Source organism: Rhinoderma darwinii, chromosome 4 (genome assembly GCF_050947455.1).
Source record: "Rhinoderma darwinii isolate aRhiDar2 chromosome 4, aRhiDar2.hap1, whole genome shotgun sequence".
NCBI lineage: Eukaryota > Metazoa > Chordata > Amphibia > Anura > Rhinodermatidae > Rhinoderma > Rhinoderma darwinii.
Genome location: NC_134690.1, coordinates 240,381,822 through 240,453,910, shown reverse-complemented (window position 1 = coordinate 240,453,910; position 72,089 = coordinate 240,381,822). Strand labels below are relative to the sequence as shown.

The 72,089-nt window shown below is 40.0% G+C and overlaps 1 long non-coding RNA gene across 1 annotated transcript; it reads left to right on the top strand.

The window, feature by feature from the left end:
- Positions 1-49,221: 49,221 nt before the first annotated feature.
- LOC142761061 (uncharacterized) lies at positions 49,222-63,815 on the top strand. The gene is made up of 3 exons (XR_012883491.1): positions 49,222-49,253; positions 62,527-62,562; positions 63,790-63,815. It is a non-coding gene; the product is annotated as an uncharacterized LOC142761061 (long non-coding RNA).
- The last annotated feature ends 8,274 nt before the right edge of the window (positions 63,816-72,089 follow it).

Here is a 72,089-nt window from a genome sequence, read left to right as displayed (position 1 = left end):
ATTATCTCATTAGAGAGTGGGTAATTTAATGGCAGCCCTATTGTACTGTTGGATGCCTAGTTAAGGTAGGAAAGCAACCAGTGGCGTAATGAGAGGCCAATGGGCCCAAAATAAGTTTTGAGGGGTATATAGTAGATAGGTGCCCCTTATAGTAGAAAGGTGCCCCCAAAGAGTAGTAAGGCCCCCATATAGTAGTCTGGCCCAATATAGAGTAGATAGGTGTCCCTCATATAGTGGTTAGGTGTCTCTTACATAGTAGTTAGGTGCCCCTTCTAGAGTAGATAGGTTTCCCCTAATAAAAGTTAGACCACCATATAGTAGATATGCACCCCCATATAGTAGATAGGTGACCCCATATAGTAGTTAGACCTCATATAGTAGATATCTGCTCCCATATAGAAGTTGGACCCCATATGGAAGATAGGTGACCCCATATACTAGTTAGACCCCCATATAATGGATACGGATGTAGCCATCGTTATCTTGACTCCGATAACTTGCTGCAGCGTAATACCACACAACAATAGCTATTGAAAAGTCAATGAAAAGGTCAAGATAAAGAATCTTGCCATTGTGTATTTAATGCGTTAAAAGTCAAGATAAAGACGGCTACATCTGTAGGTTGCATATAGTAGTTAGGCCTCCATATAGTAGATATGTGCCTCCATTAATAGTGCTCTCTTTGTGCCAATGTAAATAAAAATAATTTCAACTCACCTATCCATGTTCCCACGATGAGCTGCTGCTTCTTCTGCCTGCTGCCTGGTACAAGCAGAAGACACTGATGTCTTCGGCATCCTCTATTAGACCACAGACCTAAAACAGCCTGTAGCTTCCAAAAGTCAGTGGTGGGGCAGGGAGCCAATGAATTTCTGCTCCTCGATAGTAAGCAGCGCTTGCAAGGGGGCCCGGAGCTAGCAGACTCTTCTCCCCTCCGGGCCCGGTTGATGCCTGTGTGTGTGTGTCTATGACCTATTATTACAAGTTAAATTATTTAAAGCAACCTAAAATTGGTTCTTAAATCACTCTTTACCTTGTAAGATCATGTACCAAAATGTAATATCGATGCAAATTCACTTCTAATTATTTTACACACACCGCAGTAAAAAAACATGAAGGGCCAATAGAGACCAAGAAAAAACAGGAAGAGCTAACAGAACCCAAGAAAAAACACGAAGAGCCAACACAATCTAAGAAAGGTAAACACCAATAACATTAAGTGATATGACCTATGATTACAAGTCATATTATCTCATGTGACATAAAACTGTCTCCATGGGCGTAGATAAAGGCTTATGGGTCCTGGTGCAAGACCCCTATCCCTCCCCAACACCACCAACACCCGTGCCTATGACCAGCCACCTTGCCCAACAGCCCCCAAGGATGCCCACTCAGTATAATGTCCCCTATAGCTGCCCACACAATATAATGCTCCCCATAGCTACCCCCACACAGTATAATGCACCCCGTAGCTGCCCCCATACAGTATAATGCTCCCTGTAGCTGCTCCATACAGTATAATACCCCCATAGCTGCCCTCGTACAGTATAATGCTCCCATAGCTGCCCTCGTACAGTATATTGCCCCATAGCTGCTCCCACAGTATAATGCCCCCCATAGTTGCTCCCATACAGTATAATGCCCCAATAGCTGCCCCTACAGTATAATGCCCTCCATAGCTGCCCCCACACAGTATAATGCCCCCCATAGCTGCCCCACACAGTATACTGCTCCCCATAGTTGCCCCATACAGTTTAAAGCCCCCATAGCTGACCCATACAGTATACTGCCCCCTAGCTGCCCCTATACTGTATACTGCCCACCTAGCTGCCCCCACACAGTATAATACTCCCCATACAGTATAATGCCCCCCATAGCTGCCCCACACAGTATAATGTCCTCATAGCAGAACCCATAATGCCCCACATAGCTGCCCCACAAACAGTATAATGCCCCATGGCTGCCCCCACATAGTATAATGCTCCCTATACAGTATAATGCACCCATGAATGCCCACACAGTATAATGCTCCCCATAGCTGCCCCCACACAGTATAATGCTCCCCATAGCTGTCCCTACACAGTATAATGCTCCCTGCAGCTGCCCCCACACAGTATAATGCTCCATATAAAGTATAATGCACCCCATGGATGCCCACACAATATAAATCCCCCCATAGCTGCCCACACAGTATAATGCTGCCTATAGCTGCCCCCACACAGTATAATGCTCCCCATAGCTGCCCCCACACAGTATAATGCTCCCCGCAGCTGCCCCATATAGAATAATACCCCTAAAGCTGCCCTCATACATTATAATGCTCCCATAGCTGCCCTCATACAGTATAATGCTCCAATAGGTTCCCCCCACACAGTATAATGCCCACATAGCTGCCCTAATACAGTAAAATGTCCCCCATAGCTGCCCCCACACAGTATAATGCACCCATAGCAGCCGCCATACAGTATAATGCCCCGATAGCTGCCCCTACAGTGTAATGCCAACATAGCAGACCCCTTTACAGTATAATGTCCCTCATAGCTGCCCCACACAGTATAATGCCCCCATGGCTGCCCCACACAGTATAATGCCCCCATAGCATACCCCATACAGTATAATGCCCCTCATAGCTGCCCCATATAGTATAATACCACCATATCTGCCCCACACAGTATAATGCGCCACAGTATAATGCCCCCCTTAGCTGCCCCCACACAGTATAATGTCCCCCATAGCTGCCACCATACAGTGTAATGCTCCCATGGATGCCCTCACAGTATAATGCCCCCATAGCTGCCACCATATCAGCCCCCCATAAAGTATAATGCCCCCATAGCTGTCCCACCATAGTGTAATGCCTCCATAGCTGCCGCCATATCAGCCAGTATAATGCCAACATAGCTATCGCCCTACAATATAATGCCCCCATAGCTGTCTTCACACTGTATAATGCGCCCATAGCTGCCACCATATCAGCCCCCATACAGTATAATGCAGTAGAAAAATAATAAAATTACTTACCTATCCCCGTTCCCACGATAAGTGGAGATCCTTCTCCTCCTTTGCCCTGTGTTATGAGTGACTCGGCGCAGACAGGTGTGATGACTTACTAAATGTGAATTCTGGAGTAAGGAGTCGTCAGCTTCTTGCTCCAACATTAAATTCAACGGTATCTATAGCATTGCATATTTTTTCTTATTACATGTTTGTATGTACTATGTACTTCTTTCCCTTTTGTACTGCTGTAGAACAAAATAAAGATATTTAAAAAAAAAATACTAATAATTCAACGGTATCTGCCTCCTGAAGACGCAGATACAGTTGGAACCAGGATCTCGTGAATGGCTCGCAACATCCCGGAGGTCTTTACATGACCCCCTTAGGGGGTCGCAACCCACAGTTTGTAATGTATTGTATCATGCAGTTTGTGTTTGCGATGGAGCGGGGGGGGGGCTGTAATTTAAAGCCCCACTCTCCTCTCTCCACCGCAAACACAGACAGCACAATATAACCCACATACATTACAGGCCCCAGGCTCTTACGCGACGTCACAGTCACATGGTACACGGAGTGACCGTGACGTCTAATGGAGCCTTGTCGGCATCACTGCACATAAAGAATTAGCATTAGCGCGCTGTGTGGCAACGGCCCCCCAGGCTTTGGGGCACGGTCGCAAGTGCAACCACTGTGACCCCTATAGCTACGTTACTGACTGTCTCTTAAATAATATTGTACCTTGTAAGATCATATACCGAAATGTAATATCAATGCAAAATGACCTATAATTATTTAAAGACACACCAGTAAAAAAACATGCAGAGTCAGCAGAGATCAAGAAAAAACATGAAGAGCTAACAGACCCTAAGAACAAATATGAAGAGCCAACAGAAACCAAGAAAAAACAAGAAGAGACAAACGAACCCATGAAAAAACACGAAGAGCCAACAGAACCCACTAAAAAATATGAAAAGCAACCAGAACCCAAGAAAAAACATGATGAGCCAACAGAATCTAAGAAAAGTAAACACCAATAACATTATGTTATATGACCTATGATTACAAGTCATATTATCTGGTGTGACATAAAACTGTCTCTTAAATAATATTGTACCTTGTAAGATCATATACCAAAATGTAATATCAATGCAAATTGAGTTATGATTATTTACAGACACCCCAGTAAAAAAACATGAAGAGCAAACAGAGACCAAGAAAAAACATGAAGAGACAAAAGAACCCAAGAAAAAACATGATGAGCCAACAGAATCTAAGAAAAGTAAAACCTAACATGATCTGATATGACCTATGATTACAGTTAAATTTTTTAAAGTGACCTAAAATGTGTTCTTAAATAACACTTTACCTTGTTAGATCATGTACCAAAATGTAATATCAATGCAAATTCACTCATAATTATTTTACAGACACCCCTTTAAAAAAACATGAAGAGCCAACAGATCCCAAGAAAAAACATGAAGAGCCAACAGAACCCAAGAAAAAACACGAAGAGCCTACGCAGTCTAAGAAAAAACATGAAGAGCCAACAGACCCTAAGAAAAAGCATGAAGAGCCAACAGAACCTAAGAAAGGTAAACACAAATAACATGATGTGATATGACCTATGATCACAAGTCATATTATCTGATGTGATATAAAATTGCCTCTTTAATAATATTATACCTTGTAAGATCATATATCAAAATGTAATATCAATGTAAATAGACTTATAATTTTTTTTTTTTACAGACACCCCTTTAAAAAAACATGAAGAATCAACAGAGATCAAGAAAAAACATGAAGAGCCAACAGACCCTAAGAAAAAACATGAAGAGCCAACAGAAACCAAGAAAAAACAAGAAGAGACAAAAGAACCCAAGAAAAAACATGATGAGCCAACAGAATCTAAGAAAGGTAAAACCTAACATGATCTGATATGACCTATGAGTACAGTTAAATTTATTTAAAGTGACTTAAAATTTGTTCTTAAATAACAATTTACCTTGTTAGATCATGTACCAAAATGTAATATCAATGCAAATTCACTCATAATTATTTTACAGACACCCCTTTAAAAAAACATGAAGAGCCAAAAGATCCCAAGAAAAAACATGAAGAGCCAACAGAACCCAAGAAAAAACACGAAGAGCTTACGCAACCTAAGAAAAAGCATGAAGAGCCAACAGAGCCCAAGAAAGCGCATGAAAAGGCAACAGAACCTAAGAAAGGTAAACACCAATAACATAATGTGATATGACCTATGATTACAAGTCATATTATCTAATGTGACATAAAATTGCCTCTTAAATGATATTATAGCTTGTAAGATCATATACTAAAATGTAATATCAATGCAAATTGACTTATAATTATTTACAGACACCCCAGTAAAAAAATATGAAGAGTCAACAGAGATCAAGAAAAAACATGAAGAGCCAACAGACCCTAAGAAAAAACATGAAGAGCCAACAGAAACAAAGAAAAAACATGAAGAAGAGCCAACAGACCCCAAGAAAACATATGAAAAGCCAACAGAACCTAAGAAAGGTAAACACAAATAACATTATGTGATATGACCTATGATCACATGTCATATTATCTGATGTGATATAAAATTGCCTCTTAAATAATATTATACCTTGTAAGATCATATATCAAAATGTAATATCAATGCAAATAGACTTATAATTACATTTTTTACAGACACCCCTTTAAAAAAACATGAAGACTCAAAAGAACCCAAGAAAAAACATGAAGACTCAAAAGAACCCAAGAAAAAACATGAAGAGCCAACAGAACCCAAGAAAAAACTTGAAGAGCCAACAGAACCTAAGAAAGGTAAACACCAATAACATTATCTGATATAACCTATGCTTACAAGTCACATTATCTGATGTGACATAATATTCTCTAAAATTATATTATACCTTATAAGATCATATACCAAAATATAATATCAATGTAAATTGACTTATAATTATTTACAGACACCCCAGTAAAAAAACATGAAGAGTCAACAGAGATCAAGAAAAAACATGAAGAGCCAACAGACCCTAAGAAAAAACATGAAGAGCCAACGGAAACCAAGAAAAAACATGAAGAGACAACAGAATCTAAGAAAGGTAAAACCTAACATGATCTGATATGACCTATGAGTACAGTTAAATTTATTTAAAGTGACCTAAAACTTGTTCTTAAATAACACTTTACCTTGTTATATCATGTACCAAAATGTAATATCAATGCAAATTCACCCATAATTATTTTACAGACACCCCTTTAAAAAAACATGAAGAGCTAAAAGATCCCAAGAAAAAACATGAAGAGCCAACAGAACCCAAGAAAAAACACGAAGAGCATACGCAACCTAAGAAAAAGCATGAAGAGCCAACAGAGCCCAAGAAAGCGCATGAAAAGCCAACAGAACCTAAGAAATGTAAACACCAATAACATAATGTGATATGACCTATGATTACAAGTCATATTATCTAATGTGACATAAAATTGCCTCTTAAATGATATTATAGCTTGTAAGATCATATATCAAAATGTAATATCAGTGCAAATTGACTTATAATTAATTATTTTACAGACACCCCTTTAAAAAAACATGAAGAGTCAAAAGAACCCAAGAAAAAACATGATGAGCCAATAGAATTAGAGAAAGGTAAAACATAACATGATCTGATATGACCTATGATTACAAGTTAAATTATTTAAGGTGACATAAAATTGGTTCTTAAATACTTTACCTTGTAAGATCATGTACCAAAATGTAATATCGATGCAAATTCACTCATAATTATTTTACAGACACCCCTTTAAAGAAATATGAAGAGTTAACAGAGACCAAGAAAAAACAGGAAGTCTTAATAGAACCCAAGAAAAAACATGAAGAGCCAACAGATCCGAAGCAAAAACATGAAGAGCAAACACAACCTAAGAAACAGCATGAAGAGCCAGCAGAACCCAAGAAAAAACATGAAGAGCCAACAGAACCTAAGAAAGGTAAACACAAATAACATTATGTGATATGACCTATGATCACATGTCATATTATTTGATGTGATATAAAATTGCCTCTTAAATAATATTATACCTTGTAAGATCATATACCAAAATGTAATATCAATGTAATTTATTTACAGACACCCCAGTAAAAAAACATGAAGAGTCAATAGAGATCAAGAAAAAACATGAAGAGCCAACAGATCCTAAGAAAAAACATCAGGAGCCAACAGAATCTAAGAAAGGTAAAACATAACATGAACTCATATGACCTGTTATTATAAGTTAAATTATTTAAAGTGACCTAAAATGTGTTCTTAAATAACACTTTACCTTGTTAGATCATGTACCAAAATGTAATATCAATGCAAATTCACTCATAATTATTTTACAGACACCCTTTTAAAAAAACATGAAGAGCCAACAGAACCCAAGAAAACGCATGAAAAGCCAACAGAACCTAAGAAAGGTAAACACCAATAACATTATGTGATATGACCTATGATTACAAGTCATATTATCTGATGTGACACAAAATTGCCTCTTAAATAATATTATACCTTGTAAGATCATATATAAAAATGTAATATCAATGCAAATTGACTTATAATTATTTACAGACACCACAGTAAAAAAACATGAAAAGCCAACAGAGATCAAGAAAAAACATGAAGAGCCAATAGACCCTAAGAAAAAACATGAAGAGCAAACAGAAACCAAGAAAAAACATGATGAGCCAATAGAATTAGAGAAAGGTAAAACATAACATGATCTGATATGACCTATGATTACAAGTTAAATCATTAAAGTGACGTAAAATTGGTTATTAAATACTTTACCTTGTAAGATCATGTACCAAAATGTAATATCGATGCAAATTCACTCATAATTATTTGACAGACACCCCTTTAAAAAAATATGAAGGGTCAACAGAGACCAAGAAAAAACAGGAAGTGTTAATAGAACCCAAGAAAAAACATGAAGAGCCAACACAACCTAGGAAAAAACATGAAGAGCTAACAGAACCCAAGAAAAAACACGAAGAGCCAACAGAATCTAAGAAAGGTAAAACATAACATGAACTCATATGACCTGTTATTATAAGTTAAATTATTTAAAGTGACCTAAAATGTGTTCTTAAATAACACTTTACCTTGTTAGATCATGTACCAAAATGTAATATCAATGCAAATTCACTCATAATTATTTTACAGACACCCTTTTAAAAAAACATGAAGAGCCAACAGAACCCAAGAAAACGCATGAAAAGCCAACAGAACCTAAGAAAGGTAAACACCAATAACATTATGTGATATGACCTATGATTACAAGTCATATTATCTGATGTGACACAAAATTGCCTCTTAAATAATATTATACCTTGTAAGATCATATATAAAAATGTAATATCAATGCAAATTGACTTATAATTATTTACAGACACCACAGTAAAAAAACATGAAAAGCCAACAGAGATCAAGAAAAAACATGAAGAGCCAATAGACCCTAAGAAAAAACATGAAGAGCAAACAGAAACCAAGAAAAAACATGATGAGCCAATAGAATTAGAGAAAGGTAAAACATAACATGATCTGATATGACCTATGATTACAAGTTAAATCATTAAAGTGACGTAAAATTGGTTATTAAATACTTTACCTTGTAAGATCATGTACCAAAATGTAATATCGATGCAAATTCACTCATAATTATTTGACAGACACCCCTTTAAAAAAATATGAAGGGTCAACAGAGACCAAGAAAAAACAGGAAGTGTTAATAGAACCCAAGAAAAAACATGAAGAGCCAACACAACCTAGGAAAAAACATGAAGAGCTAACAGAACCCAAGAAAAAACACGAAGAGCCAACAGAATCTAAGAAAGGTAAAACATAACATGAACTCATATGACCTGTTATTATAAGTTAAATTATTTAAAGTGACCTAAAATATGTTCTGAAATAACACTTTACCTTGTTAGATCATGTACCAAAATGTAATATCAATGCAAATTCACTCATAATTATTTTACAGACACCCCTTTAAAAAAACATGAGGAACCAACAGAACCCAAGAAAACGCATGAAAAGCCAACAGAACCTAAGAAAGGTAAACACCAGTAACATTATGTGATATGACCTATGATTACAAGTCATATCTGATGTGACACAAAATTGCCTCTTAAATAATATTATACTTTGTAAGATCATATATCAAAATGTAATATCAATGCAAATTGACTTATAATTATTTACAAACACCACAGTAAAAAAACATGAAGAGCCAACAGAGATCAAGAAAAAACATGAAGAGCCAATAGACCCTAACAAAAAACATGAAGAGCAAACAGAACCCAAGAAAAAACATGATGAGCCAATAGAATTAGAGAAAGGTAAAACATAACATGATCTGATATGACCTATGATTACAAGTTAAATTATTTAAAGTGACTTAAAATTGGTTCTTAAATACTTTACCTTGTAAGATCATGTACCAAAATGTAATATCGATGCAAATTCACTCATAATTATTTGACAGACACCCCTTTAAAAAAATATGAAGAGTCAACAGAGACCAAGAAAAAACAGAAAGTCTTAATAGAACCCAAGAAAAAACATGAAGAGCCAACAGATCCGAAGAAAACAAACGAAGAGCCAACAGAACAGAAGAAAAAACATGAAGAGCCAACACAACCTAGGAAAAAACATGAAGAGCTAACAGAACCCAAGAAAAAACACGAAGAGCCAATAGAATCTAAGAAAGGTAAGCACCAATAACATTATGTGATATGACCTACGATTACAAGTCGTATTATCTGGTGTGACATAAAACTGTTTCTTAAATAATATTTTACCTTGTAAGATCATATACCAAAATGTAATATCAATGCAAATTGTGTTATAATTATTTACAGACACCCCAGTAAAAAAACATGAAGAGTCAACAGAGATCAATAAAAAACATGAAGAGCCAACAGACCCTCAGAAAAAACATGAAGAGCGAACAGAACCCAAGAAAAAACAGGAAGAGCCAACAGAACCCAAGAGAAAACAGGAAGAGCTAACAGAACCCAAGAAAAAACACGAAGAGCCAACACAACCTAAGAAAAAGCATGAAGAGCAAACAGAACCCAAGAAAGAACATGAAGAGCCAACAAAACCTAAGAAAGGTAAACATCAATAAAATTATGTGATATGACCTATGATTACAAGTCATATTATCTGATGTGACATAAAATTGGCTCTTAAATATTAATGTACCTTGTAAGATCATATACCAAAATGTAATATCAATTTAAATTTAAAAAAAAACATGAAAAACCTACCATTATCTGATATGACTTATAGTTAACCCCTTAAAGAACAGGTCAATTTGAGGTTTTTTTTATTTAGTTCTTTCCTCCCCGCCTTCCAAAAGCCAGAACGTTTTATTTTTTCATCAACATGGCCGTATGAGGGCTTGTTTTTTGCATGCCAAGTTGTAGGTTTTTATGCCAGCATTTATTGTACCGCATAATGTACTGCAAAGAAGAAAACAAAATATTTGTGGGGTGAAATGGGCAAAAATCAGCGATTAAGCTATATTTTGGGGGCTTTTATTTTTACGGTGTCCATCAGACAGTGAAAATTACATGTTCACTTTATTCTACAGGTCGATACGATTACGGTGATTCCAAATTTTTACATTATGTTTTATCACTTTTAGAAAAAAAAAAACTATTTGCTAGCGATACCTTTTTTTTTTCTTATCAATTTAGCAGTGTGAGAGCACACATTTTGCGGGGCGAGCTGTAGGTTTTACTGATACCATTCTGAGGTACAAGTGGCTTTTTAAACACTATTTCATTTTTTTTGAAGTGACAAGGTGAGCAAAAAACAGCAATTTGCAGGTTTTATATATGTTTACGGCGTTTACCAAGCAGGTTAAACAACGCTAGTTGTGAAAAGCCATATTTTGTTATGTGAGCTAAAATGTATTTTTAAATAATGCAGACACCCCTGTGAAAAAACATGAAGAGCCAATAGAGACTAAGAAAAAACAGGAAGCACCGACAGAACCCATGAAAAAACATGAAAAGCCAACAGAACCAATGAAAAAACATGATGAGCTAACAGAATCTAAGAAAGGTAAATAATAAAATTATATGACATGACCTATGTTACAAGTTAAATTATCAAGATCAAACACCAAAATATAATATCGATGCAAATTCACTCAATTTTACAGACAGCCCAGTAAAAACACATGAAGAGCCAACAGAGACCAAGAAAAAACAGCAAGAGCTAACAGAACCCAGGAAAAAACACGAAGAGTCAACAGATTACAAGAAGAAACATGAAGAGCCAACAGAACCAAAGAAAGGTGAAAACCAATAACATTATCTGATAAGACCTATGATTACAAGTTATATTATCTGACGTAACATAAAATTTACTCTTAAATAATACTTAACCTTGTAAGATCGTATACCAAATTGTAATTGTCAATGCAAATTGACTTATAATTATTTACAGGTACCCCAGTAAAAAAACATGAAGAGTCAACCGAGACCAAGAAAGAACACGAAGAGCCAACAGACCCTAAGAAAAAACATGAAGAGACAAAACAACCCAAGAAAAAACATGAAAAGCCAACAGAATCCAAGAAAAGATATGATGAGCCAACAGACCCCAAGAAAAAACACGAAGAGCCAAAAGAATCTAAGAAAGGTAAACACCAATAACATTATCTGATATGAGCTATGATTACAAGTTATACTGACGAGATCTAAAATTGGTTCTTAAATAACACTTTAACTTGCAAGATCATATACTAAAATGTTATATCGATGCAAATTTACTTCTAATTATTACTTTTTTTTTTTAAAACAGTGAAAGCACATGATGAGTCAACTGAACCCGAGAAAAAACATGAAGAGCCAACAGAACCCAAGAAAAAACTTGAAGAGCCCACAGAATCCAAGAGGAAAATCGAAGATAAAGTAGAACCGAAGAAAAAAGACGAACTGCCCACTGAACTGAAGAAAGGTAACTTGTTAAATTATCTGACTTAACCTACAATGTGTTATTATGCAAAAAAGGACCAGATGGATGTAGATGGAAATTGGAATGGGTATATTAGCATTCTGTGAAATCCGAAACATTTGGGGTTAGAGGCTCCCAAATCATGGCAAAATCACGAACGCTGTCTACCATCATGCTGGCTGGGCGTTAAAGGCGTTGGCCACTTTATGTTTATTTTTAATAATGTGTGGGAAATAGCATTATGGGACACTTACAAATTCATACCTAGTAGAAGAACAGCACCAATGTCTTCTTCTGTGAAGCACCAACCCCTTATTTGTACAGTCTTCTCCACAGACTGTACAGCGCTCCCGTTCTGAGCATGGACACTGATGGAGGGCCATGTGACCAGGAATGTCCCTCATTGAATAACAAGGCACTGTGCATGTGTTAGTGTCATTTGCTGTGCTCAGTTTTATTCAGTGGAGGCCAAGGATGGATATGCCTGGTCACATGCACCTCCATCAGCAGCCATGTTCTGAACGAGAGTACCTTAATGTCTGTGGAGAAGGCTGTACAGATAAGTGGGTAGTGCTTCTCGGAGAAAGACATAGACGAAGAAGGGGAGAAGAAATTGCTGACATAGGATATCCGATATTACTCAGTGGGGTGCACTTATATGTGTGTATTGTTTTGTGACTACACTCTGGTCTCTTCTGTGATTTAATAATGAAAAGTAAAATTTTTACAACATATTATTCACCCTCTTGGTATTCTCTTTTGATATTTGTTGAATCTTGGGGGTCTGCTCTTGTTTCAAAATATGCTGTAATATGGTATAAAATAACTGTTTAATATTCATTTACTCAGTAGAAGTAAGGGTGTGTTCACATCAGCGTTAGGTTCCGTTGATTGATTCCGGCAGACTTTTCCGTCGGAGGAACCCATAAACGGAAAGGCAAACGGAAACCATAGCTTCCATTGCTAATGGCTTCCGTTTTTCTCCATTCCGTATGGTTTTCATTTTTTTGACGGACTCAATAGCGCAGAAACCATTAGCAATGGAAGCATTACCATAGAAATCAATGGTAATACTAACGGAAAGCTATGGTTTCCATTTGCTTTTCCGTTGATGAGTTCCCCTGACGGAAAGGTCTGACGGAACCCATCAACGTTCCGTCGTGAAGCTGATGTGAACAGGCCCTAAAGTAGACAAATTGAAAAAAACAGAAGAATAGAAAAAGAGTAGCAAAATAGAGAGATTTGTATAGTAGTCTACAAAATAGCTATTATATTAAAAAGGCAACTAAGAATATAACTCAAAAGGGTTGTTTCATAAAGACAACGTTTATGTCATAGACAATCCCTTTATCAGGCAGAGAGGGCATCCGTTACATAACAGTTTCTCCTGTTTTGGCGGACATAACCCGTCCATGTATTGCATGGTTAACCATTCATTAGAAATGTATGGCTGAACGAAAATTTCCATGGCAATAATAGGTAATCGCTGGGGGTTCGAGGTGCTGGTCCCAAGGTGATCAGCTGCTCGTCAGAGCAGTTGTCTTTAACTTCTTAATGACCGACCACTGTCTTTTAACGGTGGGTGGTGCAGACCCTCAGTCTATAGCAACATGTTTTGGTGTCACTGTAGAAGATGATGAGTGCTACAGCGAGTATTCATTTTCTAAGAAGAAGCTGTTACTAATATCTTCTGTTCTTCTTAGAAAGCCTATAGCTGGGATCGGAGGAACCTCAAAACCCAGCAATTAAAATTGTGACCCCAAGTCTGTGACTACGGCATGATCAAAGATGATTATCCCCTACGATCAGGTCACTGGGTTTCCCTAGGGACCTAGAAGGAACCTCAGGGCTGTCTGTTCAGTAAGCCTGCTGTTAGGGCACACTAAGTATTGCCCTGAGGGTGAAGTCACGCGTGGCATATTTGCCTTATATTTCGGCAGCATAGAAATATGCTGCGGAGAAATTTACAATGTAAGCCTTAGGGAAATATTTATAGTATAAAAGAAAAGTTGTAAAAAAATGTCTACACCGTACATAAAAATTAAAAACCAACAAACCTATCCACATGACCATAATAAAGTGTGGAATTGATTTAACCCCTTTTCATTTTCCATCATTTCCTTCAAGGAACCATAACTTTTTAATTTTTTTTGTCAGCATAGCCATATGAGGCCTTGTTTTTTTTGCAGGACGAGTTGCAGTTTTTAATGGTACCATTTTTTTAAAACATCATTTTTATTGACAATTTTCACATTTTGTTTTAAACATATCACATAAAGTTTGCGTCATAATTGAACAACATGCAATTTGCAAAACAGAACAAAATAAAATACAATCATGGCATACGACCCGGTTCACATATCAAATGAAAAACAGTACTTCCCCTACCCCTGAACATGACTTAGGTCAGCAAAAGTAAACATCGCATAGAATATAATAATAAACCAGAGCTAACGAGAGCCAGAGATCTCCCCCCTACCATCTTCTATCAAGACCAGATTTGGAAACCTCCTAAAGTGCCTGCCAGAAGCTGCGTATGATACCCAGCAGTGTGCCTAAAAGGCATAACAATTTCTGCCACCTCGGAAGCTGTGCATTGCGATTCAATAAAGATTTGCCATCTAGCAAATAGCTTCTTAGCTCCCGCTTCTTTCCGTCTTTCCACCTCCACCCTTTCAAGAGCTAATAACTGTTTCAAACATAACACGATCATGTCAAGACCCGGTGTGTCAGCTTCCAGCCATCTACAGAGAAGGCACCTCAAGGCCACCAGTAAAATTGTGTGTATCAAGGGGGGAGGAGATCTCGTCTCCCAACTACTATCCTCCTCTGGCGGTCGCGCCTGGTGGAACAGCAGCGCCTGAGGCGTCATCGGAAGTTTTGCCTTCCAATAATCTAAAATATAGTTGTGTACCATCACCCAGTAACGTTTAGTATGACCACAACTCCATACTCCATGCCAAAGATTCGTCAATGGGGTGCTACACTTGGGGCAAACAGTGATGCGATCGGGGAAGGAATGTGAAGGTAAAATATTAAAGCCATATATTGCTGAGTGTATTAACTTAAAATAGGTTTCCCTCCAGCTCTCACTCAAGATAACCTTCCGTACCGTCTCCCAACCTTCCAATATGGTCTCCCCTATATCCGGATCTTGAGTCCACCTTTCCCAAACTTTGAACATAGATCGAGGACGAGAACATTCCCCAAGTGCGCTATACAGCCTCGAAATAGTCACCCTATGAGACAGTGGACCGATAACCTCATCCAGAGTATGTGTGGTGGCTTCTTTATTCAAATCCCTTAACTGAGATGTACAAAATGAACGCACTTGGAGAACTTGGAGAAAATTACCCTCTGAGGGCATAAGTTTGGCTTTTATTTCCGACACGGTCAACCATCTCCTGTCCTCTTCTTGCATAAGGTCACCTGCGCAGTTAAGACCTGCATCCCCCCAAGAGGTAAAACTACCCCCTCTGTCTACTCCCGGTAAGAATTCCGGATGTCCCCACAAAGGCATATGTTTAGAGAATAAGTGAGGCAAGTCAAAGAATTTACGAACTGCTTTTCAGGCTAGGACTGTATCTCTCAGGAAAATGGAGGCTTTGAGACGGCACGGAAGTGAAGCAACTCTACAGTGTAGCAAGGCTTTCAAATTCCAGGGCGAGGCATACGCCCCTTCCAGGTCTAAATTGGAATAATGACTAGATTCATGGAGCCAATCCACTACATGGCGGAAGAGACATATCACATTATAACCCCTGACATTAGGGAACTTCAGAACCCCTCATGTTTACCTAGCATAAGCTTAGTGAGTGCAATGCGAGGCCTCTTACCTGCCCATATGAATTTTGTAAATGAAGAATTCAATTTGGACACATCAACATGCTTAAGCAAAAGCGGGAGCGTTTGGGAGGGATATAAAAGTCTAGGGAAACTGACCATCTTAATCAAATGGCATCTCCCCAGAAGGGATAACGGCAACTGATGCCACCTCGTGAGTTCCACCTGTATTTTTGCAAGAAGCGGTGGATAATTCAGGCCATACAGGGTCTCAGGCACCTTCCCTATCTTAATGCTTAGATAAGTAATACATTGTTTAACCGGATATATCTCACATCCCAAGGATTGCCAGAAGGCCCTAGGTAATGGTTGACCTAACTCCAGCAGTTCACTTTTAGCAACATTGACTTTGTACCCCGAGCATTGCCCAAAGTCATGCAAAAAACGAAAAACAGGTAATAAGTGCTCCTGAGGATTTGACATAAAAAGTATAACATCATCAGCAAACAAGGCAATATTAACTGCCGAAGACCCCACCTGAATACCTTTAAACACTGCGGACTCCTCCAGAAATCTTGCCATAGGTTCCAGTGCTAAATTAAATAATAGTGGCGACAAGGGACATCCCTGACGGGTCCCTTTATAGAGTTGAAAGGGGGCCGAAAGAAATCCTGAGGAATGGATTCGAGCTTGGGGATTAGCGTAAACACCTTTCACAAAGATCCTAAAGGCTCCCTGGATATGCATCTTATCCAGCACCATCCCCAGCCATTCCGACTGTATGTTATCGAAAGCTTTCTCTGCATCCAACGCCGAGAGTGCCGGTCGGGTACCTGGCTGGGGATCACGCCTAACTGTTTCTAGCACCGTCAGCACCTTTTGTAAATTTTCCACTGCTGCTCTACCCCTAACAAAGCCCACTTGAGATCTTCCCACCAATGTAGGTAAATATAAAGCCAAGCGATTTGCTAAAATTTTGCAGAGTAACTTCTGGTCTTGGTCTATCAATGATATAGGACGATATGACCCCGGGTCAAGAGGATCCTTCCCTTTCTTGGGCAACACCTTTATATGTGCTATTTTGGCCTCAGCTGGAAAAAGGCCTGTCTTAAGTAAAACGTTATAGTATTCCACCAAGATGGGGCTAACTTCCTCTCTCAATGACTTAAAAAAATCTCCAGTAAACCCATCCGGTCCCGGGGCCTTTCCATTAGATAGGGTCCGAATGGTACTCGTAATTTCCTCCAATGTGACCTCTGCGTTCAAGAAATCACTCTGCTCCTGAGTGAGTCCAGGCAAGTTTACCTTCTCCAAGAATTTCCTACCTTTTTGTAAGTCAATGGGCGTGTCTGAATAAAGGGCTTGGTAATATGTGCGTAGAATAGTGTTATTTTTTTTTGGATCCGATGTAGGAACGCCGTTTTTATCTTTAAGGGTTAAAATGTGTGACGGTGTATATCTCCCCCTAGCTAGGCGTGCCAGTAATTTGCCCGCTTTATTCCCGAACCGGATAAGATCAGCGTCAAACTGGGACCGGTAAATATTTTCTCTTTTATCTAGCCACTGGTCAAATTGCAGCTTGGCTTCCCTCCATTCATCCCCCAGAGTCATTGTCGGAGATTGTAGGAATGCCGTGTATGAACACCGCAATCTCTCGCTCACCTTCTGATACCCTTCAGTAGCCTTACGTTTAAGGATAGACATAAATTGCATAATTTTCCCGCGAATCACCGCTTTAGCGGTACGCCAATACAACGATGGGTCCGAACGATGCGCTACACTATCCCCATCAAATTCTGACCACCATCCCCTTAGCTTCTGTAAGAAACCCTCATCCTTTGCCAGAAAGGAAGGGAATCTCCATAGGAAGTCCGTCCCCTTAGCAACTGTGTCGGCCAATGTAATTGTAACCGGGGAGTGATCAGAAATGACTAGGTCCTTAATTGTCGCGTCTCATAACCGGCGGGAAAAGGTATCACTCACCAATAAATAATCAATACGAGACCACGATTGATGGACTAGTGAATAATGTGTGAATTCCCGAGCATCAGGATGTAAACACCTCCAAGCGTCTGTAAGGGCAGTGCGTCCCAAAAATTCTGGCAAGATCAAATCCCTATGCCTATGTGAGAGATATTGCGCTCCTATCCACCCTTACAGTATTAAGGTATTCCCCTAGCACTAACAATTTGGTACGATCTTGTTGAAGCTGAGTTTCCAACTGACGGAAAAAAACGGGCATTGGCCATATTAGAACTATAAACATTATAGATACTGAAAGTTTCCCCTGCATGTTCCACCACTAGATGGATACAACGGCCCTCATCATCACGTTCCTGGGACACTAACGTAAAAGCAAAATTTTTGTGCATCAGTATTATGACTCCCGCCTTGCCGTCTCTAGCAGCCGAGCCAAAAACTTGGCTCACCCAGAACTTTTGTAAATATTTAAATTCTGGTTCAGTAAGGTGAGTTTCCTGTAACAGGACTACATCTGGATGTAATCTTTTCATGTGCCTCAAAAGTTTGGTCCGTTTCTGTGGGGATCTAAGCCCCATGACGTTCCATGAAACTATTTTCATGTAATTGGACTATACATAAGATGAGCTAAGGCGTCAAAAAGTTGTGAGCGGTTCGGGAAGTCGGATCCATCTTTACATAAAAGCCATGCATAAACACTAAATACATAACCAAAACCAGGCATAGAGAACAAGAACAAACTCAAAATCCACAGACTTTGACAAAAAGAAAGAAAAAGAACGCCTGTGGTAAGGGCATTCATCCCAAAAATGGCATAAGAGACTTCGTTTTTTTCTGGTGTGCAAAACATATCCCTCCCTCCCCCTCCCTCCCAGACCTGCAGCACAAATTATATACTACGTATATAAATAGAGATATAACAGACCATATCAAGGACCCCTTGCAGTAGATATACGACATTATAGTATAGAATTAGATCATATGAAGATAGAAAAAGTGCACCGCTACAAGGCACACATGGATAACGACCCAGAGGTACCTGTAGAAAATTAACCGAGTAGTTGACCTACAGTGTCCACAGAACTACCCCGTAAGATAGAATGGCCCTATAGAATCTTCAATCAGAAATGCAAATAGAGATATAACAGGCCCTAACAAGGACCCCTTGCAGTAGATATACGACATTATATCATAAAGCAGACAATATCGAATTAGATCATATGAAAATAGAAAAAGTGCCTCGCTACAAGGCACACATGGATAATGACCCAGAAGTACCTGCAAAAGATTTAACCGGGAAATTGGCCTACAGTGTACACAGAACTACCCCATAAGATAGAAGGGTCCTGAAGAATCTTCAATCAGGAGACGGAGACCGAGTCCGGTCCCACGGCTGTCTTTGCAGTTTCGGAGAGTCCCCTCTGTTCCTTGATCTTCCTCCACGATCCCTACCAGGTGTGGAAAGGAGAGCTTCCGACCTGGTCCGCTCCAAATCCGAATGACTCCGTCCGACATCTCTTGACCCCTACATAACTCCGCAAGTGCTTCCTCGGCTTCCTTCGCTGAAGTAAATGCCTTGGTCCGTCCGTTCACTTGAAACACCCGTAGGATGGCTGGGTATTGTAGGTTAAAGCGTATTTTAGCTTGGAATAATGCAGCGCAGATCTTACGTTTCGCGACCTCCATAGAATAGTCCTCAAAAAGTAGTACCCTCATGCCCATAATCTCCAAGGGTCGAGATTTACTGCGATACGCCTTCATGAGTGCCACCATGTCATTATAATCCAGCAGCTTAAATATGACTTGTCTGGGGCGAGGTGAACTATTGCTGTCAGCTGGCGGAAGATTTCTCGGGTCTGGTCCCACTCTGTGCGCCCTTTCCACCCGGCATGGACGTTGGAGACCTAGTGCTGCTGGCAATGCCCTCTCACACAAGTACTGTAAATCAGAAGGAACTACCGTCTCTTTCAGACCCACAAGTCGCAGGTTGCTCCTCTTGGAGCGGTTTTCTAGGTCCTCCACCTTGTCCCCCAATTGCGTAGTAGTAGAAAACACCACTTTGAGCTTGGATTGCAAGCGTTCATTTTCATCCTCCAACAGCGTTATACGCTGTACTAATTCACCAGTCCTGGAAGTTAGTTGTGCCAGGTCCGCATGCATGCGGTTAAGAGAAGATTGCACCGTTTTTTCCAGTGCTTTTTGCAGGTCAGGAGCTATTCACTTAGCCACTTCATGAGCCAGTGCCACATAATCAACAGGTGCAGGAGAAGCTATGAGCTCTGCACTATATGGAGACGGGGACTGCGGCTGCTGCATCTCGTCTTCCTGTGAGTACAGCGGGGGAGAAGTGGCGGGAAGCGCCGCCATCTTACCTCCCTTCCCAACGGCCGCGGCTGAATCATCCATGGCTGCCTTGTGTGTGCTGCGGAGGAGGTAACGGTCCATGCAAACAACGCTGGAGACGTCCCTGTGTGCGGGGCCGGTGTCTGCTATCAGATGTTCGCCGGCGAAGCGACTGTTGCAGGCATTCAGGTCAGTTAGGAGCGGGAGCTCAGTCACTCGCATCCTGCATCGCCAGCGCCGGAACCGGAAGTCTAATGGTCCCATTTAATGTACTATATACTTTACTAAGAAACAACAACAAAAAATTATTTGTGCGGTGAAATGGTAAAAAAACAGCAATTCCTCCATCGTTTTTATGGCGTTTACTGTGCGGTGTTAACTTTATTTTGCGGATCAATACAATTACGGTGAAATCAAATATATATATATACTTTACTTTTACAAGGAAAAAAATATTTGTTTATAAAACCTATTTAGTGTCGTCATATTCTGTGGGCTATAACTTTTTATGAGTGCTTGTTTTCTAGCGGGGCGTGATGAACTTTTTCAAGACCAGGCCTGTTAGGGCCTTAATGACCAAACAATTTCCATTCAGTTTTTTATCCTCGCATTCTAAGAGACAAATGTTTTTATTTTTCCCTCAATGTAGCTCTTTGAGGGCTTGTCTTTTTCATTGGCACCGTATTTGGGTACATATAATTTATTGATTAGCTTTTAATATTATTTTTTTTGGAAGGAAATGTAAAAAAACTGTTCTGATATTGTGTTTTGTGTTTTTTAATATGCCGTTTATGGTGCGGTAAAAATACCATGTTAACTTTATTCAACAGGTTGCTAGGAATGGGGTGAAATCTGTTTTGTTTATCTTACATTTAAGAACTTTTGCCCAATAAAAAGATCTTTTATGGACACGTTTTTGTGTCACTGCATTCCAAGACCCATATCTTTTTTTAATTTTTCCGTTAATGTAGCCGTATGAAGAATTGGTTTTTGAGGGAAGAGATGTAATTGTTATTGATATTATTCTATACTACATATAATTTATTCACAGATTTTTATAAACATTTTTTGGGGGAATGGTAATAAAGAGCAAATCCATCAGCGTTTTGTGTGTTTCTTTTATGCCATGCAGTAAAAATAATTAACACAACCTATTGATACATTCAGGAAAAATCTTGCCAATGTACACATAATAGAGTGTCCACTATAAACCATGTGGGGACAAAAATATGTTCAAACCAAGTATGCCTTGGTGCATTGACCCACAATAATCAGTATATAACCTACAAAATGTGGGGTGCAATTAGCACAACAAATATGTATATGGAAAAATACAAACTTTATTCGGAATACAAACAATTTAAAAGATGAGTCATGCAAAGCATGAAAGAGATGTCTGTCTATGCAGAAAGTATGTATCGGCAATAATGCAACAGGGGCTTGAAATATGCAGCAAAATAGAAATGAAACATTAATATGTGTATCTGTAAGGCCATATAAATCCCTAAATGAAGGGTGAAACAACATGTAAAGATACAGGTATAGTATATAGGTGACAATCTAGTAACATCAAGGAAGAGGCCTAAACAGAACTGGATAGGAAAGATAATAGAACATACCCATTTTATTCCCTATGCAAAGAGAGAGACGTCAGACCCGACGCGCGTTTCGGCGGAATACCTTTGTCCGAAGGTTATATAGTAAAAATAATGAGTTATTTTTATTCTATAAGTCGTTACAATTGCCAATGTACCTAATATGTTTATTTTTTTTTAGGTGAACCATTCTTTAAAAATGTTTTAGTTTATAATTAAATAAAATTAATTTTTTTTTTGGAAGCGTGCTTTTAATTTTTAATAAAGATTATTAAACTAAGTTTTACACTTTTTTTTGACCCACTACCTGACTTGAAGCAGTGAACCTTTTATCTCTTACATAATGCTTTGGATTACTTAGAATTCCAAAGCATTATTGCCTGTCAGTGTATCACTGACTTGCAGCCTTTTAGGTCATGGTCTAATAGGAAGTTACTGATGGCAGACAGGGGGAATTTATTAGACCCAGGCTGCCATGGTAACCCATCGGTGCCCTGCCATTATGACACGGGCGCCCGCTCACTCTGTCAAACACCATAGATGCCGCTGTCGCTATTTACCATGGCATCTAAGGGGTTAAACTGCCGGGAATGGAGTTATCTCTGATCCAGGTAGTTGCGGCAGGAACTCGAATGTGTATAACACAGCTGATTTTGTCGGTACAGTGACAGCACCCACAAGATCCTAGTGACGGATATTTATTCATTGTAAAAGGCTGGAATAATGGCGGGGTTCACCTACTCATGTCACCCACTATTACTACCTCCTTTATAAACAGGGTCACTAGTTTTTGCTGTATTACCGTTAGTCTACTTGCTTTTGCTAGTAAGTAAGCGTATAAGACCGTATAGTAAATAAAGGGTAATATTTATTACTAACAATAATCACACTTACACTTATAAAATACACCAAACACAGAACACAGTAACCGATCACTGTATAGTATCAGTATACCCCAATACATATAACACGTTAATATATATTGAGTATACTCACACTATACGTAGTACAGTATAAATAAACACGGTATCACAATCCTACGTTATACCACCACCCACTTACCTAAACATACTTATCAATACAGTTACAATACAATACACATGCTCACTGTTTCTGTCCCGTTCCCTGCTAGCAATAACTGTCCCTGTGCACTAAAGGGTTAACAAGGGGATAAGGAGGTTAAAGGGTTGACAAGGGGAATGGGTTGCTGTGTACCAGGGGATAGCATGTAAATGGTGGGAAAGGGTTAAACAGGTACCAGGGGATGTACAGGTACCAGGGGATATGCAGGTAAATGGTTTAAGTAAGGAGGGGGGAGAGGGTTACGTGCAGCTGCTGCTACACGTGGATACTTAGCGGTTCATTTGGTCCAAAGTTGCTGAGTTGGTCTCTGTTGAGGGAGGCAGGAAAAGAGGGGCATAGTGTGGGACAGTTTGTCCTTTTAAACCCTCCCATGCACATCTGTGTGACATCACATGCTTATGCACGTGCAAGGCGGGGGGACATGGGTTCATGGCTCCCCCCATGGAATCTCATTACCTGGTGAGGGGGGGCAAGCAGTGGGAATGTGTCCACTGTCTTCTCCCCACTCCCCCGGAGGCTGGAGATACACCTTTCTTGAGGGACAATTATATATATCTACACTCACATGTACATAGATATAAATATATTAAACACTTCCCTTTACAATACCCCTGTTGTCGGGAACACGACAATGAAATTAGTGGAAGTGTTTGTTCTGTATTTACCCCCTCAACCTTGTTACTTTTTACTGGTAATGGTCGTAGATGGAATGAAGTGTAATTTTGGATTTAGGTACAAAAACACAGAAATAGATTCAAAACCGTTTGGGCCTCGGCTCGCTATAAGTTAAATTGCTGGTATAATGGCGGGGTTCACCTACTCGTGTCACCCACTATTACTACCTCCTTTATAATCAGGGTCACTAGGTTATGCCTAGTTCCCCTACCTTTTTCCTGTATTAACGTTAGTCTACTTACTTTTGCTACTAAGTAAGCGTATAAGACCGTATAGTAAATAAAGGGTAATATTTATTACTAACAATAATCACACTTACATATAAAATACACCAAACACAGAACACAGTAACCGATCACCATATAGTATCAGTATACCCCAATACATATAACATGTTAATATATATTGAGTATACTCACACTATACGTAGTACAGTATAAACACGGTATCACAATCCTACGTTATACCACCACCCACTTACCCAAACATACATATGAATACAGAATAGAACACAAGGTAGGAACAGCACCGTGTCAAGAAATCAAAATTGCCTGGTGCTTTGCTTCAAATAGTGAGGAGTGACTTCTCCCCATATGATGTATAAGGAAAATAGAGCACGGAAGCAGCACTCAAAGCAAAAAAATTTGGAATATATTCACCCAGCAGATGCAACATTTCACTTCCTCAATAGAAGCATTTTCAAGCAACTTTTACAAGTAAAAACCTAAGTGTAAAAAAGAAAATTTATTTTGTGTAGCCAAATTCCGAGAGCCATAACTTTTTTATTTTTCCGTCGATTAAGTGGTATGAGGGCTAACTTTTTTGCAGGATAAGCTGTAGTTTTTAATAATACCATTTTGGTGTACATGCGACGGTTTGATAACGTTTTATTTCATTTTTTGTGGGACCAAAAAATAGATATTCTGGTGTTTACATTTTTTTTTTATGGTGTTCACCGTGCGGCTTAAATAATGATATAATGTAATAGTTCAGACTTTTATGGACCCGGCGATACCAATTATGTTTATTTCTTTTTTTACTATACTCTAGGGGGAAAATGGGAAAAGGTTTTGTTTTTGAACTTTTTATATTTTTTTATTTTTTATACACAAAAGGAAAATTTTATTTAACTAATTTTTACCCAAGACCCTAGTGGACTTCAATCAGCGATCGTTGGATTGCTTGCACGATATATCGAGTACATAGTGTATTAGCAACCATCGCCCCCCACGATTGCGTTCAGTATTTTGCAGTATTTGTAAGCCAAAACCAGGAGTGGGTCACAAATTTGGAATAGGTGTAATTCTTTCCTTTCTCTCTGTAGGTTCCACTCCTGATTTTGGTTTACAAATACTGAAGCAAAATACTGACCAAAATACTGCTATGTGAACGTGACCTTTCTGTCAAGAACTAGGAATGTTGGCATATACTGTAGCTATGTACAACTATGTAGCAAACAAACACAAAGATACAGCATAATTCTGCAGGTGCTGATATACGTGCAAACATTTCATGTTTTTATTATTTTAAATTGCCTTATAAGGTTCTTAGAGCACATTTTGATCAAATTGTGTGACCAACTCTACCCTACACTAAACATTGCACCTGTACATCTCTCGCTCTTGGGCCTAGGCCTACAAAATGGATTTAGTACAGATGTAGCAATCCTTATCTTGGCTCTTATAACTTACTGCAGTGTGATAACTTATCATTTAAGCCATTAAAAACCATTGAAAAAGTCAAGTTAAAGTTTCTTGCCACTGTGAATTTAATGCGTAACAATTCAAGAAAAAGAACGCTGCATCTGTAGGTTGGAATCAGCTTTTTTCTATATTAACTAACATATAATTATAAAAATTAAAAATAATCTATAAACACCTAAAATATCAACATAAAAATAATATAGATTACTAATCAGATAGTTAAAGTGTTACTTACAACAAGCTCGAAGAGCCTGTTAAAACAAGGAGATATTTCAGTTACATTACATTTGTCATGACCTGAACTTGTTGGTATAGGTCAGTTTTCTATTGTCTACTGTAAATTGGAAACTTTTTTGCAAAGAGCCAGCAGTACACAAGAAAAAACATATATACTATATATATATATATATATATATATATATATATATATATATATATATATATATATATCAGAGGCGTAGCTAGGTTCTCCAGCACCCGGGGCAAAGATTCAGTTTGGCGCCCCCCCCCCAACCACTTTCCCGACATCTCCTTCCCCCTCGCCGTGTTTGTTTTCTCTACCAATCGACGTGTCATTTCTCTTTATGTAACGCGAGGATAAAATTATTTGTACATTTTACAAGCAATATGGTTCTATACACAACACCAGAACCAAGCTCAGTACATATATACAACCCCAGCACAAATACAGCTCAATTTAGTGCAACCCCTGCTGTACAGGTTTGTACGGCGTAAAACTACAGCTCCCAGCATAGCCAGAACAATGATAAGGATATGCTGGGAAAATGCCGTTTCACAAAAAATAAATCCTATCATAATCACACCACCCATCATCTCGCTGCAGATCACACAGTGACTACATTACTGATTAGAGGCAGAATGAACATTTACATTGAGTGACTCACCGGTGACGTCTCAGATTCTAGTTCTTTCTCTCCATCCGGTCCAGACCTCTATGATGACTTCTCCCGGGGACAGCCCATTTCTGCAGTTTGCCGCTCACATGTCTTCAGCTTCTCACTTTTCCAACATTTCTGCACCTATAAATAAAGATAAAGTTCTCATTATACCACACACTACGCCCCTAAATATAATAGTGACATACACTGTGTCCCCCACACACACCATGCCCCCTGTGGATAGTGCCTGCCATAGAGCCCCTTGTAGATAGTGCCCCCATATAGACCACCCCTGTATATAGTGTCCCACAAATAACTCCCCCTATAGTGCTCTACAGATAGCCCACCCCTGTATATAGCCCCCTGTATATAGAGCTCTACAGATAGCCCAACCATGTATGTAGCCCCCCCTGTAGATATAGCCCACCCCTGTATATAGTGCTCCACATATAGTCCACCCCTGTATATAGTGTTTCACAGATAGCCCACCCCTGTATATAGCCCCCCCTTGTACATATAGTCCACCCCTGTATATAGTGCTCCACTAGATAGTCCACCCCTGTATATAGTGTTCCACAGATAGCCCACCCCTGTATATACTATATACAAGGGTGGGCTATCTGTGGAGCACTATATACAGGGGTGGACTATATGTACAAGGGGGCTATATACAGGGGTGGGCTTTCTGTGGAGCACTATAGGGGGAGCTATTTGTGGGATACTATATACAGGGGTGGGCTATATCTACAGGGGGACTATATACAGGGGTGGGCTATATCTACAGGGGGACTATATCTACAGGGGGACCATATATACAGGGGGACCATATCTACAGGGGGACCATATCTACAGGGCTGGGCTATACACAGGGCTGTGCTATACACAGGGCTGGGCTATATCTACAGGGGTGGGCTATACACAGGGGGGCTATATCTACAGAGGGGGGCTATATCTACAGAGGGGGGCTATATACAGGGGTGGGCTATACATAGGGGGGCTATATACAGGGGTGGGCTATACATAGGGGGCTATATACAGGGGGAATATATCTACAGGGGGCTATATCTACAGGGCTGGCTATATACAGGGCCACTATATCTACAGGGGGGGCTATATACTGGGGTGGGCTATCTATGGAGCACCATATACAGAGGTGGGCTATATCTACAGGGGGCTATATACTATATAGCCCACCCCTGTATATGGTGCTCTATAGACAGCCCACTCCAGTATATAGCCCCCCTGTAGATATAGTCCCCCTGTATATAGCCCAGCCCTGTAGATATAGTCCCCCTGTATATAGCCCAGCCCTGTAGATATAGTCCCCCTGTAGATATAGTCCCCCTGTATGTAGCCCAGCCCTGTAGATATAGTCCCCCTGTATATAGCCCAGCAGATATAGTCCCCCTGTATATAGCCCCACTGTAGATATAGTCCCCCTGTATATAGCCTAGCAGATATAGTCCCCCTGTATATAGCCCAGCAGATATAGTCCCCCTGTATATAGCCCAGTCCTGTAGATATAGTCCCCCTGTAGATAGTCACCCCCGTAGATAAAGCCCCCCGCGAGTAGATATAGTCCCCCCCGCAGATACAGCCACACTTCTATTACAATTTAAAAATAAAAAAAAATAATTTCAAACTCACCTTATTCCCGCTCCCACGCCGTCCGGCAGCCATGGAGACCTGCTCTCTACTGCGCAGGTCTCCAGGGGGTTGAACGCAGCGTCTATGAAAGGCGCTGATTGGCTGGGCAGGATGACTTTCCCTGCCAGTCAGTCAGCGCCTTTCATCGACGGAAGCGTCACTGGTACAAAAGGTACCAGTCGCTTCATTCGTGGAGAGGCGCTGAATGGCCGGGCACGGAACGTGCCCGGTCATTCATTGCTTCTAATTGTACCTGTGTCCTTGCGACACAGGTACAATTCTAGTGCAGGAGGAGGTGGCGCTGGCGCCCCCCTCTGAACTGCGCCCGGGGCACGTGCCCCGCTTGCCCCCACTAGCTACGCCCCTGTATATATATATATGCCCTTAGTGAAGGACAGCCTAGCTCTGCAGAAACGAGTACTCTGTATTTGAAATAATGTTGTTCATTAGTATTTTTTTCTTGCAGAACCTTCAGTGAAAAAACATGAAAAGACAGCAGAACCCAAAAAAGGTAACCAACCATATTAAATGACTTGGTTAAAAAAAAAATTATTATGTGTTATGGCCAAAAGTATGTGAACACCTGACCAGAATGCCTGAATGAACTTGTTGTTAACCTACAAAAAACCTCAGAACAAGGTAGAGCAAAAAGGGAAATCCCCAACAAGCCTCAGAAGCAACCTAAAAAGCGCAAAAGCGCAGGGGACATGACATCCCAATAGAGTATGAAGATAACTACCATATATTGTAAAAAATATACATCTTTATTGATACATAACAATACATGGTATCACAATAATAATTTATAATAAGAATAAGACGGATCATATATCAAGAGAAGTAGCAATCAGGACGCCATCTGTGCCATCTCTTCACGTCTCTTGTTTCTATCATGTCCACAGGTATGTTGTCCCTTTTACATATTTCATGGGGCATGTACTAATGCTTGTTTATACATGCACTGTCTATTTTCAGCGGGTGTCTGCTAAGGATATATTGCAATAGGCAGCATCTTTTTTACAGATATAGTTACTCTTTGTATCTTTTGCCTTATTAGCATTTTGCTACACTTGTATTCATGGCATGCTAGTACTGGGACGTTTCTGAGATTGGTTGTCTCTTGTTTTCCTTATGGTATGTTGTCATCTATACCTGATTGCTACTTCTCTTGATATATGATCTGTCTTATTCTTATTATACATTATTATTGTGATACCATGTATTGTTATGTATCAATAAAGATGTATATTTTTTACAATATATGGTAGTTATCTTCATACTCTATTGGGATGTCATGTCCCCTGCGTTTTTGCGCTTTTTAGGTTGCTGAATGAACTTGTTGGACATCCCTTTCCAAAACCATGGGCGTTAATATGGATTTGAGCCACCTCTTGCAGCTATCACAGCTTTCACTTGTCAGTGAAGGCTTTCTACACGATTTTAAAGTGTGTCTGTCAGAATTTGTGCCCATTCAGCCAAAAGAGTATATGTGAGGTTAGGCACTGATGCTGGCCAAGAAGATCTAGCTCGTAATTGGTGTACCAATTCATTGGTAATTGGTGTTCCAATTCAGACCACTCATGTTTCTCCACATCAAACTTGTCAAATCATGTGTTTATGGACCTGACTTTGTGCACAGACATTCTGGAACAGGAAATGGCCTTCCCCAAACTGATGCCAGAATGTTGGAAGCATACAATTTTGTAAAATGTCTTTGTATGCCGAAACATTAAGATTTATCTTCAATGGTGATAAGGGGCCAAGCCCAAACCCTGAAAAACAGCCCCAGACCATTATCCCTCCTCCACCAAATTTTACAATAGGCATTATGCATTTTGGTAGGTACAATTCTTCTGGCATCCTCCAAACCCAGATTCATCCATCAGACTGACAATTAGTGAAAAGTGATTCATTGCTCTAGAGAACATGTTTCTACTGTCCAGAGTCCAGTGGTGGCACGCTTTACACCGCTCCAGCTGACGCTTGGCATTGTGCATCATGATCTTAGACATGTGTGCAGCAGCTCAACCATGTAAACCCATTTCATGTAGTTCCCAGTGCACAGTACTTGTGCTGATGTCAGTACCAGAGGCAGGTTGGAATTCTGTGGTGATTGATGCAAAAGAGTAAAGGCAATTTTTGAGCGCTGGCGTCTCCTGAGGAGGAGACTGGGGCCAGCGCTTGCAGATCCATGGCTGCGGCCGTCAGGATGTGAGTGAGCCTGACGGCCTACGGCCTTGGGCATGACAGTATCCCCATTCTTACACCGCATCTTCTTGGGACCAGAGCGAGAGAGAAACTTCTTCAGAAGTATAGGAGTATTGAGGTTCTCCTCTGGCTCCCAGGACCTCTCTTCAGGACCAAACCCCCTCCAATCCACCAAATAAAAAGTCTTTCCTCTTACTTTCTTGGTGTCCAAGATCTCCTTAACCTCGAAGATGTCTGAAGGACCGCTGGAGGCAACCGCAGGGCTAGGGGTCTTGGTACAGCGGTTCAGAACCACCGGTTTCAGGAGGGAGACATGGAAGGACATGGAAGGAGTTGGGGATCTTGAGGGTAGGAGGCAGCCAAAGCTTGTAGGCGACAGGGTTGATCTGCTGTAGGATCTCGAAGGGTCCGAGGAACCTGGGAGCAAACTTGTAAGATGGCACCCTCAGTCGAATATTCCTGGAGGACAGCCAGACCTTCATGCCAGGGAGAAACTTGTTCTCTTCTCCTTGTGTCCACCTTCTGTTTCATGCGGTCGACCGCCAGTAGGATGGAGGATCGAGTCTGCTGCCAGATCTGCAGAAAGTCCCTAAAAGCAGTGTCAGCAGCTGGTACCTCGGACGTATCAGGCACCGGGAGAGGAAATTGTGGGTATTGGCCATAGACAATAAAGAACGGTGTCTTCCTTGTGGACTCGCTGGTGTGATTATTGTATGAGAATTCAGCCCACGGGAGCAACTGCACCCAGTCATCATGCTGCTTGGAGATGAAGTGGCGTAGGTAGTTCTCCAAGATCTGATTGATCCTCTCGACCTGACCATTGGACTAAGGATGGTAGGCTGAGGAGAAGTCCAACTTTACACCAAGGAGTCCGCAGAGGGCTCTCCAGAACTTCGAGGTGAACTGAATCCCTCGATCAGACACAATATGCTGCGGCAAGCCGTGCAGGCGGAAGTTGTGTTGGATGAAAAGCTTGGCCAGTTGAAGAGCAGAAGGAAGACCGGTCAGAGGAACGAAGTGGGCCATCTTCAAAAATCGATCCATTACCACCCAGATAGTACTGCATCCAGCAGAGAGAGGCTGGTCTGTAATAAAGTCCATAGCTATATGCTGCCAGGGAGCATCGTGCTCAGGCAATGGCTGGAGCAGTCCAGCAGGTCTGGAGTGAGCGACCTTGTTAGCTGCACACACTGAGCAGGAAGAAACAAAGTCCATAATGTCTTTGGGCAGCGTGGGCCACCAGAAATGACAGACAATCAGATCTCGGGTCTTACGGTTACCCGCGTGACCTGCCAGTCTAGAGGAGTGTCTCCAGCGGAGGATTCTCCCCCTGTCAGCCAGGCGCACAAAAGTCCTCCCTGGAGGAATGTCCCCAACTTGCAGGGAGTTGACAGAGACAATGCAAGACGGATCAATAATGTTCTGTGGAATCTCCATGGTGTCTTCTGTCTCTAAAGACCTGGACAAGGCATCGGCCCTCACATTTTTGTCAGCCGGGCGATAATGGAGCTCAAACTGGAACCTGGTAAAGAACAGCGTCCACCTGGCCTGATGAGTATTCAGCTGTTGGGCCGTCTGGAGATAGGTGAGAATCTTGTGGTCCGTAAAAATCAGGATAGGATGAGCTGCACCATCTAGTCGATGTCTGCACTCCTCCAGAGCCAATTTGATGGCCAGTAACTCCCGATCCCCAATCGAGTAGTTGCGTTCTGCGGAAGAGAATAGCTTAGAGAAATATCCACATACCATTGACTTGCCCTTGGAACCTCTTTGGAACAGAAGTGCACCAGCACCGACAGAGGAGGCGTGCACCTCCAACGAGAACTTTAGGGAAATATCTGGATGATGGAGGATAGAGGCTGACGTGAAGGCACACTTCAGGCTGATGAATTCGAATTCGGACCCTGTCTCAGGAGTCCACACCTTTGGCGTTCATGACCTTCTTGGTGAGGTTAGAGATAGGAGAAGTCAGTGAGGAGAAGTTTGGGATGAAGTCTGTAAAAATTGGCGAATCCCAGAAAGCGCTGTATGGCCCCCCAGGGTTGAGGGCGTGGCCATTCCAGGACGGACTTTACCTTTTCAGGATCCATCTCGAGACCTCAATTCGTGACGATGTAGCCCAGGAAGGGTAGAGCATCTTTCTCTAACACGCACTTCTCCAACTTAGCGTACAGACGATTCTCCCTTAACTGCAGCAAAACTTGACGGACATGTCTCTGATGAGTAATAGGATCTTGAGAAAAAATCAAGAGGTCATCAAGATAGACTACTACACAAACATAGAGGAGGTCAGGAAACAAACTCCTGGAAGACTGGAGCATTACACAGGTGGAGCGCTACAAGATATTCATAGTGTCCATCACAGGTGTTAAATGCAGTCTTCCATTCATCACCACGGCGAATCCGGAATAGGTTGCAAGCCCCACTCAGGTCTAGTTTGGAAAAAATCTTGGCACCACGTATACGATCAAATAGTTCTGAGATCAATGGCAACGGATACTTATTTTTCACCGTGATCTGGTTGAGACCCTGCTAGTCGATACAGGGACGCAGAGAACCATCCTTTTTCTTGACGAAGAAGAACCCGGCTCCTACCGGGAGGAAGATTTCAGTATGAAGCCCCGCTCCAAGTTCTCTTTAACATAGGCAGACATAGACAGAGTCTCTGGTAAGGGGAGAGGATATACACCACCACGGGGAAGGGATGCACCGACAATCAGCTCGATAGGACAGTCATATGCCTGGTGTCGGGGCAGCATCTCCGCCTCCCTCTTGCTGAAGACATCTGAAAATGCAGGATAATGACCAGGCAATCCTGCCAATGACTGAGGCAGAGGAGGCTGAGCCAAACAAATCTGTCCCAGGCAACGGTTGTGACACTCGGGACCCCACTGGAGAACCTCTCCAGAGTTCCAGTCCAGGTCTGGGGCATGTAATCGGAGCCAAGGCAGGCCCTGCAGCACGGGGTTAACGGCCTTGGACAAGACAAAGAACGATAACAGCTCGGAGTGGAGAGCTCCCACTTGGAGCCTCAGCAGCTTGGTCACAGCTATAACTGGGTATGGCAGAGGTAGTCCATTTACTGATGCAACCACCAACGGCCTCTCCAGAGTGGTAGTGGGTAATTGAAGAAGATCCACCAGGTCTCTACAAATGAAATTAGCAGCAGATCCAGAGTCCAGATACGCAGAGACCCGATGCAATTTATTTCGCCGGACACTATGGTCACGGGTATGGACAATTTAGATGGAAGTCCTTTTTTACCCAAGTTTGTCTCTCCTAGCAACCCTGGGCTTTGGGACTTTTGGGGACACAGACGCACAAGATGGCTCCCGAGGCCGCAATATAGACAGAGTCCCGAAGTGCATCTGCGTTGTTTCTCCTGGGTGGATAGCTTACACTTGTCCATCCTCACAGACTCATTAGGAGGATCGGCACCTGAGGACAGCAGAGGTTGCTGCAAGGGTGGGACCGGACTAGGAAGGCCTCCCTCCCGACGAGCTACTTGGAGCCGTTCTCGGATCCTCATATCAATCTGGGCGGACAGAAGGATGAGGTCATCCAGGGTAGACGGTAGATCTCGAGTGACAAGTTCGTCCTTAATTTTAGTAGACAGTCCCTGCCAGAATTTAGCCACCAGGGCTTTATTGTTCCGCAACAGTTCTCCCGCCAGGGTGCAGAAGTGGATGGCATACTCGCCCACGGAGGTGTCTCCTTGGCGTAGGTTTAGCAAGGAAGCCACAGCAGATGAGACCTGTCGAGGCTCCTCAAACACCATGGGAAAAGTCCGGAGGAAGCCCTGGAAGTCACGGGTCTCTGGTCCTTGTCTCTCCCAGATAGGACTCGCTCATGCAAGAGCCTTGACAGTGAGGAGAGAGATGATGAAAGCAACCCTTGTGCCATCAGATCAAAATACCCTTGCATACAGGCTGAAGTGGATCTGGCACTGGTTAAAAAATCCACGACAGGTACCTGTGTCTGCATAATAGCGGTCACGAAGTGGCAACGAAAAACGGGGATCAACTCTGCCAGAAGGTGTAGTCTGAGGAGCAACACTGCCAGGAGCTATAGTAGGAGGAACGGCAACTTGTGCCTCCTGCCGACGTGCAAGTATTTTCAAGGCCTGGAGGAGTTGGTCATGTCGAGACCGGAGGTCCAGGATATCCGCCCGCATCTCTTGTGATGTCATCTTGGTCTTGGATCGACCAGCGGGATCCTTGGCCTGAGCATACTGTCACGTTGGGTTCGTGGACCCACTGGGTCATACCGCCTTGGCGCTATGGCAGCTGGCCAACAGGGCGCAGGTAACAGTCTATAGTTCGTATAGGGTACCTGTGGCAGCTCGGACAGTAGCAAGGCAGGCTCGGCTGGGACTAGACAGCAGGCAGACGTCAGGCGTGATGTAGCAGGACAGGCGTGGTATACAGCACCGCACGACTACAGCTCAGCATGGCACTTGACGAGGATAGCACGGGATAAAGGATACAGGATACAGGTACGGGAAACACTGGGAACTGGAACACACTAGGAGATCAAGACAAGCATAGACAAACTTGGGGTACGACAACAACCCTCAGGCATGGGAGGAAGTGGCTGGGCCCTTCTTATAGTCCAGGGTGCCTATGGGCTAATTAAACATAAAAGTCCGGTGCGCGCTGCCCCTTTAAGAGCGGGCACGAGTGTGCTCGCGCACCCTACGGGACCCGGCCGAGGTGAGCGGAAGTGAGCACTGGCGTCTCCTGAGGAGGAGACTGGGGCCAGCGCTCGCAGATCCATGGCTGTGGCCGTCAGGAGGTGAGTGAGCCTGACGGCCTGCGGCCATGGACATGACAGTTACCCTAGACTTTTCCACTTCACAATAATAGCACTTATAGTTGACCGGGGAAGATCTAGCAGATCAAAAATCTTACGAACTTACTTGAGGCATAGATGACATCCTGTGATAGTGCTATGTTTAAAATGACTGAACTCTTGACTATGACCGATACCTTTACCAATGCTTGTCTATGAAGATTAGAGTATATTGTTATTTATTTTATCAAACAACTACAGTACAGTATGTGTGCCAGCATAGCAGCACATGTTGAAAAATGTCAGTGCATTATATTTAAATTCTCTTACAGAGATGCCAAAGAAAAATTAGCCAGCATAGCATAAAATGATAGCAAACTCAAAAAGAGCCTAGCATATACTCTGTTATATCCTAAAGAAAAAAAAAATCACCACCACAAACAAACAATGGTAACTTTTGATTCTTACATTATTTTGCAGAAATCCCTGAGAAAAAGCAAGAAGAATCAAAGGAACTGAAGAAAGGTATTTATATAAATCACTTTACCTCATGTAAAGTATAAGAGAAACATCATTAAAATGTATTCCACGTTGCAATATATATATATTGCAGACTGTGTTTACCAATCAGGCAGACCTTAGTTTGGATTTAGCATGACTCCTGATATGAGGATATGTAAACATTTCAGCTATCTCATGTGAGTGGTTTATCTGTGTACGGTAGAGAACAAAATCAGTTAAATGACAATTTGAGCTCTGCTACCATTGTATAGCTAAGAAACCTCTTACTTAGTTAAACATATTAATTTATCTTGTTGTACCATTATGGTCTTTTTTAGATGCCAATAGTGTAGTTCTCAACATTATACAGCGTGGGCCATTTATATGGATACACCTAAATAAAATGGGAATGGTTGGTGATATTAACTTCCTGTTTGTGACACATTAGTATATGGGAGGGGGGGAACTTTTCAAGCTGGGTGTTGACCATGGCGGCCATTTTGAAGTTGGCCATTTTGTATCCAACTTTAGTTTTTTCAATGGGAAGAGGGTCATGTGACACATCAAACTTATCGAGAATTTCACAAGAAAAACAATGGTGTGCTTGGTTTTAACGTTACTTTATTCTTTCATGAGCTATTTACAAGTTTCTGACCACTTATAAAATGTGTTCAAAGAGCCGATCTGGGTCATCCTCGTTGAGATGCTGCAGCAGCTGGAGTTTGTAAGGGTGCCATTTGTGAGTAGCTAATATTCGCCGAAGGGATGTTCGACTGATGCCACTCTCCAGTGACATGCGGCGAGTGCTACGCTGTGGGCTCTTGCTGAATGAAGCTAGGACAGCCACTGATGTTTCTTCATTAGTGACAGTTTTCATGCATCCACATTTGGGCAAATCCAACACTGAACCAGTTTCACGAAACTTGGCAAGCAGTTTGCAAACTGTATCATGGGAGATGGGTGGTCTCGTAGGGTGTCTTGCATTGAAATCTTCTGCAATGACCCGGGTACTGCGTTCACCAGACATCAACACAATTTCTATCCGCTCCTCACGTGTTAACCTCTGTGACATGTCAATGGCTGTAAACAAAGAGAAGCTTGTAAATAACTCATGAAAGAATAAAGTAACGTCAAAACCAAGCACACCATTGTTTTTCTTGTTAAATTCTCCATAAGCTTGATGTGTCACATGACCCTCTTCCCATTGAAAAAACTAAAGTTGGATACAAAATGGCAGATTTCAAAATGGCCGCCATGGTAAACACCCAGCTTCAAAAGTTTCCCCCCTCCCATATACTAATGTGCCACAAACAGGAAGTTAATATCACCAACCATTCCCATTTTATTTAGGTGTATCCATATAAATGGCCCACCCTGTAGTTTAATCAATATGATTTGTGAATAAAGAAATAGTTGAAAAATAAAGTGAGTCTCTCCCGCTTAGCTATCTTATCATGATTTTTTTTTTTTAAATGTATAAAACCTTCTATTAAGAATAATAACATTTGTAGTGAGAAAGAGGCCATCAACGTGTTAGGATGCCCAGGGTCACCAGCAACTATATTTCATGCTGTTTACCCAGTATGAGAATGGAAATTATGATTTTGGGTTACTTCAATCAGAAAATGAGAATTTCTTGTTTATCACATTGGAAAATAGACAAAAAGAAAAAAGTCAGCACCCTCCCAGTTCCTGGGGGAAACTCTGCAGCAAATCCAACCCAGATTCTGCTGTGAATTCTGGCCGAAAATCTGCACCGAATTGTGTTTGTTGGTTGGCTGCAGCGGTCACATGGGATAAAACATTGTCCCAGGTGACCGGGTGCACAGAAAAAAAGTCCTAGGAGCAGTGGTGCTTTGCTACAGGAGACCAGGGGAGCTGAGTATAGTTTTTTATTTTAGAGTGGAAATATGTTTATTTGTTTTTCCCTACATTCCCTATATTTACTGCAGAAAATCACAACATTTGCTATTTGTTGAGCATTTTTACTTCCCCATTGAACTGAATGAGGAAAAGCCACAACAAATATGCAACTACTCTGCAGCATAAATTAACACGCTGTGGATTAAAAGATCTGCACCGCACTTCAAGAGAAATTTATTGCAGCATGTGGATGACATTTTTAAAATCTCATCTAGTTTGCTGCTACTGGAATTCGCTGCAAATTTTCTGCCTGCAAATGCGGGTGGAAAATCTGCAGCAATTACGCTGTGTGTGAATAAAGCCTTAAAATACAAAGAATCTTGAACTCACCTATTAGAGTTGTGTTTATTAAGCGCAAATGTACAAAGTATCCATAGTGGGTGGGTGGCATCGACAATCCAACAGTCTTCGCCAAGATGTATCAGTCACGGATCACTTGTGAGTAACACCATAGGACAAACGAACAGCAAGAAATAAACTTTTGGATAGAAGTGTTGGGTGGCTCAAAGCCTTGGAAAATAACCTTTAAGCATTGATCAGATATCCTTTGGAAATGTCATTCTTCTTAACGTTCAACACGTTTCAACTCCAAACAGGAGTCTTCATCAGGTACAAAGTGAATAAACAAATGATGGCATATAAATACCCACAGGTAAAGTTAGAGTGGTTAAAAAGTAGCTGGATGCAATTCTACATAAAATCCCAGATATGTAAAATAAACTTAAAAAAAAACAATCGTATATCTAATATAAACAAACGAAAAAACTCAAAATGTCCTCATTAAAAATTATAATTGTAGCTTAGGAAAGACTTAGAACCCCCAATTAAACCTGATGAAGACTCCTGATCGGAGTTAAAAAATCTTTATACCTTAAGAAGAATAAAATAAGAAGAATATCGATGCTGAAATTTTACGCAGCATGTGGATGAGATTTATTAAGTCTCACCCACTTTGCTGCTGCTGTATTCTGCTGCGTATTTTCCGTCCGCAATTCCGGATGGAAAATTCACAGCAATTCCGTTATGTGTGGTCAAGCACTAAGAGTTTGGGCCAGGCAGTGTTTTTATGCAAAAGTCTATTTCTTTCTGTTTGTTTGCCCAATGTTGCTTATCACATTCAGATTGGTTGAAAAAACATTGGTTGTATGAGAATGGCTAGAAAGGTTAGTCAAGGTTATGTTTTCAAGCATGTCACTACAATGTAAGAATGTCTAGTAGTAACCTTCCGACGTATGCTACTGTGCTACTGAATTTATCAGACAATTCTGATTTATTTGTCAATTTGGAATTATTTACATTATGTTAAAATATTCTAAGACCTATTAAGGATTTCTTCTTTAAATGTTTTTATGCATGAATATGCTTTTAAATAAATATTTACTAAGTAGACCCAAAGCCCAAAATATCTTAAGGCCTGTTCACATCAGCGTTCGCTTTCCGTTCCGGGGTTCCGTCTGAGGTTTCTGTCACGTGAACCCCGCAACGGAAAGTCAAACTGAAACCACAGCTTCCGTTTCCGTCACTATTGATATCAATGATGACGGAAACATCGCTAATGGTTTCCGTTCGTCAACATTCCGGCAGGTTTCCATTTCAATGACGGAATCAATAGCGCAGTCGACTGCGCTATTCATTCCGTTGGAAAAACTGATACCTTCCCGAGTGGTGACGAACGGAAACCATTAGCAATGTTTCCGTCATCATTGATATCAATAGTGACGGAAACGGAAGCTGTGGTTTCAGTTTGACTTTCCGTTGCGGGGTTCACCTGACAGAAACCTCCGACGGAACCCCGGAACGGAAAGCCAACGCTGATGTGAACAGGTAAAAAGTGTAAGAAAAAACTGTACATTGTATCTGTTATGTCGAACCAACTTTGTTGATGTATAAAATACAGATTACCACTAACCTTCTGGGAATCTATTTTTCTCTCAGAGGCTATAGAGAAAAAACAGCCTTCGGATTCCAAGAAAGGTAATCAAAATTATCATATATCTGCAGGTTTATTAAAATTTTTACACCCATTCAGGGGACCTTTGCAAAGCGCATCACAGTGTATTTTGCTTTGTTTAGTCACGCATTTTGCCACTCCCTTAAATATGTAAGTCACGCCATCAACACAAGAAGGAAAATAAAAGTTGAGCACAGAAACATCTAATCACACAGTCAGGGACACTATACATGATCCAATGTAAGGGACAAGTGTATGTTACCACTATACAAGATCCCGTGGGTGTAACCAATACTTGTAATTTCAGCAAGGTTTGTTCAGTAAGGGTTTTCCAACACTTGTTTCTTTAGGAAGGGACAAGTGTATGCTACCACTATACAAGATCCAATGTAACCAATAATATTGCCTTACAGTGACCATATAGTCACTGTATTCCGATTATCATTACACTGCAGACCATACAAGTGAATACAGTACATTTCTTTTCCATTCAGCCAAGACCACTATAATGACTTCTCTCAAAGACTGCAGAGTTTGCTGCTCAGACATATTTGGCCCCTCACTTCTGCAGCTCATTCCCACCCTCTATAGAAACACAAAATTGAGACCCCAACCAGACCCCTAAATTAAAGGACTTGTTCAGGGGTAGAAAAACGTTGCTGCTTTCTGTCAGAAACAGCACCACACCTGTCCATGGGCGGTGTCTGGTATCATAGCTCAGCTTAATTGAGATGAATGGGGGTGAGATGCAATACCACAATCCACCTGTGGATAGGAGGCACTATTTTTTGGAAGAAAGCGGTGATGTTTTTCTGACCTTAGACAACCACTTCAATTCAGACCCCAGAACAACACCCCTGAGATTATTCAGACGCCATAACAGACCCCTACATTTATTCATACACCAGACTAGACCGCTTAATTAATCAGACCCCAGACCAGACCCTTAAATTAATTCTGACCCCATATCAGATCCCTGCATTTATTAAGGCCCTAGAACATAATCCAAAATGTATTCGGATGCCAGACCAGACCCCTAGTTTATTTAGACCCCAGACCAGACCCATAAATTTATCCGGACCCCAGACCACCAAATTAATCAGACCTTAGGCCACACCCATAAACAAATTTAAAAAAAAACCAGACCAAACCCTTAACCCCTTAGTGACCAGCCCATTTTAGGCCTTAATGACCAAGCTATTTTATTCGTTTTTCTATAGTCGCATTCAAAGAGCTATAACGTTTTTATTTTTTCGTCTACATAGCTGTATGAGGACTTGTTTTTTGCGGGATTAGTTGTGCTTTTTAATGGCACCATTTTTGGGTACATATCATTTTTATATTAACTTTTATTAACCTTTTTGGGGGGGATTATAAAAAAAAACTGAAATTCCGCCATTGTTCTATGCGTTTTTAAATTGACGCCGTTCACTGTGCGACGTAATTAACATGTGACCTTTATTCTATGGGTCGGTACGATTACGGCGATACCACATATGTGGAGGTTTTTTTGTGTTTTACGACTTTTGCACAATAAAAACACTTTTGAACTAAAATTATTTGTTTTTGCATCGTCGCTTTCCAAGAGCTGTAATTTTTTTATTTTTCCATCAATGTAGTGATTTTTTGGGCTTGTTTTCTGCGGGACAAGACGTAGTTTTGAATGGTACTGTTTTGGGGTACATGGGACTTATTGATTCATTTTTATTATGACTTTTTTGGGGGGCAATGGAAAAAAATTGCAATTTCGCCATAGTTTTTGGCGTTTTTTTTTTACGGTGTTCACTTTGCGGTTTAAATTACATATTAACTTTATTAATGGAGTCATTACGGTCGCGGCGATACCACATATGTGTACTTTTTTTTTTTTTTACACTTTTACTAAATAAAACCACTTTTTATGGAAAAAAATGGTTTTATTTATTTTTTTACTGTACTTTTTATTAATAATCTTTATTTCACTTTGATGACTGATTTTATTAGTCCCACTAGGGGACTTTACTGTGCGATGTTCCGATCGCTGCTATAATGCTCTGGTATACTTCGTATACCAGAGCATTATTGCCTGTCAGTGTAAATCTGACAGGCAATCTGTTAGGACGTGCCTCCGGCGCGTCCTAACAGGCATATGTCCAGGGCAGACCTGGGGGCTTTTATCAGTCCCCCGGCTGCCATGACACCCCATCGGAGACCCGCGATTGCATTCGCGGGCCGCCGATGGGTGACAGAGGGAGCGCACTCCCTCTGTAAACAAAGTTAAATGCCGCGGTCGCTATTGACGGCGGCATTTAACGGGTTAAACGGCCACGATCGAAGTAAACTTCGATCGCGGGCATTGGAGCAGGAGCTCAGCTGTCATCAGACAGCAGAGCCCCGGCTCCTGCCTGCACGGGAGACCCGTGCAGGACTTAGACTAGGCTGACGTGAAAAGGCGTCAGCCTAGCCTAAAGCCCAGTAGTGAATCACGTGAAAAGGCGTATTAGTGGTCACTAAGGGGTTAAAATTTTCATACCCCAGACCAGATCCCTAAATAAATTCACACACCAGACCGCAAAATTATTTCAGACCTCAGACCAGAACCCTAAATTCAAACAGACCCCAGTTAATAAATTCATACCACAGACCAGATTCCTATATAAATTCAGACACCAGACCCCAAAATTAATTCATACCCCATACCAGACCTTCCAATTTATTCAGACCCCAGACCCCTATATTTATTCAGACACCGTAATTAATCAGTCCCCAGACAAGACACCTAATTTTTTTTCTCCTGACCACACCCCTTAATGAATTTACATATCAGACCAGACCCTTAAATAAATTCAGACTCCACACCACTAAAGACCCCAGAGCAGATACCTAAATAAATTCAGACATCGGACACCTAAATAAATTCAGACTCCAGACCAGACCCCAAAATTAATTTAGACCTCAGGCCAAACCCCTAAATAAATTCAGACCCAGATTAAATCCCTAAATACATTCAGACCCTTGAACAGACACCTAAATTCATTCCAATCCCATACCAGACCACCAAATTTTTTCAGACCCCGGATCAGACCTGTTGAATTTATCAGACCCCAGACTAGGCCCATTAAACATATTAAGACCCAGGACAAGACCACTAAATAAATTCAACATTTAAAAAATCTTCACAAAGTAATTTTGCTGTCAATGCATTTTCTCTTTTATTTAGGATATAGGACATTCCAACATATACAGGGTTAACGTTTTCCATCTTTTGACCTTCAACAGACCTTTAGATTGTCCTAAACTAACTTTGTAAGTTGGAACATGTAGCGCCAGATGCATACAGCAGGTTTCTCTTTGAGCAGAAATATCCTCTGTATGCATCTAGGGCTACAGGTTCATAGCTATGAGGTTAGTTTAGGATGTGATGGTCTGATGTAGGTCATAAGACCGAAAACATTAATACTGTATATGTTGGATTGCCCTAAATCCTGAATAAGAGAAACATTGCTTTAAAAGCTAAATTACTTTGTGAAGAGTGCAGAGTTTTTTTTTTTATATATATTGAATCTGGGTTGGGAACTGTGATTTTGTATGTGTGTGTAACTAACTAAATTAAATTACTGGGTGTGACTGGCATTTACAATGCTTAATAATATTTTTCTTTACAGTGTTACCGGAAAAAGAACGTAAAGAGCCAGCAATGGCAAAGAAAGGTATCCTGCATAATGATAAATTAAGATATAAAGATTAAAGGGGTATTCCCAACTTAGATGTTTATAGCATATCAACAGGATGTACCATAAATGTCTGATAGGTGCTGGACCCTCACCTATCTGGAGAGGTGGTTGTTGTCTGCCATTTATCTCCAACATGCCTTTTCGTAAACTGTAGCCAAGAAGACTACAGCTTTTGCAACAGTAACTTTCTCTAGGCACTGTCCTAAGAAATGTAACTGGCGTACTACAAAAACAGTTATATTATTAGTTCCTTATGATTTTCATAAGTACCTCAGCTGTTGATGACTGCCTTCTGACTATTCTTCATCAGTTACTATTCTTTATTCATTCCATGACTAAAATTTATCCATAGTCTTTGTCAAAGAGTTATTTGGTGTATCATGCTGTCTTTATGTATACTGTAGTTTGTGTTAGGAAACTAGAACTACAATAGGACCTTTCAGATATAGGTATATTTAAATTGCAGTTACATAAAAAAGCGTGACTCTGCTGAAGTTATCTCTTTTTGACAAATTTCATAACTTCTAAACTCAATAGTTTGAAGATTGGGTGGGATCAGAGAAACCTCTGAATCTGCCAGTTTAATCCCTTATATACTGCGGTTAATAGCAACTGCGGCATCTAAGGTCCTTGACAGAAAGTGGGGTTCCATCAGCACCCCACGATGCGATTGAGGGGTGTAGACGGTTTACCATGGCAACTGGGACTTACAAAGGTTTGCCATATGTATAAGCCTATGGTATCCACAACAAAATATGAATGTGTAACGTGCCAATTTTGCTGCAGATTCATAGCATATTTCACCCCATCTACATGAAAAAGAGCGTAATCCACTGTCAACATTTATAACATAAATATAACATTTGAAAATCAGCAGCATGCCAGGATATCTGTGCGAAAAATATTCCGCAGCATGTGTATGGGACCGCTGTGGATTTTCCCACGTAGCGTAAAAACACTGCGGAATTTCCACAACGGAATTCTATGTGGAAATTCCGCAGCATTTACAGTAACAGCAAAGTGGATGAGATTCAGAAAATCTCACGCCCACCCTGCAGAAAAAATCTGCAGCGTAAACATGAATAAATTGACCTAAGATGCGGAATTTAATTCCACAGCATGTCAATTTATGCTGCACTTTAGTTGATTTTCCGTTGCGTGTTTTCTCCTATTGAACTTAGAAAGCCCACTGTTGCGACTTTTGCTGCGTATTTTCATTGATTACTTACCCAGAACGCCCTCCTCCTTCTTGTAGTCCGGCCTCCTGGGATGACATTGCATTCCATGTGACCTCTTCAGCCAATCACAGGCTGCAGCGGTAGTCACATGGGATGTAACATCATCCCAGGAAGCCGGCCTGGATGACGTCAGAGGCTGGCCTCCCGGGATGACGTTACATCCCATGTGACCGCCGCTGCAGCCAATCACAGGCTGCAACAGTCACATGGGCTGCAGTTTCATTCAGGGAGGCCAGATCAGACTGGACTGCGATGGAGCAGCAGAAGTTCCATCCAAAAAAACGCACCACAATGTGGTGCGGTTTTTGGACGGAATGTACTGCGGGTTCCAGGTCGGATACACTGCGTGGTTTTTACGCAGCATATGCATCCTGTGGGAACCCAGCCTTATTGCCTCATTTTATTTTCTAGCATATTATAAGTTGTCTAAATTGCTCATATTTTTTAACCCCTTGGCGACATGTCACGTATTATTACGTCGCTGCTGCCAAAGGGTTAGCGCATTGTCACATAACTGTACGAGTAACCCCCTAAATGCTGCGATCAATTGCAACCTCAGCATTTATTTGGTTTGTACGCCATCGGCATCCCTGTGATGCAATTACGGGAGTGCTGATGGTTGCTATGGCAACCAGAGGCCTAACATTGGCCTAGATGCGGGACCTAATAGGCTTGCTGTAAGTGAATAACTGACAGCTCTAATACACTGCACTACGTATGTAGTGCAGTGTATTAGAATAGACTTCAGGCCGTCAAGTCCCCTAGTAGGACAAAAAAAAAGTTTAAGAAGTTAATAAAAATGTTTCATAGAAAAAAAATATAAAAAAAAAAATAAAAGTTTCAAGTTACATAAATAAAAAAAACGCCTTTTTTCCCCCATAAAACATCTTTTATTATAGGGAAAAACTGAAAACATGAAAAAAAAGTACACATATTTGGTATCTCCGTGTCCGTAATGACCCATCTATAAAACTTTAACATTATTTTTCCCGCACAGTGAACGCCGTAAAAAAATAAATAAAAAACAATGCCAGAATCACTGTTTTTAGGTCACCTTGCCTCCATTAAATAGTGATCAAAAAGTCGCATGTAGCCCAAAATTTTACCAATAAATACTACAGCTGTGACATAAAGTATGTCACAATATGTCACGAGAAAACATTCTCAGAATCGCTTGGATAAGTAAAACTATTGCAAAGTTATTGCCACATAAAGTGACACATGTCAGATTTGAAGAAATGGGCTGTGTCCACAAGACCAAAATTGCCTGTGTCTCCAAGGGGTTAAGCAAGGTGTTTTTTGATTACTGTTTGTTTGATTACTTTTTAAATTTATTTGTCTGCATATATTACTCATTTACATAAACCTATTGATGTATTCCATGTGTAAGGAGAAGCACATTAAGCATACGTATATACTTAATAACCGGAACTCTACTATGCACAAAGCAATGTGTCAGGGAACACACTTGTAATAAATCAGCAATTCAGAGCACTGCATGCGTTCTGTTATTTTAACCATATTTATAATGCTCCAAATCCCTTTTAACATACAGTTAATTGCAACCTATATATAGCCAAATATAGTTATTTATTTTATACGTGTATTTTTAGAAACAACAGTCCAAAAACATGAACAAGTACCTGCAGAAACAAAGAAAGGCAAGTTAAAGATTTCTGTTATATGGTATAGTAAAGTAACTGTGGATATATATATATATATATGTATATATATAAAAAAAAATATATATATATATATATATATATATATATATATATATATATATATATATATATATATATATATATAAAAAAAGCAAAGGATTGCAGCAGCACTGTGAACAAATGCCTGACTAGGCTGGTGCAAGGCTTCAAAAGTAAAGGAGTGACATCTCCTTATGTGTTGGATATCCATAAAAGAGAATATGAAGCAGCACTCAAATAAAGTGAATTTATTCTTCCAACATGGAACCACAACGTTTCACCTCCTCTATGAAAGCATTTTCAGGATTTGAAAATGCCTTCATAGAGGAGGTGAAACGTTGTGGTTCCATGTTGGATGAATAAATTCACTTTATTTGAGTGCTGCTTCACGTTCTCTTTTTTGGATATAGATATATATATATATATATGTATATATATATATATATATATATATATATATATATATATATACATAATATTATTAGAAATCTGACATTATGGCAATTATAAAAACCCAAAATATTAAAAATAGTGAGCTTTGATATTCTGATGCCCACATTTCAATATTATGATGATTGGTGACATTTTCTTGTCACAAGGCGATGCTATCTACCTGGCTATGCTAATTACACATCTAATTGAAACACAAGGCAGGCTTTAAGACAGGTCAAGTTAAAGAATGTTCCCTGTGGCGTGCCTTTGATGGAGCCTAGAGGGGATGAATTGAGATGAAGTTTATTAATTTGAAAAGCTTAAAATATCTATAACCGTAGTTTGAAATCCCTATTACAACATATTCCTGGAGCTTATATGTTAGTGTCTATTTTCTTCTCACTCTCTACAAATATGATTGTATTTGCGATTGTGGGTGATTAACGTACTTAGATTAGATAGTAAGCACTCCCGTACTGTTACACCCAAGGAAAATTCATATAAGTCATACTGCTGTATTGTACATGGATGCTGATGCACCTAGGAATATATAATCTTTTTAAAAATAAATATGTATTAAAGATTATACATTTATTTCTACATTCTATAAACTGTCCTAAAAGTATGTAGATTTATTCAAGAATACAAGCATCTGAGGCTGGGTTCACACGACCTATTTTCAGGCGTAAACGAGGCGTATTATGCCTCCATTTACGCCTGAAAATACGGCTCCAATACGTCGGCAAACATCTGCCCATTCATTTGAATGGGTTTGCCGACGTACTGTGCCGACGACCTGTAATTTACGCGTCGTCGTTTGACAGCTGTCAAAAGACGACACGTAAAATTACAGCCTCGTCAAAAGAAGTGCAGGACACTTCTTTGGACGTTTTTGGAGCTGTTTTCTCATAGACTCCAATGAAAACAGCTCCAAAAACGGACGTAAAAAACGCAGCGAAAACGGCGCGAAAAACGCATCGAAAAATACGAGTTGCTCAAAAAACGTCTGAAAATCAGAGGCTGTTTTCCCTTGAAAACAGCTCTGTATTTTCAGACGTTTTTCGTCACTACGTGTGCACAAACCCTTAAGGTGGCAGTTACCTGAATTATTCACTTTTCTCAGTTAGCCTATATTCTATCTATTGTAAAGCTTACGTGAATTACTAAATTGATATGGTTTTTTTTCAATACAAATGGGTAATGCATTTGAATCCTTTCTTTTTCATGATAAAATAATGCAACGAATGATGGTTTTAAATAATTACATTAAAGTATTAACTGCCCCCAGGCTTATTCTTATTGCTATTTGTGTTAGCAGTGTAAGTAATACAGCTTTTGCAAAAATAATGGAATGACATATTTGACTTATCTTTCTTAGAAACCCTGGAGATGACTGCTGAAAAAGAATCAAAGAAAGGTAATTTAAAAACTGTAATTGTATACTGTACTTTATACGATTTTTGTTGTTGTTTTTTTTATATATGGGAATCATTGACATGCCATACTGTCTTTGGTATTTAACCTTTTGGTTGCACTTGGGTGTACAAGGAGCTAAACGTCTCATAATTTCTTAGTCTAACATCAGGGCTTCTATAATATGGAATTATTCAAAGTGACTATTTGGGCTTATGTAAAAAGGGAGATAATTTCTCCTTGACTACAGTTATCTAGAAGTATTAAAAGTGGCACCTGTCAGTATAGGATAGGTAAGACCATATCAAAGTTATTCTTCTATAAATATAAAAAGATTCAATTACATTTTTTAATGCAGATTATGTCATTAAGCTGGCACATAATAAGATGCCCTAAGACTGGCCATACACTATAGATAGCTGTCAGCTGAACGATTGTTGACAGCTATTGCTGACAGCTATTCCTAACGACTTCCCCATACACATACACACTCAGCTCAGCCGAGTGTGCATGTGTTTTCCAATAGGGGTTAGGGAGAGAGCCATTGCCAGACTCCTTTGGCAGCGGTATGTTGAAATTCAACATGCCCGACTCCCGTCGGGAGTGTCGGAATGCTGCCATACATATTAGATGTTCGGCCGGCGCCTCCAAAATAGTCGGATTTGGCCAACATACATCTAGAGTGCATGGCAAAAAAACAAAACTCTGTATATAGACTTTTCAATATTTCACTATAGACTTTAAAGTAACATCTGGCTGCAGTGCTTTTGACATAAAAAAGAAGAGGGAAAAAGCCAATGAAAATGGCATGAAAATTTTAGCAAAACACTGTGTAAATCCAGCCTAACAAGGTAGGAAAGGATTTCTGCAGTTTTGGAGGATTCCTACCTTTATTTACAAATTTCTTAAAATCTCCTCTCAAATTTAGTGGGAGCTTAAGCTTAGGATGTAGTGCATGGAAGGTGAAAACACTACTATTGCCAGCACATGATAGTTAAAATAAAGATAAATAGCAAAGTTTTCTAATGGGACAAATGTAAAGTAACGGATATTTTCAATTCTTTTTGAAGCAAACATGCAAAAATAAATCAGTTTGCAACAATTTGCATCAGTTTAATTTGGATCTGTTTCGTTTATATAATACGAAGTACAGTAAAAAATAGTATAGTACCGTGTTAGCCAGAGACAATATGAAATGTTAAATACTTTTGTGTCAAAAAAGACAAACGTATAATATGTATGATACCTTTATTGGCTAACCATAAACGTTCTATATGCAGCTTTCAGAGCACACAGGCTCCTTCTTCAGGCAGTTTACAAATGAATGACTGAGAAAAAAGCACAACATTTAGATGTTACACAAAGACATATAATACAATATTATAATACAAAACACATGCTTAATTTTCAGGTCCTGTAAGTAGAACCATATCCAAAAGAAACAGTTGCAAACTGATATCATTTTATGTACTCGTATCTATTTAGTCACTTTTACATATAAAAATAAAATGTGCAGCAATAAAATCAAATATTGTAATGTAAAGGTTTGTAATGCAAACAAAGAGCATAAATTATTTAACAATTTATATTTATTTTCTTTGTATTATTTTTAGAATCTCCAGTGAAACCTCGACAAACTAAAGGTAAACTTGCTACTAGCACCCACTAATCCAACCCTTCCCACCACTTTCCACTTTCTTACATAGATTAATTTCTAGCCACAATGTTAAATTAAAATATTGTTATATGATATTACTGAGTAGTATATAATACATTGTCTTATAGAAAAGTTAGTCATGGCTCACTTAACATAAAAAAAAAAGCCCACTGATCTAACGGAAAGCTAAAGATCCACCTGCTAGGATGAGTGCTTACCAAATAATAATGTACACGGTCCTTTCATCACCTTGAGATATTTCCAGTTCTGGAGGCTGAAATAGTTTGTAAGTTAACGGTTTACTTTGTTATTGAGACTTAGGCCTCATGCACACGACCGTGTTTTTGCGTCCGCAATTCCCCCGCAAATCCACGGGAGAATTGCGGACCCATTCTTTTCTATGGGGCCGTGCACACGACCGTAGTTTTTGCGGTCCGTGCACGGCCCGGGAACCCGGACCGCAGAAAGTACGGACATGTCCTATTATGGTCCGGAGTTGCGGTCCGGGCTCATTGAAAACAATGGCCCGGCCATGTGCATGTGCGGGCGGCTTGCGGCTGACAGTCCGCTGACAGTCCGCAGCCGGCCGACACGAAAATCACGGGCGTGCACACGGCTACGGTCGGGCTACGGTCGTGTGCATGAGGCCTAACAAGAAATCAGAAAAGACCAAATGAAAAAACTGGCAATAGTATAATTTCAAATGTGAATTTAAAACATTGTACATCGATTTTAATGCTTAATTGTTAGCGTTTTTGTACATTTTAAATTACACAAAAACGCTGAGGCCACATGACGTAGTTCTGTTTTTTTGCCCTTTTTTTGTGTTTTTGGGGTCACTAGCATTTTTATCAAGACGCAGCCTGCTTCAGGTATAGCATTTTTATGGCATATTTCTCCATGGGCTTCTCTACAAAACTTAAAAAATACTGGGAAAAACTAAAACTACATAAAGTAAAAAATGCAACAAAAAACACATGTAAAAAACTTCGTACATGTGTTTTAAAATGTAGAAAAATAAGTGTGTGTGTGTGTGTGTGTGTGTGTGTGTGTGTGTGTGTGTGTGAAGGAGACCTTCTGCTATTCTAATAAATGATGTATGGTTTCGATGGAAACGCTTAGAAAAAAGCAAGAAAATAAACCTTTAGAATTCACGAAAGGTAACTGACTAACATTATATATTCAGCAGTAATGCAGAATTATTTATATTTAGTGGCTTAGGTGGCATTAGTGTTCGCAGTGTGCTGTTGCCCTTTTCTTGTGTTCTGTATAAATTTGCAGTCAAATTTGCACCTGTATACACGATTTGTTTAATTTTGTTGGAATGTGCTGTTCAAACTTTTGTGTTGTTTATGTGATTCATATATGTGGGGTTAATGACTGCCTCCATTTTTGATCTTGCACTCCTCCCATTCTGCCCTGGGTGATTTAAATTAGTTTAAGTATATGTAGGCTTAGTCCCAGTTCTGGGTGTATGTGCAGCATAGGTTCCCACCTCATAGAGGTTGCCTTGTCGTGCCAGGTGGGCTCATACAATTTGGTCAAAATGCGCGCTAAGAACCTCCCTATTGTAAGTCGATTTATCAGTAATGCATATTTATTTATATTTAGTGGCTTAAGTAGCATTAGTGTTCGAAGTGTGCTGTCACCATTTTCTTGCGTCCTGTATATATATATATATATATATATATATATATATATATATATATATATGAATGAATTTAAACTTAGAATGTGAATGTTTAAAAATGTCATGTCTAAGAAGCAATGTTAATGAATTTGTAGTTAAATTACACATATAACACAATGAAATCCATAGTAATACACAGCCATGTGCATAATATTGTCATGTTTAGAGAGAACATCTGCAAAAACCTACAAAAAAAGCAGCATTTTTGACAAAAAACAATAATAGAATAAATTATTTTGGATTAAATATTATGCTAAAAAAACACACTAAAGGAATTTTGACTACCCTGCACATGCTTGCCGCAGCTTTTGTAACGTTTTTCATTGCGTTTTTAAGCCTGAACTTTCTTGGCGTGTTTTTCGCAATGTTTTTCGCTGCGTTTTTCAGCCACGGCCATTGAGCGCCTAGGGCACAAGATGGAATGAAAAATGCTTTCTCTGCCTGCCATTGATTTCAATGGAAGTGCGGGTAGAAAGAGCATGTCGATTTTTTTTCCCATGAGCAGTAAAAAAATGACTTGCCTTCCATTGAAAACAATGGGAGGCGGTTTCGGGCATTTTTTGGCCCTGATACCGACACAGTTTCCGCATCAATATCAGTGCCAAAAAAACTCTGTGTGAACAGGGCTTAAATTCAGATGTCAACATTTAGATTTTTACATTTGGAGGCTTTGGACACTTTTTTTTCTTTTTGCTCTAAATCATTTTTATTGTTTTTAAAATGAAAAGAAAAAAAACGAAATTAATAAAAGATAGATAACACTGCCATTCTTTAACATTATCCCCCAAAAAAGAAAAGAGGATAAGGTAGTACAAACACAGTCAGTTATAAACCACAGAGACACCGCTCTGCTCAATATAATAAACCAAACTAGTAATTAATATATTTATTCACCAAGTAATGTTATCTCCATGGTGTCTACCCTTCAAGAACTCAAAAAGGGAAAATAAAAAAAAATGGGGGGGGGGGCGATTAGGCAAGACAGAAGAAAAGAGGGGAAAGAATACTTATTTTACACTATGTGCATCCATTCCATCATCTCTCTACCTTCTCTAAATTGTATCCAGACACCCCATGTATGAAGAAGCTCTTCATTCCTATTATTAAAGGCGACCATTTTCTCATGTGCATGAAATGGTTTACTTCTATAGCCCATTCATTTAAAAATAGGGACTGAGTAGATGTCCAGTGAATAATCATTATGACTGCCATAAGAAAATGCCACAGAATCCCCTTCTTTACTGGTGAGAACGAACCCGGTAAGACTGATAGTAGACCTATTTGGGGTAATATTTCTACATTATTGTTTGTCAAAGTATTAAACAATAAAAATATCCTCTTCCATATTCTATAAATAGTTGGGCATTCCCACCAAAAATTTATCATAGAACCAATAGCATTTCCACAATGCCAGCACAGTTACAACACGGAAGGGTTGAATTTATGTAAAATAGTTGGCCAAAGGTACCATCTGGTTTCAGTCTTGTAATTTTCTTCCTGTGCATAACAGGCCACAGGTAACTTATGTGCGAATATAAAGGCTTTCAGCCATTCCTCCTTAGACAATTGTATTTTCAGGTCTTTTTTTCCATGAACCCATAAAAGAGTCCGCAACCATATTGTAACGTCCGTGGTCACTGACCCCGAACTCCTTCCATCCAGTCGACACCCTTCTCTCCAGAGATGTCTACACATACGGCCGTCCTGCTCCACGGTGACCACCAGGGTGCGCTCGCGAGCTCAGTGCAGACTTAAGGAGCCAAAGCGCACATAGGTGGGAGATGGAGCTGATTGCTCCCAGAGCACCCTGGGCTGTGCCCCACCCTGAAATGCCTGAGCATTGTTGTTGTTGTACCCTAGTCTGTCTAAGCAAATGGTCTCCTAGTGTTTCCCAGTTCCCAGTGTTCCTGCCACCTGTAACCTGTAACCTGTGCTATCCTGGTCAAGTACCGTGTTGAGCTGTAGTCGTGCTGTGCTGTATATCACGCCTGTTTTTCTACACCATGCCTGGAGCCTGCCTGCTGCCTAGTCCCAGCCGAGCCTGTCCTGCTACTGTCTGAGCTACCACAGGTACACTATACGAACTATAGACTGTGACCTGTGTCCTGTGGCCAGCTGCCATACCATCAAGGCAGTACGGCCCAGTAGGTCCATGTACCTAACGTGACACAATTATCTTGATTTTGTAAGAGGTCATAAACAAATGACACCTGTTTGCTTTGGCTACTGGGTATTAGTATTACTTCTTCCAATGGAGTACGCGTTTGCCTTAGCCTATGAGGCTTCAGAAAAGATCCTAAAAAGGACCTTAATTATATGTATGCAAGCCATAGAATCCTATTTTCTGGGCAGGATTCTCCAAGCTCCATATATGCTGGTAGTCCGATCTGGTAATTTATTATTTCCACTAACCTAGTGCGGGATACCCTGACCCAGATCAAGGACGACTCAACCCCGACTGCAGATGGAAAATCTGGGTTATCAAATAAATGGGTTAATGGGCCCAGCATACATGATATTTTGGTGTTTCCCAGAATCTTCCCCATGTGTATAAGAAGTGCTGAGTAAGTAGCGGTAGGTTTTGGCAGTTATGTATTTTATTTGTCCATGGAAGAGAAGTCAAGGCCCAGGAGATCAAATTTTCCTCAAATATCACCCATTGTTTTGTATGTGAGGATTTAAACCAATCTACTAATCGCTTAAGTACTTGATGGTATTTTCGTAGGTTTGGTAGACTGACGCCTCCCTGTGTCTTAGATGACATAATATATTAAAACCTATAGCGGGATATTTTGTTCCCCATATGAATTTACTAATTGCTTTTGTTAATCTGTCAAAAAGTTGGAAGGTATTCGTATAGGTACAGGTAGGAACAAATATAGCAATCTTGGCAGTACATCCATTTTGATAGTATTGATTCTCCGAAACCATGAAATGTGTCTCATATTGTAATTGTCTAGGTCTTTCATTATACTATGTAAGATAGGAATATAGTTTAACCCAAACAGTTTCTCAAGGTTGGTGGAGATTTTAACACTTAGATATTTGATAGATGTTTCTTTGCTATTTAAAGGGGAAGGAGTCTGCTAAGTATTGAACCAGGTCAGTTGTATATTTAATATTTAAAGCTTCTGTTTTAGAGAGGTTGACCCTAAAATTACTCATCTGACCAAATATTTCCATTTCTTTCAATATAGAGGGAAAGGACATTTTTGGGTTTGTTATGTAAAATAATAAATCATCTGCATATAATGATAATTTATATTGATATTGACCCCTTGTTATACCTTCTACATCTGGGTTATTGTGAATCGCTACTGCTAAGTGTTTCATTAATAATATATATATATAGTAGTGGAGACAGAGGGCACCCCTGGCGTGTGCCATTTCCAATTTTAAGTGAGTCTGATAAAAGTCCATTGACCCTCACTCTACCTGTTGGATGTTGATATAATGCCATGATTTTACCTAGCATACGAGGTCCCAATGAGATATAAGGTTCTGTTTAAAAACATCTAATTAACCCTGTTGAATGCCTTTTCGGCGTCTATAGAAGTCAAACCAACAGGTATCAAATACTTGATGTCAATAATAATTTTGTTTGTATTGTCACGTGACTCTCGAACCTTCACAAAGTTAACCTGGTCTTCTTTAATGATCCCAGGGATGTATGGGGAGATACATGATGCCACAATTTTTGAAAAGCTCTTAACATCGACATTTATTAGTGATATTGAGTGGAAATTAGTGCACTCATTTGGTTCTTCGCCTGGCTTGGGTATTACTGTCATGTGTGATTCTAGGGTTTGAGGTATACAATGACATTCAACAGAGACTGCATTGGACATCTTTGTTAGAGAAGGTGTCAACTGAGTCATAGATAATTTATAGAATTTGTTATTAAAGCCATCGGGGCCTCAGATTTTGCCCAAAGGAAACTTTTTTAATCGCATCTTCAATTTCCTGTTCTGTTAATGCTGTTTCAAGCATTCTACTTTCCCCTTGTTCTAAAACAGAGAGTGCAGTTTCTCTTATATAGCCTTCCATTTTACATCTCAGTAACTCTGTGGGAATGTCATGAAAGTGGCAATGTATATTATACAGGGATTCAAAGTATCTCGAAATGTCTCTACTATTTCTATAGGATTAACAACTGTAAAATTTGGCTTAGTTTTTCATTTAGGGACATATGTAGTCTGTGTACATTGATGTAATGTTTTACTCAAAAAGTGTTCACATTTATCCGCACATTCTTAACAATAGTGTCTAGTATGGTTTCTAAACCTAGTATAGGATTAATCTAATAATGATGTTAATTCATATCTAGCCATAGTTAATTCTGTCAAATCTTTTACAAGTAAGCTGGATTTATGTTTTTTCTCTAATTCTCTAATATGCTCTGTCAAACGGTTGATTGTAAGCCCCTTTTCTTTTTTCAGTCTGGATCCATGTTGGATTAAAATTCCCCTTCATATGCATTTCAAAGCTTCCCATTGGATCGGTAGGGCAGTAGGGTCATGCTCATATTTTACTAAGAACTCCTTAATAGTATTTTGGAGTGAAGCCACACATAATACATCTTCTAACAAGTTATCATTCAGTTTCCAATGCCGAGATTTTTTTGAGGAATGAGGTATGTTTAGAGTGCATGGTCAGACCATAATATTGGACCTATACTTGAAGAAGGATGACATGTAAGTAAGTGATGATTTATCAAAAATAAATCTATTCATCTGTATGATCCATGTAATAGAGAGTAATATGTATAGTCCTTAACTCCCATATGTATTGCCCTCCAGACATCTATCAATTGTGCACTGTGTAGGGTAGAAAAAAAGTTCCTTTAAGCGGGAATGTGATTGATAACTCCTCCCCGATGACGCATCTAATAAAAGATCCAATACAAAATTGAAATCCCCTCCTATCACTACCAAGCCTTCTCCAAATAACTCCAATTTACATAGAAATCTTCGGCATACTTTAATTGGTTCCTGATTAGGGAGATATACGTTTGCTATCATGAATATCTTAGAGTATATTGCAATTTTAAGAAAAATGTATCTCCCCTCTACATCGTATTCAGTAGCCAGAACAATGTGTGGTAATGACTTATGAATTCCTATACTCATACCTTTGGATTTGTTTTCTGGATTAGTACTATGGTACCATGTTGGATAGTATCTATTCTTAAACTGACAAATGTGTTTAGTACTAAAGTGTGTTTCTTGTAAGGGAAGAAAATATACATGTTCCCGATGCATGTGGTAAAGGACCTGGCCCCTCTTTTCTGGTACATTCATGCCCCGAACATTATGGGAACACATCTTAATTTAGCCATATTGGGGTACAGGAAAGTGAAAAAGATCACTTACAAGAAAAAAAGAGAGGGATAGATGAGGGAAAAAGAAAAAAAAAGGAGGGGGGAAAAAAAGAAATAATCTAGACGTTTAAAAAATAAATAAGCATCAACCCCCTAATTACTAAACTAAAGGGTAAAGAGCAATTGAGCTATTTGGAGGGGTTGTCTTGGCCGGCCCTAAGAGTACCTATGTTCTACACCTTCGATAAGTATCCTTTTCCCCACACCAATTATTTTACAAACTAAGTATGTGAGATTCATCTATATTTGCTGCTCCCCTTCATAAATTATAGTGCAGCAACACTTATATAGTATCCTGTTTTCTAATGTATCTCTCTAATATTATATATATATACTATATAAATAGCACACAAGACTAGGGTATTATTCCAAGTGAAAATACTTTCCTCAACAATATCTGCCTTCAATAAGTATTTTATAGTTTTATGCTCTAATATCTAAATCGCCAAACGACGACTTCATATACATGACCAACTGACCACTTGACTTATACTTTGGGTGAAAATTAGACATCTTGAACTTGGTCAGTTCTCGTCAGTGTCATATTAAAGGCTATGTACACCCCTGAGGGCACCCTCCCTTTCCCTAATAAATAGACCAGACCAGTGCAACCACGCAAACACTCCCTATCAAAAATTTGCCCTACCCCCGGAGAAACAGTCACCCTGCACCCCGTACACAGAACAGCCGCACCGTGAGCCTCACACCGAATCTGCCAGTCCCGCAGACCCGACGAGCTCAGTGCCAGGGGGCCCCGTGCACCCCTGACACACAGGATCCACCTGCAATAGACCACACCCAAGTTATGAACCCAGATGTAATCGCCCACAGGCACACCCCACGTGCCAGAGACACGCAGGACCCGCCAACACCGAACTTGCCAGGCCCGCGGGACTGACGGACCAAGTGCAAAGCGCATGACACAGCTGCCCTACACAGAGAACACAGAGCAGCTCTAATCCAAAAGCAAAATAAACCCCCAACAAAAAGCATCCACAAAGTTACACCATCACACTGACCGATCCACTCACCCAAAAAAATGGCCCCCAGAGGTGTACACAGCCTTCAAACCCTGACATCAACCCACTAGATCGGGGTCCTCCTCCTCAATGTATACTTTGGTTTTAACGGTTGTTGTTGCTGTTGCCACGTATATGGCCATTCAGCTATACTGAACTTGGGGACATCTAGATTTTTACTAAAAGCTTTAATGTCCTCCAGTGTTCTGATAACATGTAATGTCCAATTTTGTCGAACTTGTAAGTGGAAACGGTGACCCCAAGTATATGTAATGCCTTTTTTTGTAATTTATCCAATAAAGGTTTCAATGCTTTCCTCTTCAGGAGAGTCATTCTAGATAAGTAAGCCAAAAGTTGTACGTCCGTGCCATCAATATCTATCTCTCCTTTTTCTCGTGCTTTACGCATAATTGCCTCTTTCACGTTAGTGAAATGCATTCTGCACATGATATCTCTGGGTCTATCTATGTTAGCATTCCAAGTCACCGGGGTATGATGGGATCTGTCAATTTCCAATTCTGTCTCCAATGGTTTATCTAATATCTTATTGAACAGTTCCTTTAATTTTGGGATAAGATCCTGGCCGCTTATATTTTTAGGCATTCCCCAAATATAGATATTATTCAGACGGCTAGAGGCCAGAATCTCCCTTACTTTGAAAGTCCCTGATACTGTCACGATGCAGGGTGTGGACCCATTGGGCCGTACCGCGTAGCGGGATGGCAGCTGGTCAAACAGGTATAGCACAGAGTCTATAGTCCAGAAAGGGTACCTGTGGCAACTCGGACAGTAGCAAGGCAGACTCGGCTGGAACCAGGCAGCAGGAAGACGTCAGGCATGGAGTAGCAGAACACGACAACAGCTTCAGCATGGCACTAGACCAGGACAGCACGGGATACAGGATACAGGATACAGGAGCAGGGAACACATGGGAACTGAAAGACTCTAGGAGACCATTAGCAAGACAAACTTTGGGTAACGAACAATGCTCAGGCAAAGAACAAGAGGGCAGAACCCTTTTTATAGTCTAGTAGCATTCTGGGCTTGATTGCAGACCTCCTGCAATTATGCGCGAACTGGCCCTTTAAGACCGTGCACGCGCGCCCTCCGACGACAGTCTCAATACCAGGAAGTGAGTGCCGGTGCCTCACAGGAGGACGACGCTGCAGGGAACACACATGTCCATGACCACGGCTGTCGAGGGGTAAGTCAGAACGACGGGCCGTGGCCATATACGTTACATCTAATATATAACTTGCACATAGTTTGTATATGTTAGCATACATTAGAATACATTAGCATACATTTATGTACATTAGTATATCAGTATATTAGTTAGAATATTAGTTAATATATGTTAGTATTCTCCATTAGTAGTATTGAGCCTAAAAAAAAAAACAAACATTTTTTGAGACTTTTACAAGCATTAGTTAACTTTTGTAGGCTTTGGCTTGGACCTAGACTATTATAGGATTGCAGCATTGCAGGATTTACTGGTTTGCAGGTTTTACAGATTTGCAGATTTTACAGGTTTGCAGGTTTTACAGGTTTGCAGGGTTTACAAGTTTGCAGGGTTTACAGGTCTTCAGGTTTGCAAATTTTACAGGTTTGCAGGCTTTGCAAGTTTGCAGGTTTTACAGGTTTGCAGGATTAGGCTTAGGTTTAGACGTAAACTAAAGTATAGCACGTATTTACAGGCTAGGAATGGTCACAGACTGAAGTTACAGACTAGGATCTGAGGTAATCAGGTAAGCAATTAGGGTATGTTCACACGGCGGGGGTCCGTAACGGCTGAAATTACGGCGATGTTTCAGCCTGAAAACATCCCCGTAATTTCAGCCGTACCGGCATGTGCAGGCGCTTGAACGCCGCGTCAATTACGGCCGTAATTAGCGCTGCTATTCATTGGAGTCAATGAATAGCGGCTCCAATTACGGCCAAAGAAGTGACAGGTCACTTCTTCTACGCGGGCGTCTATTTACGCGCCGTCATTTGACAGCGGCGCGTAAATATACGCCTCGTGTGAACAGACAAACGTCTGCCCATTGCTTTCAATGGGCAGATGTTTGTCAGCGCTATTGAGGCGCTATTTTCAGACGTAATTCGGGGCAAAAACGCCCGAATTACGTCCGTAAATAGGCCGTGTGAACATACCCTTAGTCAATCAGCCAGATATTGTGATAGTCAGGTAGACAAAATAGGTAAATGAGTAAAGTATACAAATAGATATATATCTGTATACTTGTGTGTTTTTGTATGTCCTTATGTAACCTTGTATCCTTTTATATCCTTATATCCCTTTATATCCTCTATATCCTTTGTATATTTTTGTGATTGTGTTTCCACTGTGTATCCGTTTGTATTTCAGTTTCCACTGTGTATTCACTATATAGCTTGTGTATCCTTATATCCTTGTAAATATCCTTATTTTTAAGCAAAATCCTGAGCATAGACAGGCATCAGTGGTAAGATATTAGTTATCAGGCATCAGTTCGTAAGGCATTCTAATTACAAATGTGCTCAATGCCCTATGCTCACAGCAACCTCCTCTCTTGATCTTATCTTCGGTCCCACTGACTCACGGTTTCTCCACAATTGCAGCCTTGCAGTGTTGAGCCATCTCGCCTGCCCAGCCTACCATTTACCCAGACAAAAGCTCCTATTTTCAGCTTATGCTTGTGCTTTTGCACAAAGGCATAGGAGGTAGCAGGAGCTCTCATTCACTGCTTCCTCTCTGCACCATTACTAGATCACACCCTGCCAGCTTTGGACACCTTTGCACAAAAAAAATATTTATTGTTTATTTGCTTTCTAAATGTAAAATTAAGCAATTCTCTAAATAGTCTTCATTATAAATGTCCTACCATTTAGCTGCTGTAGAGTCTGTGCAACTCCTTCCCATGGATGATCAACCTGATAATTTAGGCTGATGCAATCTGCTCTTTCTCGTCTCCCCTGTACACGGCAAATCAGTGTGGAGACGACAGAAAGCATCCAAGTGTTCACGGATAGCACATCAAACATGCTGAAATGTCTCAAAGTGTAGATAGGGAGGAAAGCAGAGGGGGAATCTCGCAGGCTATCAGTGTAGAGAGACAAGAGAGAGCAAATGGACACTTTCAGAAGGAGGAAGGGGAGAAATAACCCACTCCTTAGTATCAGTGTCTGTCAGCACAAGGGAGAAAAGATCCCTCATGGGTTTAGAGGGAAAAATGAGTGCAGGAATTAAGCTGTGCTGATAAATGAGAGATAGTGAAGGCAGCAGCATCCTGGAGTCACAGACCTCACATCCAGCATGTTATTTCGGGAGGGACTTGTCCACATGGGAAAAGGATAAAACTATAAGTAGGTTGTAAACTTCAAATCAGGGGGTCTGAGAAAGAATGATAGAATAGAGATTGCAGCCTGAAACTAATTAACTCCAAGTAACCACTAATACAGTATATGTAAAAAACATTTTATTTTCCATGTCAAAGGTGTCTATATTCTTTAAAATGAGAGTCAAGTAAGGTTGTTGAACATTTGGCTTGTAAAAAATATTCATAATTTCACAGTTTAACATAAGAATTAAAGAACAGAAATATACTATTAATAATTATGTGCCATCACAAAAAATAGATACGGGTAAGAAAAGAAACATTTTACTTATGCAATATTTTTTTCAAAGAATATATCAATGCATACATTATGTTGTGAAAGTTTTATTTTTTTGTTGTAGTAAGTCTTTTGTAAAGTCTTATATTTAGTATTCATGAAATGCAAAAATTAGCAAGTTTCAGAATAAAGAAACAGAAACCATAAGACAGACAATAATAACTATCATTTAGTTCATAATTTTCCATTAATAGGATAAAATATTTAGAAATACAGTTGCAAGAAAAAGTAAGTGTATTTCTGCATTTATTACTAATAAAATGTGGTCTCATTGTTATCTAAGTCATAATTATAGACAAACACAATCTAACTAAACTAATAACACATAAACAGTTCTATTGTTCATGTCTTTTATTGAGCCCAGGATCACCCAATGTCTCTTCAGCTTGAGGCCATGGACTGCTGCCCTTACATTCTCCTGTAAACTATTTTGACACACATTTGAATTTATTGCTCCCTCAATGATCACAAGACATCCAGGCCCTGAGGCAGCATCCAAGCAGCCCCAAACCATGATGCTCCCTCCACCATGCTTCACATTTGGGGTGAGGCTTTGGCGTCTGTATGGAGTGTTGTATTTTCTCCTCCGAACATAGTGTTGTGCATTTTGTGCTAAAGAGTTCCAATTTTGTCTCATCTATACATAGAACATATTCTCAGAATCATTGTACAACATCCAGATGGTCTAGGGCAAAACGTAAGATGGGTTGCAAAGTTTTTTTTGAACAGCAGCGACTTCATGGTGTCCTTCCATAATTACCCTTCTTGTTCAGTGTTTTTTATAATAGTAGACAACTGAACAAAGGTTTTTTTGCAGTTTGTAGAGTCTTCAGTGGGCCTTTTGCTGTTACCCTTAGGTTCTTTCTTACCTCTTTCAGAATTGCCCCTTTGTGCTCTTGGAGTAATCTTACCGGGACACCCACTTCTAGCAGAATAGCAACAGTCCAAAATTGTCTCCATTTTATAAATGGTTTGTCTAACCGTGGATTGATGTACACCCAGGTCTTTAGTAATGATTTTGTAGCCTTTTCCATTTGTGTCTGTAACATGACTTGTGAAAGTTGTTTGCCCCGGAGCATGGTTTACACTAACCAATCTTTCTTGAGAAAAAAATTTCAGTAACTAGGCTTTGTGTGCCTTTATTTAATCGGCAAAGCACCTCTGAAACCCACATTTCCAATCTCCTTAATTGAAAGTAATTTTTCTAATTAGCTCTTGAATAAGTCATTAAGACAGAGGTTCACTTACTTTTTCTCCCTACACTGTTAATGTTTACTCAATATGCTCAATAAACGACAAGAACAGTACAACTGTTTAAGTGTTAGTAATTTAGTTAGATTGTTTTTGTCTATTATTGTGACATAATCAAAACACATTTTATTAGTAATTAATGCAGAAATCGAGTTAATTCCAAAGTGTTCACTTATTATGTCTTCATCTTATATGCTTTTAATAGTATAATGCATAAGGGTTAATAGGAAAACAAATACTGATGCTTAAACTTTTGAATTAACAGATAAAACATTGGATGGACCAATAGTGCTAAAAAAAGGTTAGTAGCAATAGCAGTAATAGCATAGTGAGACACACAACCTTCAACTTGAATATAGTATAATTATAAATCCACGTTGAAGCAACACTGTTAAAAGGGGGATACATATATTTACTGGCATTTACTGGTAAGTGTTTGACCAGTCCCTTGGTTTCCTGTTCATCCATAAATGTGCATGCTGCTTTATGTTAATGGCGATAGAACAGCTTCTAGCCGATCAGATGATTGGAATTTTCACTGCAGGAAAAGAGGAGTATGCTAATCTCGAACAGACCCTAATATTTAAACAAGTTTACACAGACGTGAACGCAAAATCATATGAATAGATATTGCTCTCAGTTTGTAAAACATGAGCAGTTTGTTTATAGTGCTCTGATACATAAACTTTTTACTAAAAGAGCATCTGTCACAAGACCATCACTGTTTGTATATCTATAAAATCCCTGATGAAGTAGAATTCTGTTGATTCATTTGCACCCCCCAAGCAGCACCCTAAAGGCTCTTTTACACCGGTCGATAAGCGGCCGGTGCAGGGAGTGCAGATCCACGAAAACATTACTCCGATCACTCGTCCCCATCCATTATTATCATGTCGGCAACGCGTCTCCCTGTTTACACAGGGAGATGTACTGCCGACAACGATAATCTTTAACTTTTAAAAAATTATACGACCAGCAAATGGTCGAGCGCTTGCTCGGTCATCTGCTGATCGTTCCCCTGTTTACACAGGACAATTATCGTCAATGAGCGTTATATTATATTATCGCTCGTCTGCCAGATAATCGTCCTGTGTAAAACCCCCTTAATTGTCTATTTGATCTGTATGCAAATAAGCACTTCTTAGCCCTCACAGTCAATCAGATATACAATAAGGGCTCATGTGGCAGTAACTTCACCTTGTATAGAGTAATACAAAAGTTATGAGTCTATGCGGGTAGAAGTTATATCCACATGAGCCTACTTGGCGTATATTATTGACTGAGCGAGCCAGATTGCATACAGTGCAGAAGATAAAAGAAACCCCCAATCAGAGGATTGAGGCTTTGTTTGATGGGTGTGGAGGCAACCATGGACTTCACCTTACGTAGGCCTCTCAGATGCCCTAACAGTGAGGCTCCATTTTCATGACATATACCCTTTAATATCATTGAGCTTGTTAACATTGTGCATTTCTGTAGATATAGGTCATTAATTGAGGTCTGTCATTATCTCTCTTTGAAATTCCAGTGGCAAAACCTGAAAAAGAACCAGGAGAAACAAAGAAAGGTAATAATTTAATACCTAATTTTTAACATAACTAATTTAAAGGTCTTCTCTCATTAAAATACTGTTCTGTGTTTTTTGGACCAATCATTTCAGAATGATATAATTAAGATCAATATCTTCATATTGTGATACTCTGGGATTTGTATTTCATATAAAGGTCCCATATGAATATTCATTAGGTGTTTAATATGTGACCAGCCCCCTTAGAATATATAATATAGCAGATAACTGTTCTCATGAGCATCAGTAGATGTGGCTAATCAAAGCCCTAAACCAGAACAAGAAACAAGGGGTTGAACCCCTGACGAAGCACCAGCGAAACGCGCGTTGGGTTAAGCAGAGGTCCCCCTCCTGGTCTTGATCTCCTATTTATCTTCTTATACGCAGGTGTAGGTATAACACTTTACATGTCGTTTTTACTTAGATTGTACCTTATATATATTCTCTATACTTATTTATGTGTTCATCTGTGCAAAGCGTACCATGCCTAGTACCTGCTCATTAATATGTACTTATGCACTTTAGCCATATATAGGTTGTGTCAGACCATTTTTACATCTGGGGGGCTACTCTGCTTTTACGTTCGGATTCCGTTTGTGTTCGAGGGTCCATGGCATTTTATTATGTCTAAGTGTTATACGTTGTCTCCATGTGTCTAATTGACTTTAATAAAGATTATTTGTATTTTTTCAAACACCTGGTCGTGACTTGTTTCTTGTTCTGGTTTAGTTTTAATTAGTCACTAGGACCACTAGTATCATTCGGGGTATTATTCGGTTTGCTAATCAAAGCCCTCACTGAAAATGTCTCCAACCTCCAACCTATGCTTCTAATAAAAATTTCCTCAAAAGTGGATATTTTTAGAAAGCTAAAATGTAAAAGACATGATTCAATTGAAGAAAGAGAATGTATTATAAACTAATGATAACCATAAAAAAAAACTGTTGCATATACACTACTTTTCTATGTACTTCCCATTAGCTAATATAACAAAAAAAAATCTTCAATGCTGTACAGAGATTGTCACCAATATTATACCGTTAACATAATACAATACCCATCCTTATAGTTAAAGGGCTTGCCCAGATTAGAGCTTATAAATTCCCATTCCTGTCAACAGCGGATTTTAGAGGGGGTTGGGGAGTCTTACATTAAGCGTTGCCACACTGCATCTGTAGTGGATGGTGACTCAATTAAAACAATCTCTATTAACTCAGTAAAGGGCATTTAACAAGGATTTGTTTAAGTAAGATAAACCTTTTAATGCAATCAGAAATACTCCCATGCCCATACATCCCAATGTGGATTAACAAGCATGGTGGATTCTGGGTACATAACATGGAACAAATGGGGTATAATTTCAACATACACTGTAGACCAAGTAACGATACAATACCCAATAGATTGAAAGTCCTATTACATGCATCCATTATATGCTGCAAGAATTTAGAACATAGCATATAAATAGTCTGATTAAAATAATTGCATTTACAATTAACCCCTTCAGGACCAAGCTCATTTTGGCCTTCAGGACCAGCCCCATTTTTTCAAATCTCACATGTGTCACTTTATGTGGTAATAACTTTGGAATGCTTTTACCTATCTAAGCGATTCCGAGATTTTTTTCTCGTGACATATTGTACTTTATGTTAGTGAAAAAATTTGGTTGATAAATTCAGTATTTATTTGTAAAAAACGCCAACATTTTGAGAAAATTTACAAAAATTATGATTTTTTCTAAATTTAAATGTATCTGCTTGTAAAACAGGTAGTAATACCACCAAAAATTAGTTACTAGTTAACATTTCCCATATGTTTACATTGTTTTTGAACGTCCTTTTATTTTCTAGGCCGTTACAAGGCTTAGAACTTTAGCAGCAATTTCTCATATTTTCAAGTAAATGTCAAGAAGCTGTTTTGTTTTCAGGGACCAGTTCAGTTCTGAGCCTTTGAGGGGCCCATATATTTGAAAAACCTTAAACAGCCCATTTTAAAAACTGCACCCCTCAAAGTATTCAAAACAGCATTCAGAAAGTGTTTTAACCCTTCAGGTGTATTACAGGAATTAAAGCAAAGTAGAGGTGAAATTTACAAATTTCATTTTTTGTGCTGAAATTAATTTGTAATAAAAAAAATTCTGTTACACAGAAAGTTTTACCAAAGAAACGCAACTGAATATTTATTGCCCAGGATCTGCAGTTTTTAGAAATATCCTACATGTGGCCCTAGTGTGCAAAATGACTGAAGCACCGGCCTCAGAAGCAAAGGAGCACCTAGTAGATTTTGGGGCATCCTTTTTTTTAGAATATATTTTAGGCACCATGTCAGGTTTGAAGAGGTCTTGTGGTGCCAATACAGTTGAAACCCCCCAAAAGTGACCCCATTTTGGAAACGACACCCCTTAAGGAATGTATCTAGGGCCATAGTTAGCATTTTTACCCCACAGTGTTTTTGTTACATTTATATGAATTAGTCGGTAAAAAAAATAAAAAAAATTCTGAAAAACATAGAATTTTCTAATTTTTACAAGGAATAACCGAGAAAAGCACCCCAACATTTGTAAAGCAATTTCTCCTGATTACGGCAATACTCCATATGTGGTCATAAACTGCTGTTTAGACCCACGGCAGGGCTCAGAATGGAAGGAGCACTATTTGGTTTTTGGAGCGCAGAATTTGCTGGAATGTTTTTTGGTGCCATGTCTCAAATGAGCACACTGCGCATTTGAGACCTATTTTGGTGATTTTCTGAGCATTGGCCAACAATTGCTGGGGTCAAATAATAAAACAAACCCCCAAGTACTGACCTCTATTTTGGAAACTACACCTCTCAAGGAATTTTTTAAGGGGTGTAGTGATCATTTTGACCCCACAAGGTTTTTTTTATTTATTGAAAATGAACGCTCAATTTTCCACTAATATGCCATTTTTGTGCCCAATATGGTGGTGTCCAGTTTGTGCCACTGCAGACAAATATCTCATAAATTGTTAAGCGGGTTCTTCCGGGTATGGCAATGCCATATATGTAGACGTAAACTGCTGTTTGGGCACACTGTAGGGTTCAGAAGAAAGGGAGCGCCATTTTGAATTTGGAGCCCAGATTTTGCTTGCTAGTTGTTCTGTTTGGGGTTTTATGGGTATTTCAGTTTATAATGTGGGGGTATAGGTAATCTGTGTGGAGTACATCAGGGTATAATAAAAGTGTATAATAATGCGGTAAATAAATAATAATCCGCAGATGTGTGCCCGATGTAGCACTGATAAATGGTGCCCAATCTAATCCGCTTTTGGAATGCTCTGCACATTTTGCATCGCCATATTCTGAGAGCCAGAACTTTTTTATTTTTTCGACACCGGAGCTGTGTGGGGGCTTATTTGTTGCGGGACAATCTGTAGTATTTATTGGTACCATTTTGGGGTACATTAATTTTTTTATCACTTTTTATTTAAAAAAATTGGCAAGCGAGGTGACCAAAAACAAGCAATTCTGACAAAGTTTTTAAAAAAAAAAATAATTTACGCCGTTCACTGTGCGCTATACATGACATATTCACTTTATTCTGCGGGTCGATACGATTACAACGATACCATATGTATATTGTTTTGTTATATTTTACAGCGTTTGCACAATAAAATCACTCTTTTTTTTTAAATCATTTATTTTTTGTATCACCTTATTCTGAGAGTCATACGTTTTTTATTTTTACATCAAAAAAGCTGTGGGAGGGCTTGTTTTTTGCAGGATGGGTTGTCGTTTTTATTGGTACTATTTTGGGACCCTGCTACATTTTGATCACTTTGTATTCTGTTTTGGGAGGGGTGATGACCAAAAAACAGCGGGGTTGGCGAATAATGTGATATCATTATAGTTTGGCTCGTTACAGATGCAGCGATACCAAATATTTGTACTTTTTTAATGTTTTCAGTTTTTTCCTATAATAAAAGATTTATTATAGGAAAAAGGCAGTGTTTGATATTTTAACTTGACATTTTTAAACTTCTTAAAATTTTTATTAGCTTTCTTTTAACTTTTTTTTTTTGTCCCACTATGGGACTTGAAGGCATGAAGCCCTGATCGCTATTCTAATACACTGCACTACCTACATAGTGCAGTGTATTAGAGCTATCAGTTATTCACTGACAGCAAGCCTATTAGGCTTTGCCTGTGGGCGGGGCCTAATATGCTTCCGTACTAGGCAGACCAGGAGGCCATTGTTAGTCCTCCGGTTGCCATACCAACCATCGGCTGCGATGTAACCACCTAGATGCAGCGATCGCTTTTGTTCGCTGCATCTAAGGGGTTAATCGGTAATCGGACGGATCGGAGGCTAGCTCCAGTCATGGCCGTTACATCAAGATGTCAGCTGTAATGAACAGCTGACATCCGTGGATGATGAGGCAGGCTCTACTACTGAGCCTGCACCATCTTCTTGATAGTAAGCCTTTTAGGCCCCGCCTCCGGGTGTGGCCTAAAAGACTTCTGTGCTTGGCATACCAGAGGCCATTGTTAGGCCTCCAGTTGCCGTTGCAAGCACCAGCATCTCAGCGACAGCGGCGCAGGGATGTCGACTGGCTAGAAACCACCTAGATGCAGCTTGATTGCTGCATCTAAGGGGTTAAACGGCAGGATTGGAGCCTAGCGTCAGCTGTAATATACAGATGCAACCCGATGGGGATAGCGCGTGCTCAGTCTCTGAGCCCGCTCCATCACCATCACGTACAGTTACGTGAGAAGGCGCTAACACATTAGTGCTGACGAGGTAACTGTACGTGATTGGGCGGGAAGGGGTTAAATGGTTTCCCAAGTCACTCTAATATTAATGGCTTTCCTATGCTACATTTAGACGAACGTGTACGATTTGCGCATGTAAAAAACTTTTTCCCTACATTTCATGTTTGTGTGTGTTGCGTATTGGCAACAGTGTGCTTTGCGTGTGGCATGTGTTTTTCACTTCCGTGCAAGCACTTTAAAATGTCGTCCATGTGCTGTCCATGGTTTTCACGCAACCTCAGACTTCAGTGGGCGACTAGGTTCGCAAAAATGCACCAATATAGGACATGCAGTGAGTTTCACACAACGGACACTCGCAGCATAAAAACTCACGCACGTCTGAATAGCCCCATTGAAATGATTGGGTCCGTGTGCTGTGAGTTATTTCAACACACAGCACACGGACAAGTATTACGCTCATCTGAATGAACCCTCAGGCTGTTGATGTTTGATCGGTGAGGATCTGACCTTCTGGACCCCAGCCAATAAGCAAAATGAAGGGACCTTATCACTGGTGCAAGTGCCGTGTCCCCTTCAATGTTTACATAGGCACAGCAGCTCGTCTGAATAATCAGCTATTCTGGTACTAAGGCTCTTCCCTTTAAGTCCTATTCAAATAAATTGCATGAGCTGAAGTATCGGGTAGAGATACTTGTATGAATGAGCTGCTGTACCTGTGTAAATAAAGTAGAGGAGGGCCCCTTAATTCTGCTGGTCTGCGAGAGTCACGGCTGTCGAACCTCCACAAACAAACATTATTATTATTTATTTTAAAGCACCGTTAATTCCAGGATGTTGTACATATAAAAAGGGTTTACGTATATGACATGAGACAACAACAAAAATGTACAATAAACATGAGATTAATGAATGACAGACTAGTACAAAAGGAGAAAGAGGGCCCTTCATGTGAGGGCTTATAATCATGGGAAGGGGGAAGGAGACCGTAGGTTAGGTTAAAATCTGATAAAGTAGTGGCAACAGGGTTATTGCCGGTTTATAGCTTTTCTGAGTAGCAGGTAAAAGGATAGCAAAGCAAAAGGTGTTGTGAGGGCCGAAGGTTACGTGTGGGGAAGTGTCGGGCTATAAGGGCAGAGATGTATGGAGGGGATCGGTTGTGGACAGCCTTGTATGTCATTGGTATTATTTTGAACTTAAGTCGCAGCCAGTGAAGGGATTGACAGAAGGAGGGAGTCAGGTGAAATGATGGGAGAGATGAATTAACCGCACAGCAGAGTTGAAGGTGGATTGGAGAGGTGCAAGTGTTTTAGAAGGGAGGCCACAGAGGAGTATGTTGCAGTAGACTAGATGGGCGATAACGAGTGCATGTAATAACATTTTTGTAGACTTGAGGTTGAGGAAAAAGCAGATTTTAGAAATATTTTTGAGGTGGTGGCGGCAAGAGGTGGTTAGGGCTTGGATATGCCGATTATAAGAAAAGGCAGAATCTGAGGTTATCCAGAGACAGCACACTTAAGACTGGGGAAAGTGTGGAGGCATTAATTGTGATTGATAGTTCTGGTAAGGGGGTTAAGTGAGATGGGGAAAAATGACGATTTCCGTTTTCTCTATGTTGAGTTTAAGAAAGCAGGAGAAGAAGAAGGAGGATATATATCTGTTAAACACTTAAGAACTCTGGATAGCAGAGAGGTGATATCTGGGCCAAAGAGGTACATTTGTGTGTTGTGAGCATAGAAGTAGCACTAAAAAGCCATGGGATTTTATGAGCTGACTCAGGCCAAAGTTGTAGATGGAGAAGAGCAAGGGTCCCAGGACAGAACCTTGAGGGACTCTAACAGAGAGATGGCGAGATGAGGAGATGAGGTGTGTATGTGAGATACACTAAATGCTCAGTTGATGAGATATGAGGAGATCCAGGAGAAGGCCCGGTCTGTAATGCCAAGAGATGAGAGAATTTGTAAAAGGAGGGATTGGTAGACTGTGTTAAAGGCAGAGAATGAGTCTAGAAGGAGGAACACAGAGTAATGTAACATGAGGCTATGGTTGTTAACAGATCATTAGTAACATTGGTTAGAGCTGTTTCAGTAGAGTGGTGGGGTCGGAACCTAGATTGTGGATGATTGAAGAGAGAGTTGGATGAGAGGTGGGAGGACAGTTCAAGGTAGACCTTGCTGTTCAAGGAATTTTGAAGCAAATGGGAGTAGTGAGATGGGGCAATAGTTGGACAAAGGGAATGGGTCGAGGGATAGCTTCTTATGATTGGGCGTGATGGTTGCATGTTTAAATGAAGAAGGCAGACTCCAGTGAACAGTGATAAGTTGAAAAGATGGGTTAAGCTGAGATAAAAACAGTAATAAGTTTTGGGATGAGGTGTGATGGAATTGGGTCAAGAGCACATGCGATGAGGCGTTAATAGGAGAGAAGGATGGAGAGCTTTCAATCAGTAATGGTGAAGAAGCATGTTATGGGGAAGAGCACTGAGCAGTTGGGAAGAGGGTTTGCAGGGACTTTAGATTGAAGATTTCTCTAATGTTGTCAATCTTGTGTTTGAAATGTGTGGCAAATTTCTCAGCTGAGAAGATAGGTGTTGGAGGAGGCACCGGAGGATGGAGTAGAGCGTTAAAAGTGTTACACAGTTACATAGTTAGTACGGCTGAAAAAAGACACATGTCCATCAAGTTCAACCAAGGGATGGGAAAAGGCAAGGTAGAAATTTCTACACATAGGAGCTAATACTTTTTTGTTCCAGGAAATTATCTAAGCCTTTTTTAAAGCCATCTACTGCCCCTGCTGTGACCAGCTCCTGCGGTAGACTATTCCATAGATTCACAGTTCTCACAGTAAAGAAGGCTTGTCGCCTCTGCAGGTTGAACCTTTTTTTTCTCCAGACGGAGGGAGTGCCCCCTTGTTTTTGAGGGATTTTACATGGAACATGATTTCACCATATTTTTTGTATGTGCCATTAATATATTTATATAAATTAATCATGTCCCCCCTTAGTCGTCTTTTTTCAAGGCTAAATAGGTTTAATTCTTTTAATCTTTCCTCATAACTTAGATTCTCCATGCCCCTTATTAGCGTCGTTGATCTTCTTTGTATTTTTTCCAACTCCAGGGCATCCTTTCTATGAACTGGAGCCCAGAACTGGACTGCATATTCTAGATGAGGCCTCACTAATGCTTTGTAAAGTGGTAATATTACATCCCTGTCCCGCGAGTCCATGCCTCTTTTAATACACAACAATATCTTGCTGGCCCTTGAAGCAGCTGATTGACATTGCATGCTGTTATTTAGTTTATGTTTTACAACTACACCCAGATCCTTCTCAACAAGTGAATCCCCCAGTGTAGCTCCCCCTAGGACATATGATTCATGCAGGTTGTTGGTACCCAGATGCATAACTTTACATTTATCTACATTAAACTTCATTTGCCAAGTGGACGCCCAAACACTCAGTTTGTTTAAATCCGCTTGCAATTCACAAACATCTTCCATAGACTGAACTATATTACATAGCTTGGTGTCATCTA